The 52,500-nt window shown below is 41.3% G+C and overlaps 2 protein-coding genes and 2 long non-coding RNA genes across 5 annotated transcripts in view; 2 read left to right on the forward strand and 2 right to left on the reverse strand.

The window, feature by feature from the left end:
* The window catches only part of stk11ip (serine/threonine kinase 11 interacting protein), a 42,248-nt gene extending 34,262 nt beyond the window's left edge, over positions 1 to 7,986 (reverse strand). The window contains 11 exon segments of the mRNA XM_051941905.1: positions 1,404 to 1,445; positions 1,672 to 1,761; positions 1,881 to 1,984; positions 2,383 to 2,512; positions 2,600 to 2,671; positions 2,751 to 2,858; positions 2,971 to 3,066; positions 3,172 to 3,246; positions 3,589 to 3,791; positions 7,368 to 7,435; positions 7,843 to 7,986. Coding sequence (XP_051797865.1) covers positions 1,404 to 1,445; positions 1,672 to 1,761; positions 1,881 to 1,984; positions 2,383 to 2,512; positions 2,600 to 2,671; positions 2,751 to 2,858; positions 2,971 to 3,066; positions 3,172 to 3,246; positions 3,589 to 3,791; positions 7,368 to 7,434 — 987 coding nt within the window. The 5' untranslated portion in view covers position 7,435; positions 7,843 to 7,986.
* Positions 7,987 to 17,668: 9,682 nt separating this feature from the next.
* Positions 17,669 to 26,268, forward strand: LOC127531791 (uncharacterized). Of its 2 annotated transcripts, none has more exons than XR_007938901.1 (2): positions 17,669 to 17,860; positions 26,231 to 26,268. XR_007938901.1 is itself a non-coding variant. In XM_051941912.1 (2 exons), the coding sequence occupies exon 1, from the start codon at positions 22,590 to 22,592 to the stop codon at positions 25,761 to 25,763; it is 3,174 nt and encodes a 1,057-aa protein (XP_051797872.1). In that variant the 5' UTR covers positions 22,469 to 22,589; the 3' UTR covers positions 25,764 to 26,011; positions 26,231 to 26,268. The 2 variants fall into 2 exon arrangements, 1 of the variants encoding a protein (XP_051797872.1); XM_051941912.1 differs by lacking the exon at positions 17,669 to 17,860 and adding an exon at positions 22,469 to 26,011.
* Positions 26,269 to 37,966: 11,698 nt separating this feature from the next.
* On the reverse strand, positions 37,967 to 39,235 carry LOC127531798 (uncharacterized). The gene is made up of 2 exons (XR_007938903.1): positions 39,141 to 39,235; positions 37,967 to 38,184 (listed from the first exon to the last, which is right to left on the reverse strand). It is a non-coding gene; the product is annotated as an uncharacterized LOC127531798 (long non-coding RNA).
* LOC127531799 (uncharacterized) lies at positions 38,119 to 40,650 on the forward strand. Its single transcript, XR_007938905.1, has 3 exons — positions 38,119 to 38,235; positions 39,167 to 39,674; positions 39,802 to 40,650. It is a non-coding gene; the product is annotated as an uncharacterized LOC127531799 (long non-coding RNA).
* Positions 40,651 to 52,500: the final 11,850 nt, after the last annotated feature.

Consider the following 52,500-nt stretch of genomic DNA (forward strand, 5'->3'; position numbering starts at 1 on the left):
TCCTGTTGGAAGATAAATCTCCGTCCCAGTCTCAGGTCTTTTGCAGACTCCAACAGGTTTTCTTCCAGAATGCTCCTGTATTTGGCTCCATTCATCTTCCCATCAATTTTAACCATCTTCCCTGTCCCTGCTGAAGAAAAGCAGGCCCAAACAATGAGGCTGCCACCACCATGTTTGACAGTGGCGATGGTGTGTTCAGGGTGATGAGCTGTGTTGCTTTTACGCCAAACTGTGGCCAAAAAGTTCGATTTTGGTTTCATCTGACCAGAGCACCTTCTTCCACGTTTGGTACGTCTCCCAGGCGGCTTGTGGCAAACTTTAAACGAGACTTTTTATGGATATCTTTGAGAAATGGCTTTCTTCTTGCCACTCTTCCATAAAGGCCAGATTTGTGCAGTGTACGACTGATTGTTGTCCTATGGACAGACTCTCCCACCTCAGCTGTAGATCTCTGCAGTTCATCCAGAGTGATCATGGGCCTCTTGGCTGCATCTCTGATCAGTCTTCTCCTTGTTCGAGGTGAAAGTTTAGAGGGACGGCCGGGTCTTGGTAGATTTGCAGTGGTCTGATACTCCTTCCATTTCAATATGATTGCTTGCACAGTGCTCCTTGAGATGTTTAAAGCTTGGGAAATCTTTTTGTATCCAAATCCGGCTTTAAACTTCTCCACAACAGTATCTCGGACCTGCCTGGTGTGTTCCTTGGTCTTCATGATGCTCTCTGCACTTTAAACAGAAGCCTGAGACTATCACAGAGCAGGTGCATTTATATGGAGACTTGATTACACACAGGTGGATTCTATTTATCATCATCAGTCATTTAGGACAACATTGGATCATTCAGAGATCCTCACTGAACTTCTGGAGTGAGTGTGCTGCACTGAAAGTAAAGGGGCCGAATAATATTGCACACCCCACTTTTCAGGTTTTTATTTGTTAAAAAAGTTTAAAATATCCAATAAATTTCGTTCCACTTCACGATTGTGTCCCAATTGTTGATTCTAAACAAAAAATTAAAATTTTATATCTTTATGTTTGAAGCCTGAAATGTGGCGAAAGGTTGAAAAGTTCAAGTAGTGCAGATGTGCAGTAGTTGTTTACATGTATATACTGGAATTATTTTTATTTCGGAAATTTTTTCTGTTGTGTTTGTATTTATCAGTACAATGGTGAGCGTGTTGCACCAGAATTTCAGTCATAATGTGCACCAACTAGTGACATCATACAGCACATGTAAAGCATATATAAAAGTAGATTTTTTTTCTTCTGATGCAGTCAGATGTCATTTTCTCATACATTACATTTACTCGTTACTATTACATGCATTTCTAAACTGTTATGAAGAAATGTCTTCTTTAGAATCAATTTTTAAGAGTGAGATTAATATGTTTGACAGAGACTTACTGATAATTCAAATGAGGAAAGTGGTGTACCATCAAGTCTGAGCTGAAAAGAAACAGAAAAGAAAGACTTTTGATTAAGTAAAAATCTATGAATTTGAGAAAAAAAAAAGTTTTATTTCTGCTTCAGTATTCAGCTGTAGTGATCATTTTTCAAACAGTGCTGCATCTCTGACAACCGTCCATGCAGGACTCTTTCATTGTTATTTTCTTTAATACTTTCAACATTCTGCAAGTTTAAAAATTAGATACGCATCTATCTAATCACTTACTCTGAGGCTGGCAGCTTTTGGTGAGAGATGTCCGACAGTACAAATGCGGTGGGTCTTCTGGAAGTACAATGGGTTGCCCTCTAGGTTTAGCTACAAGAAGATATTCCATTTTATAGTGCTTCCCTCTCACACATTAAGCAATTACCTAAACGAAATACAGGTGTTCACTCAATATGCTAGCCCTTGATGATAAATCTGTGTGTCCTTACTGTGTTGAGGGAGTGCAGTAAGGAGAGAGGAGCCAGCTGGGAATGCTCTAACAGGAGGTTGTAGGCCAGGTCTAAGTGCTGGAGTGAAGACAACTGTTCCACACCTGTTCAGACCAGAGATTCCAAGCAATGCGCTAAAGGATACACGATCAAGACTGGTTTAAAAACAAACCTGCAGCTCACATATTAAATTTGATTTTCATGCTGGTGTAAGGTTATCTAATGCTGAGTGGTGAAAAACAACATGCAAGAAAAGCAGAAGACCTTCCAGTACAATGGGAGGTGTAGATTCCTGTCAGAGGAAGTCTGCTAGCTCCATTTTTTAGTTTTTGCTTCAGCGTGGTGGTCAGTTTTCTGTGTTTCCATTTTTTAATGTTTACATTCACCCACTTCTCTCTCAGCTCTGTGGTTTCAGCGGTGGACTTCTTTGTTTCGACTGTTTGTCTGTGTTTAAAGAAAAAGATGATGATAAACTGTATGACTGATGTCAAGTCTGCTTTACCGTTGATAGTTTCCAGTTCATTATTCCTGAGGATGAGTGTGAGGAGCTTGGCTCTAGCACTTGGTCCCAGCGTTGGCGCCCTCTGCAGGCAGTTGTAGCCCAGGTTCAAGTGCTTCAGCTCACTTAAGGGCTGACAGAGTGCAATGAGAAAACACATCAAGTGTCAAAAGAAGGGAATCACAATTAGGCTTTTCCAGTTTAACTCCTTATATCCTACCTTCAGAAATTCAGCACACTCCTGAATCTTGTTATGGCTGAGATCCAAAGATTTCAGGACATTCAGTAAACTCTATACAAGATGCAGAGAAATAAATCAGGTAAAGGTACCAATAACTCTGTAACAATGCATGTAAGTTTTTTTGTCTCACTAGTGACTGATCAAGGCAAACAATGGAGTTGTAGCTGAAGTTAAGGGTGTGAAGTTCCAGCCAGGGCAGTGCAGAGCTCAGGTCACCTCCACACAGAGACAGCAGCTCCTAAAAAAACAACCAGACACACAAATTAGTGACTATTGGTGTCTCTTTTAGCCATGCATAGCACACACACATTCTAAAACTTGCTAACACATGTGCTACAGGCTGAGAGTACCTCCAGGGAGCTAAGGCTTTTTGAGCAGGTAAAAACCTCCAACTGGGAGTAAACCCCTCTGAGTCCTTCCAGACAGTGTGGAGGTATTCTCTTCAGCTGGGGAGAAATTTATAATGTGAGCTGAGTTATGAAATGAACACTGATGTGGAAAAGAGGTGCAGTATGTAGTGAGGAAAAGCAACTGGGCGATTAATGTACTACCTCCAAACACTTCAGAGACTTGAAAGGGAAGATCTTCAGAACAGACTGTAGTCGCACATCTGGCGGGTTGATAAGCTGCATTTACACATTAGAAACACAATAATATCAGAAATCTGAGAAGCAGCAAAGTTTTAAAGCATTTGTCACTGCTGTTCACATCTGCAATCTGTTCCATTTAGAGACGCAGCAAAAAAATAACAACTTCGAGAATTCATTAAGTAGTGGTAAAATTCTATCCCCTAAAAAAGCATGAAATAGTCATAAATATTTCCCTGGACTAAGAAACTACAAAATATCTGCTCCAGTTTCAGGGATTTTGACCCCATATAAAAACAGAGGCATCAGCTTGGGAAGTTTTGGTGGATGCTTTTCCAAAATTAGACTTTTTCTGAGGTTAGCGTAGCAGACACAATCCACCTTAAGCGAGATGGTCTTCTGCAGAATGTCAAACAGGAATTGCAGCTGTAGCAGGGAATCGGTGTCGGCAGGGTGGGAGGGCAGAGCAAGGAACCCATGCTGCTGGCTCCTGGACAGCAAGTAATGCTCAAACAGCTGGGTGAGCTGCTGCAAGTTGGCAGCTGGTAGCGTTAGTGTGCTGCTACCGTCCAGCACCACATCACCTGGAGGGTGGAGAAGACAGTTCATTTATATCTAAGAAGTATAGTAAGCAATTTTGATCTAGAGCAAATTATGACTGGTGAGTCAGTCATAGCAAAAATAAACCTAAATTACAAGCTCAAACTAAGCATTTTCAAATGCGTGGACAGGTGCCCAGGAAAATGAAAACAGGTGGAAAAATTTGCAACAGACAAAGAGGTCCTTTGATTTTTCAAATTAGGTCTAAATGATTTGAGGAAAATATCTAATTAAGATTTTTTTGAGAAAAAAATGCTATTTGATTAAGTCAAGGTTTAGTTCAATATTCACGAAGTAACAGACTTAAAACATATGATGCAGCATTATCAAATGAGATATCAATAAAACCGTGACACTCACACCAAGGGGATGGCAGGAATTTGTAAAATCATTGATAACTTGTACCTTGGGGTAGGTGCACTGCATAACATCTGTTTTAAACTGTAGCCTTTGCGTTCGAAATCAGTTTAAGTTTTCAACTCTATTCAAGATACAATTCAAAAGGACAGAAATTATTAGAGCCCGACCAATATATCGATTGGCCAATATATGATATTGGCCTGTCACACATGTAATGATGAAGAACTGGGGCATTGACAGGACTGAAGAGAGTACACAGGAGTATAAGGAGATGCAGTGTAGGGTGAAAGTAGAGGTAGCAAAGGTCAAACAAAGGGCGCACGTTGACTTGTATGCCGAGTTGGAGAGTAAGGAGGGACAGACTGATTTATATTGGCGAGGCAGAGAGATAGAGATGGGAAGGATGTGCAGCAGGTTAGGGGGATTAAGAATAGAGATGGAAATGTATTGACAAATGGCATAAGTGTGAAGGGGACACGGACAGAGTACTTTGAAGAGTTGATGAATGAGGAAAATGAGAGAGAACAAAGAGTAGAAGAGGTGACTGTTGTTGACCAGGATGTAGTAAAGATCAGGGGTGAAGGGAGGAGGAAATTGAAAAAGAAGAAGAGGGGAAAGGCAGTTGGTCTTGATGAGATACTTGTAGAGGTATGGAAGTGTCTAGGAGAAGTGGCAGTAGAGTTACTCACTAGGTTGTTCAACAAGGTCTTAAAGAGTTAATGAGTGAATGAGGAATGGAGAAGTGTACTGGTAATGATTTTTAAAGGACAAGGAAAATGTGCAGAGTTGTGGCAGCCACCGAGGAATAAAGTTGATGAGCCATACAGTGAATTTATGGGAAAGAGTAATAGAAGCTAGACGAAAGGACAGAAGTGAGCATTTGTGAGCAGCAGTATGATTTCATGCCAAAAAAGAGCATTACAGATGCAGTATTTGTTTTGATAATGTTGATAGAGAAGTACAGAGAAGGTCAGACTGCATTGTGTCTTTGTACACCTAAAGAAAGCATATGACAGGGTGCTGAGTGAGGAACTGTGTATTGCACGAGGAAGTTTGGAGAGGCAGAGAGGTATGTTAGAGTGGTGCAGGACATGTATGAGAGCTGTAAGACAGAAGTGAGGTGTGCTGTAGGTGTGACAGAGGAGTTCAAGGTGGAGGTAGGACTGCATTAAGGATCAGCTCTTGCTCGCTATGGTGATTAACAGGCTGACAGAAGATGTTAGACAGGAAGCTCCAAAACTGAGATGTTTGCAGATGACATTGTGATCTGCAGTGAGAGCAGGAAGCAGGTGGACGAAAACCTAGAGACATGGAGGTATGCCCTGGAAAGGAGAGGAATGAAGGTTAGCTACAGGAAGACAGAATACTTGTGTGTGAATGAAATAATGGCCCTGACAGCATTCAAGACTCCTGGCAGCACAAGCATAGCTCAATTCTCTTCCTACAGAAAGTAGAGGAGTGGAATATAAGAGGGAAAGAAAGAGAAACTGTCAAAGTGGTCAATTGTTAAGACTTGTAGAGATTTATATCTTGTAAAACTGGTTGAGACTGTTCAGTTATAATGGGTATAAGCATATATAAGAAAACATATACAAAAGCGTTGTTTTGTCGAACATAATACAGAAGAAGATTCTTGTTGTAACTTAGAAACCGTGTCATCACACAGTTTGCCCAGCAGATAAGTCCCCACTCCATTATATGCATTAGAGCTGAACAAACAGTGGTGCAGAGTGAAATTTGCCTCCCAACTAATTTGTGACACAAATAAGACACCATCATTTTCCTTTATCAATATAGCAATCACATATAAATAAATACTTTTAGGCCAAATATGAGAATTGCTTGCTTCCTAAACTCCATATCAGTCTAAAAACTGCAGTATAGGCTACATAAGTCTTCTATTTGCACAAGACATTGTCTTATTCAGTTCAAAATTGTACACCGTATACGTTATACTAAGGAGCGTTTAGCTAAGATTTATGATGGTGTATCTCCAACCTGTGATAGGTGTCAGCAGTCTTCTGCAAACTTAATGCACATGCTCTGGCATTATCCTTCTTTGTTCAATTATTGGACTGAGATCTTTAATACTCTGTCAGAGGTAGTTGGAGAAAAATAAAGCCAAATGCCCTGTGCGCTCTGTTTGGAATCTCTCCGCCTTACCTCTCTAAGTTGAAAGGGGATGTACTTGCCTTTGCTACTTTATTAGCTAGAAGATTAATTCTAATTAAGTGGAAATCAACAACACCTCCCCATCACACCCATTGGATTAGAGATACTCTTTATTTTCTTAAACTGGAAAAAAAAAATAAAATCAGACTCTCTTTAATTGGCTGCTCCTATAAATTTGGGAAACTATGGGACACAGTTCTTCGATTGGTCAAGAGGACAGATCTTTCACTCACCTCTGATTGACACAGCGGTTGTCTTTGTCTAGGCTACTCTTGGTGTGAGGAGAATTATGTGCCACTGCTTGGACTTCCGATGTGCTATTTATAATTTGCTAATACTTGACTGTTATGATGTTGATGTTTTTTTTCTTGACGTTTTCGGTTGTTGATCCTGTCCTATTGCTACGTTTGTTTATTTATTTAGTCTTATTCATTTTATTTATTGTTACTACAGGTCTAGTATTATAAGAGTTGTTTGGGTTTACATTAATGCTTTGGTAATCACACTCTTGAACTTTGATTTTCTTAAAGAAAATGTATAATTGTTTGCTTGCAATTTTTCTGATACATTTGTATACTTCTGCAAAACCCAATAAAAAAGTGGGGGGAAAAAAACGCAGTATTGGCAAGACTCTAGAAATAATAAGAGAAGCACGGACGATCCACCTAGTTATAATACTTTTAGATGATCTTTGTCAAATTTTAATGCCACTGACAAATTCAATTAAGTGATTACAAGACCTACAAAGAAATCAGCTGTGTTTCACTGTAAGAAAATGACATCTGCAGAAAATTCGCTTTTAAATAACTTTCAAATACCTCTCGATACATATCATTACACCATGATACATAAAATCAAGCTTTCCCTCAAAAGTCTGCAACTGACATTGCCTTAATAAATGCCTGTTCGCTAAATACACCTACTAACCTAAAGCAATAGCTACTGTTTCAGCCCTTGTTACCCAAAAGATTTTAAATTTAACTGCACTTGAGGTATACCGAGTTTCTGTGAATGTCACTGTAACATACCATTTCTTCGGAGAAGTGTGGCCAAGCTGTGTACAAGTGAGGACTGGCCAGTGGAACATACAGCCATCCTGTAGAATTTTAAATAAAGGACAATGTGAAGACGGCACTTAAAGTAAATTCAAGAAAACTCGATGTTGATTACCTGCTTCTCAGAAAAGGCAAGTTGCTTACCCCAAGCGCACGTCAGTTTGTCACTTTAGCTCATTTTAATTAAGTAATTGACAGTAACAAAAATAAGAATGCACTTCTTTGCTAAAAAAAAACAAAAAAAAACATTTCTGTGATGTTATTGCATTTACTGCCAGTGCGTTTTTATGTTGGCTAACATTAGCATTCACAACTGCGTTCTATCTGCTGCAGCTAGCGTTAGCTCCTGCTAATGTAATGTAGCTTACTAATTTCCTGGCTAGCCAACCTAAACGACTTTCCTCTGCAGTGACAGCCACAGAATGAACAACAAACATTAAGGTCTTACTTCGAAAGCTGAGAACTAAAACACGCTCATTTCTGTAGACTAGGAAAATCGGTGTTTCAGTGGTCGTTTGTCGGTTTCATAGTACAGTGATGTTGACATTTTTATTGTCACGTGATGAGGCTCTGGCTAATGCCGCTACAGTGGCCCTGATATACCAAAAGAAAAGGCGCTTGTAATTTCTTTTGCATACTAACAAACGAACCAATTTAGTTGTTTGCCGTTGCTTATTTTAGAGCTTCATTCTATTCTACTAGAAACACACAAAATGTGGAAACGAATCTATATAAACTTCAAAAATGCTTCTTTGAGTGTTTTTTCTCTCTTTTCCTCTATAAAAATTATAACTGCTGCCTCAAATTAGAATTCAAGCTATTTGAATTTAGATTTAGTATAGAGCACCAGTTCAAAAGACAAGTCATCTGAAGGCACTAATAGAGTGAAGACTTTACAGTAATTTATCATAGACAGAAATCAAAGCATGTTATTTGAAAATAGTTGGAAGAAAAAAGTCCTAGCTCAGAAAAGGCGATTATCTGTCTCATAGGTTGGGGTGAGTTCAAAGGGGGGGGGGGGGGGGGGGGGGGCAGAATAGATAATAGAAATCAGACAAATAATGCATTAGAGAACAGTAAACACTGGGGAGGTTGGTGAGGCCAGTAACCACAGGTCAAAAATGTGCAATTTTGCAGCCTGTGAGATAGTGGTAAATCAATGCATTAAAAGAGAAAGAAAAGGAGAGGAGAGGTACATTGTGGCAGTCTAGGCCTATGACAGCATGACTAACAGACAGTTCAGGGTCACCCGAGTCAGCCCCAACTAGGACCTATATCAAAAAGCAAAGTTTTAAGCCTAATCATAAAAGCAAAGAGGATTTCTGCTTCCCAAACCCAGACTGGGAGCGAGTTTCACAGCAGAGTAGCCTAATCTACCTCCCATTCTACTTTTGGAAATTCTAGGACCCTAAACCTGCATACCGACAGCAAAGTGCTCTAATGGGAAGATATAGTACAAGTACATCTTTTAGACACAGCAGAGTTTGGTAATTACAGGATTTGTATGTGGGACGCAAGATTTTACATTCTATTCTCAATTTTCAAGGGAGCAAATGAAGAAAAATGCTAGTATGGCAGAAATATGATTTCTGTTGCTGACAATACAATATTTGAAAAAGCTGGAGGTTTTGTGACATTCTGATAAAAAGGAATTACAATAGTCCAGCATAAATAACATACGCAATGACTAATTTATCAACGTCACCCGGAGACAAGATGTTTTTGATTCTGACCATTAAATTTATATGAAGTTTAAATGTCTGTATTGCTGCATTACCAAACAAGAAAAGCACTCAGAGAGTGCAGACCTCCGCCAAGGATAGAGAGGAAAACAGGAAACCCATGCAGTAAAGGATCATGAGCTGGAATCAAACCTGCGTCTCTGACACAGTTCTGTTTACGAATCACCTTCTTAACCAGTTGAGCTATCTGGACACCTTGCTCCATTTCGTTGGACGACATACTAACCTATGATGTTTTTGTCCTATTTTGGACCACATACTAAAACATACTAAGAAATTCAAAGTGATCCAGAATCCAGGATCCTTTCCGGATTGCCACCAAAATTAAATCAGCTCTTCCTCTTACCATAGTCTACATCCCCTCAAAATTCCATCTGAATCTGCCGTGGCGTTTTTGAGTTATCTTGCTAAAAGGCAGACAGACAGACACACAAACGCCAGGTGTCACATAACCTCCTTGGCGGAGGTAATCACACTGAATAGATTTTTGTTTTGCTGCTGCAGATGACCAGTAGGTGGTGCACTCTAACAAGGAGCAAAAACTCTATATGGATGTAAATAAAAATATTAGTTTTTTTTCGATTGCTAACACGCATTGGTCGAAACTGAAGTCACATGTTCAAAACTCTTAACACAGTCTGCAAAACAGACGTCCATGTAGACTAAACTGTGAATCACTTTCCATTGCTTTCACACAAAATGCATTCAGTGACCACAGTCACCAAAATTCATGAACTCTTTTCTCAGTTACTAGTTCACAACCTGCAAAACACGAGACTTTTACAGCACATTTTTCAAATACTAACACACTTTGTTCAAAACAGTTAAAACCACAATCAGAACAGAATGGTGGGAAAAAAACATGGGGAATTTCTGCTGCAGTCACGTTGAAATCTATGGAAAATCATATCAAAATATTGACTATAAAAATAAATAAAAAGATTATCTAATTCCAAACACAGCTGAGTGTAGTTGTCAGCTGAAAAACCGATTCAGGTGATCTGTGTTTGGCCTCATCAGAAACCATATAAAGGAGACACTCAAAAAGATTCTACCCACAGTGCCTTGCCAGAGAAGACGTAAGATGTGATGTGGATGAAAACATGAGTCCAAAAGCAGACGACTGTGAATGTTCCAGTATACATGTGTTGTTGGTTTTTGAGTTTTGAGTTTTATCTCTTGATTTATATTCTGCCCTCTGAAAAGATTCTGCATTTTTTTAAAAGTAATTTTTAATTTTTTGTAAGGTCCTAAAGTACCGATGCAAAGGCACAGAGAAAATATGTCAATGTTCTTGAAGAAAATTGCTGCATTCCTGATTCATTCTTGTGCAAAGATCTTATTTTATATATAAAATAAGATCTTTGCACAAATATTTTGAGTATTCTGAACTTATCCGGGTTTACAGTGTAGTGAAATACTGATTTATCTAAAAAGAAATCATTCAAACTTAAAAGATTAAACTTTATTTCATGTAATGTTCTCTGTTGTTGGTATTTTGTAGTTCAGTGTGCTCAGAGTGACGGTGTTTCTTTCCAGAGTGAAACTATTTGCTAGTGTTGTGGTTGGATGAGCTTATTGTTAGACATGTATGAAGTTTTTTGTTGGTGAGAAACACTTTTGGGGATGAGATTAACTGTTTAGCTGAGATGCATGATGGAAATGCAGGCTGTGTTAAGAGTTTTGAACATGCGACTGCAGTTTGGACCAATGCTTGTTAGCAATTGAAAAAAAACTGTAAACGAAGCTCTCCCTGCAACCAGCAGTGATTCTATTTATTCTATATTTAATAGTTGTATGTATATGATTTTACTATGCCTTAATTTGAAAGTTTAATTTAAGAAAACAGGTGAAGTGTTTCAAATGCTGCATGTATGAACCTGAACTTTCATGTCTCCTGCATTTAAAAACCAAAGCAGCAAGGCACAGATTTTGTGATAACAGAGGTTTTTATGAATGCCAGCTGTCACATTTACTAACCTGAGACTTCACCACATCAGCCTGTTGGCAGATGTAGGTGATCTAACCATATCCTAGTCATGGCATCAATAGAAAACAGAGCATGGCTGCATAAACATGTACTATTTTCTGACTAAAGCAGTTTAATTTAATTTAGAGCTGCATTAACACAAACTCATCTGTACTAGAAAATACTGTGCATGCCTCTTTCTAACAAAATGCTTGATTTTATGTTTATGTGATGTTGTGAAAACAGGCTAATGACAGTAAATAAAATAAATAAAAAGGATTTAGAGAGGACATCAGAGACTGGCTGGTCAATACATCTACTGATTAATATTGTGAAGACTGTGAAGGTTTCAACTCAGAAAAAAACATGATGTGTGTATACTATGATAAGTCAGCATATTTCCTTGTTCAGAACTTTAGTTTCTGCCGTCTAAAACAGCAAACCTTTGCATTAACTCACCACATGAGGAGAGCCTGTTTTCAGCCGGTCTTTATTTTATTTTATTGGGGAATACGTAACACTGTGGCTTCATAACAGATGCTTCGCAACAGTTTGCATGAGCAAATAAAGCAAGAACTCTCCTAATTTACAAATGCATCACTTGTTGCTAGGCAGCAAACAAACATAGACACACAGTCACACTTTGGCACTCACGCACGCACACACACATACTAAGCATTTTTCCGTTTGGAACTTGTGAAGTGAACAGTTCCATGTTAGGATTTATGTACTGCAATTTGGTAAACATTTCCATTCAGTGAGATGTTGCACATTTTGCTTGCTAGAGGAAATCGCACAGACATTTTGTTAACTGTGCATGCATGAAAACTAGTTCTGACAGTTAGTTTGCAACAAAATGAAATCATAACCCCCGCTGCTGTAAGTGTGACCTGTGTTTTTTTAATTAGTTTGGCTCACTAATCAGATGACATACACTCACTGGCCACTTTAATAGGTACACCTGTTCAGTTGCTTGTTAACATAAATAGCTAATCAGCCAATCACATGGCTGCAACCCAATGCATTTAGGCATGTAGACATGGTCAAGACAACTTGCTGAAGTTCAATCCAAGCATCAGAATGCGGAAGACAGCAGATTTAAGTGACTTTGAACATAGCATGGTTGTTGGTGTATTTCAGAAACTGCTGATCTACTAGGATTTTTAGGCACAACCAACTCTAGGATTTACAGAGAATGGTCCAACAAAGAGAAAATGTCCAGTGAGCGGGAGTTAAGTGGACGAAAAGGCCTTGTTGATGTGAGAGGTCTGTAGAGAATGGGCAGACGGGTTGGAGCTGACAGAATGGCAACAGTAACTCAAATAACCACTCATTACACCCAAGGAATGCATAACATGTTGAACCTTGAAGAACATGGGCTAAAGCAGCAGATGACCAGACCAGGTGCTACTCCTGTCAGCTACAACAGGAAACTGAGGCTGCAATTCGCATAGGCTCATCGATATTGGACAACAGAAGATTGGGAACACGTTGTCTGGTCTGATGAGTCTCAATTTCAGCTGGTGTTGATGCTGGTGAAATGGTGAGGGGTGAACTTTTCTTGGCACACTTTAGGCCCTTCAGTACCAACTCAGCATCATTTAAACGCCACAACCTACCTGAATATTGTTACCAAGCACATAAATCCCTTTATGACCACAGTGTACTCATCTTCTGATGGCTACTTCTAGCAAGATAATGCACCATGTTGCAAAGCTCAAGTCATCTCAAACTGGTTTCTTGAACATGACAATGAGTTCACTGTACTCCAACAGTCACCAGATCTCAATCCAACAGGGCACCTTTTGGAATGTGGTGCATCATGGATGTGCGGCTGACAAATGTGCAGCAAATGCGTGATGCTATCAAGTCAATATGGACCAAAATCTCTAAGGAATGTTTCCAAACATTGTTAAAAGTATGCCACAAAAAATTAAGGTGGGCCTGAAGGCAAAAGGGGCTCCAACCTTTTACTAGCAAGATGTACCTAATAAAGTGGCCAGTATGTGTATGACTGTCCATCCCTCCTAATCATTGCTTACCCAATCAGTTGTCCAAGCAAGGTAATTAGGTATTATCAAAGTCAAACACTGAACAGTGCACTCGTTCATTGTCACAGTGTTAAAAAACAAAGAGCCTTGAGATTTCTATAGGGACCTGCTTCAGAGATTAAAAACCCAGTGGGGCCAGACTTGATATAATAGTATAGGTAATTAAAGGTCCCATATTAAGCTATTTTTCAGTCATGTCATACAGGTGTCAGAAGCCCAAAAACATAGTATTTAAGTTTGTTTGCCCCAAAATCATCCTTTGTTCGGAGTTTCAGCGGTCGAAAAAGTCACTCTCACCAGCCCTCCTCAGAACAGGGTGTTTCTGGGCCTGCTTCCGGGTATGCAAATAAATGCATCTGTCCACGCCCACTCCCCCTCCCCTCTCTGGGAGAGGGCGCGGCTTACGCTGGCAGTACTATGTTGACTGTGAAGCCATGGCTTGTCTGGACGCAGTAGTTCAGCCATACCAGTTCGACCCAGAGTCTGACCCAGAAGGAGAGGCTCCTGATGAAGTCCTGACTCTGCGGCTGCAGCAGGATGTTTCGGAATGGTTAGTCAACAATATCCTGTGTCTTAGATGTATTTGTAGTTTGTTCCTGTGTGTTATTGTTACAGCTACTACGTTGTTGCTAACGCTAGCTTGACGCTAATGGTAACTTACTGTTTTACTTACCATCATATATCTTATCGTGATGTCTTTTTACGTTTTCAAGGCTGTGGGCTGAAGCACTGTGCATATCCTTCATGAGCCACACTGTATTTCCAATATAAATAAGTATCCAAAGTGAATTATGATGAATCATGCTAGAGAATATAGACTTTGTGAAATGTTCACTTTCTGTTCTTTGGATAGGTGCTCCTGTGGAAACTGTGGTACTATGCCCACAGAAGCTGAAAACATCTGTTGCTTCGAGATACCACAGGTAATGTCACAGCTACACATAAAATTTACCTGACTTACTTAGGTTACTGGCTACACTGACAGATTAGATTAACATTTACTGTTTGTTACTCACTGCAGATTACCAGACGCCTACAGGAGGTTGATGAAGAACTCACCTGTATGGTTGACCATCCTGGGTTGGAGCCAGTGTGCCTAAATATTTACTCTCTGCAAAACGCCTGCCAAATATACAGGGCTGACTATGGCCCTTTACAGCTGAGAGGAATACACCAGTAAGTTCTGATTTCTAAAATGCCAGGGGTAGAATAATAAATATAATCAAATCCTGCTTCAGAATGTATGTTGTTGCCACTATAGTAACATATGACAATGTGTATTAATTAATATATTGCATTAGCTATGTCGTTATAGTATATTTTTTATAAGCGTTTTCTTAGTTATTCAGATGACAAATTTCTGTGGAAAAAATTATTATTATTATTATTATTATTATTATTATTATTATTATTATTTGCATAAAACAATCATGAAAAAACAGACAAAGGGCAAAGATAAGGGTGCGATGCACACCTATGACAGCTGCATATGACTAAATGTGTCCATTGTTTGTAGTCGTTACAGGTATCTGGCCTATCGGAGTTTTGTGAACTGATGCTGGGGGTTCTTGGGACGCAGTTTATCTTGTACGCATGCCACAGCCAGGTATCCTTTTGAGACCCTGTATTTGCAGGACGGTAAGTTTTGTAGCCTTGAATGGGGATACAGCGACATATGCTGGGCAGTTTTCCAAAGATAAACAAGATAAACTCGAACATTGCCAGTTTTTTATTTCCTCCACCTTGCCTTTCGGGGCTACCGTAGAAGTTTGCTGTGAACAGCGCACTTTTAGTAGCTACTACTATGCGGATAGATAACAATGTGGATTTATATAATAATAATAATAATGAAACATACCTTTTGCCATGTGCCATACATCATAGTAGTGGGTGATGTTTCTTTCCCTGAGGAACTTCTGAATTTGCGGATGACGGTCAGTAACAATGCAATCAATCGCAATTCCACGTGCCTCCAGAAATTCCAGACTTCTCATCAGGCCCTCTTTCTCCATGTAGTAACTACCCCCAACCTCGTTACTCTGTAACCCCCCACACACAATAGAAAAAAAAAGACATATTGTTAGAATGATTGTAATGGATATCTATTTTGTAATTTCACTGAGTAACCTTGTTAAAGATTTAATTCCAAGCACCCACCTGAACCAACTGGATGTCAATAACTGTGTTTGTGTTGAGGTCCATCATGGTGTAACTCCCAAACTTTGCAGAGTGTCCTGATAAAAATGTGTTTGAAACATCATATTAGTCATTATACATCAATACTTTTAGAGTTCAAGGGGCAGCACAAAATCTCAAACACTTATATAAACGGTTCTGCTAAGAATTAGAAATACCTGGAGAGTCAGCCCTCATGTCACCACCAACTATCAATTTGTTGGCCTGACTGAGCCACTGGAGCATCATATCCTGTGATGTTTTCCAGTGGTGAATGACTGCAGGTTCAATGAAGGATCTGGCATGGCGACGAAATGTGTCATGCTGAAACAATTGTAGCTCCATTGCCTTGAAGACCTGTTTGCAAAGGAAAAAATGTTTTTTTATTTTCATAATGCATGTAAATTGATCACAATAATATCTAGACACATAATTAGAACTGAAGGAAATGCAGTTGCACATCTGTTACCCTTGCAGTTTTGAAGAAAGATGCACCACTCAGGTACACAGCTGCAGATAGGTGGATGTTCCCTGCTGGCGTGCTTCCAAGAAAAGGCTGTCTGTAGAACTGGCAATAAGGGCACTGCTGATCCACAGACAGGAATGTCCCCAGCTTCCTTGTTTTCACTTCACATTTCCGTGTGCAAACAGGACAGGCAGCAAATAACTCCATAATGGAACTCTCGTAGTCGATGTATTTCTTTGTCTTGTGTGGGTGAGTTGATGACTCTTGTCTGTATACACACACACACACACACACACACACACACACACACACACACACATATATATATATACATATATATATATATATATATATATATATATATATATATATATAAAGGAAAAGACATTGAGTAATTGAACAGCCCAAACTCTCTTCAGTGTGTTATAAAGATACACATTCATTCACACAAACAGACAGGCAGATGTGGATAACTTACAACAAAAATGTTGACTCTGTCAATGCGACAGAATCTGCAGGGTCATATGTGGAATCTTGTCCCTTTGACGCTGTCAATGAAGAGGTTCCCTGTAATGGGCCTTCCTCCAGCTCCTCTTCAATGTCCAGGCGATGTCTTTTTGAAGGTCTCTTTATTGGTGTTGATGAAAAAGACAAAGGGTCTACACTGGATGTCCCGACATCAAAATCCTTGCAGGACACAGTAGCTTGGACACCTGCAAAGAACAATATATTCTTAATAAAGAAAGTCTGTGTAGACAACAAAAATAAATGTAAATGGACAAATGATTACAGACATCAAAACACTTTGTCCTGTTTGTACATACCTTCACTTCTAAAGTGGGACTGAAAAGTCCTCAAGGACAGCTGTGTGCCAGCAGTCCTTGTCAGCACTGGCTCAGTTTGGCATGCAGCATCTCTTGATGTTGACACCTCAGTGGATGTGCCTGATGTGCTGCCCTGTATAGGTAAAACAAGCTATGCTATCAATAGTGTCACGTATTCTCCTGCTATATATTAATAACGAGAATACGCTCAAAAACACGGGACTTCTCTGTTCCGAATACACAAGTCACCTGTCTGAAATGCCCCTCTCTTGTCTACAGTACACATGTCTCAGACAGAACGTCTTTCCAAACACTGGCTTTCTTTGCCTTGAGGCGTGATTGAGCCCCGACAGAAAACGGCGGTGTTTTGTCGGGTTCGTGGACCTGACACGGAAAGACGCCTGTCGCTGTTCAAGATTAACTGGTGTTCCAATCAACTGGTGATAGCAGTGTTTCTGAGACAGATGTTTCGTAGGCGTGGCTTTTCAGGACCCCTTACCTACTGACCAGGAAATAAACAATGGGACAACTTCATCTATAAAATGAGATTTCTGCTGTTCTATACATTTTGGTCTTGACAAAATAACTGAAAATAAGGGGCGTTCTCATTTTAAAAGTCATGCGCTGTCAGGCTACATGAAAGAAAAACTACATCACCGCGGTTGGAACATAGACTGTGGAACCAGTGGAGCTGCGATCTCTGTTTACTGTTAAAACCTGTTAAAGCAGCAGACAGGAGACTAGCACACGGTGTACACGTTATTTAACAAAAAGGTCACCAAGCCGTGTGATAACAGAATTGCAGTATAACATTAATATATTGATACAGTATTGGCAGGTTTAGATCACATTGTAGCTACACTCTCTTATTTAAATAACACAAACGTAAAAATTTGCCCAAAACAGCCCAGCAGTATTTAAGGTATTGAATTTGAAATGCAGCAATTTAGCAAAATTCACAGGACATTCATGTTCAAACCAGCCGCAGAACTTTGTTGTGTCATACTACTCTAAACTTTTTAAAAAAAATACATATATATACTGTGTTGTATCATTTTTACATGTTGTTAATCATCCAGTCCACTAGAGGGCGTACAGTTCTGTAGCAGTGTTAGTTTCCGCCACTGGGTGGCAAGAGCAAGAGACCGCTTGCACAGTGTCAACAACAGCAGCATGAGATTGTGTCCTGCTCAATCTGCAGCCGTCCACTCTTTTCCAGCCCTTTGAGTGGCAATATGTGTAAGTTTTGTTGTTAGATGGGATGTTTAGACACGGTATACATGACCATTTGCATAATTTTGTGGAGATTTATCTGGGAGATGCCAGATGATAGCTAAGCCTTTTCTTAGTCAATGTAATGTGTCTGCTAACCTACAGCTAGCGCTGTATAGCACCTTTTGTGCACATTGTCTTTCATTTCTAGTTTCTAATACACGTCTGTATTTTCTGTCTTTTCAGTTTCACACTTTTTTGCATTAAATCCTTGCCCAAAACGACACCTGCCTGTTCCTTGGAGGAAATTATGCAAGAGAGAGTTTAGCTGGCTGTGAATCTCAATTAGGGCACAGGTCACATTGGGTGCAACAGTACAGTGAAAACATAGCACTCGGCGAGGGACCACAGTGATGGTTGGTGGAATTCAACCAAACTCCACAGTCATCAGCAGTCCTACCCAGTCGTTAAGATGGATTCAACACAATCTGAAAATCAAAAGGAAGAAGAAACACAATTTGACAAAAGGTCGTCCTCCTCTCACTCATCCAAGTCCTCAGCGAAGTCGGGGAAACTGAGTGTTCGATCATCTGCAGGATCAAAGAGGTCAACAGCTTCAAGTAAAGTCAGCATGGCCGCAGCACAGGCACAAGCAGAGGCTCAAGCAGCAAAGGCAAGGCTTGCTTATGCTGAAAGAGAGATGAACATCAAAGTTGAAAAGGCACATTTAGAGGCGAGTTTGGATGTTCTCAACCTGCAAAAAGAAGCAGATGCAGCCATTGCTAAAGCAGAGGTAATGGAGTCTGCTGCAGCTCAGCTCATCATCACAGAGCACAGCGAAGAGTTAATCTATTTGCCTCTACAACAAACTACAGAACAAAAAGTAAGTGAATACATCAACAAACACAGTAGCACTAATCCACCTCAAACCAGAGAGACCTTTCAACAGGATGATACAAATCAGGAACAACATTCAACATTAATTTACACACCTCTCCATGCCAAACAAGAACCAGTTTATTACTCACCTCAGCCACAAGAGGGCGCCAAAAGACCAGCACAAACAGATGTAATGCACCAAGCTTCTCTCAATGTGTCTCATCCACAGCAAACAATGTCAAATGACGCTAACAACACAACCAATGAACTTGCCAGATTTCTAGCTAGAAGTCAACTGGTAACAGGAGGACTGACAAAGTTTGATGACAAGCCAGAGACCTACCTAAGCTGGAAAGCCACATTCCAGAGTACCATCATAGATCTTGGTCTTACAGCCAGTGAAGAACTAAACCTCCTCATTAGGTGGCTTGGTCCAGAGTCCACAGAACATGCCAAGAGATTAAAAGCAGTTAATATCAAACATCCGCACGCTGGTTTACACATGATATGGATGAGGCTGGACGAATGCTTTGGATCACCAGAAGCAATTGAAAACTCCCTGTTCTCAAGAATCCAAAACTTTCCAAAACTTACAAGCAAAGAACCACACAAGCTTCGCGATCTGTCAGATCTACTTTGTGAACTTGAAGCAGCAAAGCTAGATGGATATCTGCCAGGTTTGAGTTACCTCGACACTGCGAGGGGAGTAGGTCCAATTGTGGAAAAGTTGCCCTTTCATCTGCAAGAGAAGTGGACAATGATAGGGTCAAAGTATAAAGCAGACCATCATGTGAGCTTTCCACCTTTCGCCTTCTTTGTTGAATTTGTGAAAGGACAAGCCAAGGCAAGAAATGACCCAAGCTTCACCACAAGTTACAGCTCTCTTGCAAATCCTACAACTAACTACAAAAGAGGAAAAACACAAGGTAACTACACACAAAAACAGTCAGTCACAGTGCACAAAACAGACATATCAGTGGGAGCAAATACAAAGGAAGAGTGCGAAGACATTAAAAGACAATGTCCCATACATCACAAACCACACCCACTGAAAAGATGCAGGGGTTTCAAAACTATGTTGCTTGAGGACAGGAGAAAGGTACTCAAAGACAACAACCTCTGCTATCGATGCCTTTCTTCCACTACCCACCAAGCCAAGAACTGCAAAGCTATCGTAAAGTGTGATGAATGTAACAGCGACAAGCATTTGGCTGCTCTCCACCCAGGTCCAGCACCGCAAACATCTAAGATTCCCTCATCTCCTAAAGAGAACGGCGGGGAGCAAGAACTCACACAGGACTTAGATGTTACAGCTACATGTACAGAGGTATGTGGAAATCAAATCACTGGAAAGTCATGCTCCAAGATTTGTTTGGTGCAAGTCTACCCAAAAGGTGAGCCACACAACATGAAAAAGATGTATGCAATAATAGACGATCAGAGTAACCAATCACTAGCCAAGACAGAGTTTTTTGAAGCATTTGGAATACAAGGCACAGCCACACCATACACGCTGAAAACGTGTGCTGGCACGACACAAGTCACTGGTAGAAGAGCATGCGACTACATAGTGCAATCACTGGATGGAAAAATGAACTTTCCTCTTCCAACGCTGATAGAGTGCAATGCTATCCCCAACAATCGGGAAGAAATACCCACTGCAGAAGCTGCCTTGTATCACCCGCATCTGAAGGCCATAGCTGCTGAAATACCACCACTTGAACCAAACGCTGATATACTGTTGCTGATTGGACGCAATCTTCTCAGAGTACACAAGGTGAGAAAGCAAATCAGTGGCAAGCACAGTGACCCATTTGCCCAGAAGCTCGACTTAGGCTGGGTCATCATCGGTGATGTGTGTTTAGGCACTGCTCACAAGCCAAGTGAGGTAAACACTCTCAAAACACGTGTTGGACAATGGACGCCCAAGCTATCTCACTCCCTGTGACAGTCGCTTTAATGTGAAAGAGAGCTTTACAATGAGCCAAACTAAACCTGCTTCCAACCCAGTTTCACTTTCAAACCCACACGCAAAGCCAACATTTGAGAATCTCGGAGAAGCTGTGTTTACTCGCACTACTGAGGACAATCAGCTTGCACACTCAGTCGAAGACATGATCTTTCTGAAGAAGATGGAAGGATTTTTCAAAGATGAAACAAATACACACGTGGACAAAATTGTTGGTACCCCTCAGTTAAAGAAGGAAAAACCCACAATTCTCACTGAAATCACTTGAAACTCACAAAAGTAACAATAAATAAAAATGTATTGAAAATTAAATAATCAAAATCAGCCATCACTTTTGAATTGTTGATTAACATAATTATTTTAAAAAACAAACTAATGAAATAGGGCTGGACAAAAATGATGGTACCCATAACTTAATATTTTGTTGCACAACCTTTTGAGGCAATCACTGCAATTAAACGATTTCTGTATTTGTCAATGAGCGTTCTGCAGCTGTCAACAGGTATTTTGGCCCACTCCTCATGAGCAAACAGCTCCAGTTGTCTCAGGTTTGATGGGTGTCTTCTCCAAATGGCATGTTTCAGCTCCTTCCACATATGTTCAATGGGATTCAGATCTGGGCTCATAGAAGGCCACTTTAGAATAGTCCAACACTTTTCTCTCAGCCATTCTTGGGTGTTTTTGGCTGTGTGTTTTGGATGGTTGTCCTGTTGGAAGACCCATGACCTGCGACTGAGACCAAGCTTTCTGACACGAGGCAGCACATTTCTCTCCAGAATGCCTTGATAGTCTTCAGATTTCATCGTACCTTGCACACTTTCAAGACACCCTGTGCCAGATGCAGCAAAGCAGCCCCAAAACATTACTGAGCCTCCTCCATGTTTCACCGTAGGGACAGTATTCTTTTCTTCGTATGCTTGGTTTTTGAGTCTATGAACATAGAGTTGATGTGCCTTACCAAAAAGCTCCAGTTTGGTCTCATCTGTCCAAAGGACATTCTCCCAGAAGCTTTGTGGCTTGTCAACATGCATTTTTGCAAATTCCAGTCTGGCTTTTTTATGAGTTTTTTTCAGCAGTGGTGTCCTCCTTGGTCGTCTCCCATGAAGTCCACTTTGGCTCAAACAACGACGAATGGTGCGATCTGACACTGATGTACCTTGGCCTTGGAGTTCACCTTTAATTTCTTTGGAGGTTGCTCTGGGCTCTTTGGATACAATTCCAACGATCCGTCTCTTCAATTTGTCATCAATTTTCCTCTTGCGGCCACGTCCAGGGAGGTTGGCTACTGTCCCGTGGGTCTTGAACTTCTGAATAATATGAGCCACTGTTGTCACAGGAACTTCAAGCTGTTTAGAGATGGTCTTATAGCCTTTACCTTTAAGATGTTTGTCGATAATTTTTTTTCGGATGTCCTGGGACAATTCTCTCCTTCGCTTTCTGTTGTCCATGTTCAGTGTGGTACACACCTTTTCACCAAACAGCAGGGTGACTACTTGTCTCCCTTTAAATAGGCAGACTGACTGATTATGAGTTTGGAAACACCTGTGATGTCAATTAAATGACACACCTGAGTTAATCATGTCACTCTGGTCAAATAGTTTTCAATCTTTTATAGAGGTACCATCATTTTTGTCCAGGCCTGTTTCATTAGTTTGTTTTTTTAAATAATTATGTTAATCAACAATTCAAAAGTAATGGCTGTTTTTGATTATTTAATTTTCAATAAATTTTTATTTATTGTTACTTTTGTGAGTTTCAAGTGATTTCAGTGAGAATTGTGGGTTTTTCCTTCTTTAACTGAGGGGTACCAACAATTTTGTCCACGTGTGTAGCTGGGTAGCACCACTCCCGTTTCGTAGCCCCAGACGCTTACTCCCTGACAACAGGTGCTACGCCCATAAGCGGCTCATGTCTCTGCGACGTACGCTTGACAAGAGACCAGACATGAAGGCGCACTTTGTTGAGTTTATGCAGAAGATGCTTGACAACAAACATGCAGAGTTGGCACCACCTTGCAATGAAAACAAAGAGACCTGGTATCTCCCCATTTTCGGCGTATACCACCCACAGAAGCCAGGGAAGATCCGTGTGGTGTTTGATTCCAGTGCGCAGTTTGATGGAGTGTCTCTCAATGACTGTCTATTGTCAGGGCCTGATCTAAATAACACACTCATAGGTGTCCTCCTTCGCTTTAGAAAAGAACCTGTTGCTATCACAGCCGACATCGAGCAGATGTTTTACTGCTTTGTCGTCCAGGAAGATCACAGGGATTACCTTCGCTTCCTTTGGTACGAAGACAACGATTTGGCCAAAGATGTCGTGGACTATCGCATGCGGGTACATGTCTTTGGTAATAGTCCCTCACCAGCAGTGGCGATCTATGGGTTGAGGATGGCAGCAAAGGAGGCAGAAGGTGAATATGGAACTGATGCTCGAAACTTCATAGAACAAGATTTCTATGTGGATGATGCGTTAAAGTCCTTCTCGACAGAAGCAGAGGCTGTTGACGTACTACAGAGAGCCCAGAAAATGCTTGCTCTTTCTAATCTACGTCTTCACAAGATAGCCTCCAACAAAGTGGAAGTAGTGAATGCTTTCCCACCTGAAGACAGGGCAAAAGAAATCAAAGACCTTGATCTGTCAACTGACAAGCCCCCAGTCCAGCGTAGTTTGGGTGTGATTTGGGACACCACATCAGACACTTTCACATTTGATGTTCCACAAGAGCAAAAGCCCTTTACACGACGTGGTGTGCTCTCAACTGTAAACAGCCTGTTCGATCCTCTAGGGCTGCTTGCACCTGTAACTATCAAAGGAAGACTTCTTCTCAGAGAGCTCTCCAGCAGCAATCTTGAGTGGGACAGTCCGTTGCCTCAAGACATGTACGACGATTGGAGAAAATGGCATGACTCTCTGCAGCATCTCAAAGCTCTGAGCATTCCCCGTACGTATGTTTCCTTCTCTATCTCACAAGCCAACTTTATCGAACTCTGTGTGTTCTCAGATGCTTCAGTTAAAGCTATAGCTGCAGTGGCTTACTTGAGAGTCACTCATGAAGACAACCACAATGAAGTCGGGTTTGTCATGGGTAAGGCGAAACTAGCCCCCATGCCAGAGCTCACCGTCCCGAGGTTAGAACTGTGTGCTGCAGTGCTAGCAGTGGAAATGTCTGAGCTTCTCAGAGAGGAACTAAAGCTGAAAATTGACAAGACCTCATTTTACACTGACAGCAAAGTGGTGTTAGGATACATCCACAACCAACACCGACGATTCCATGTGTATGTGAACAATCGTGTCCAGAGAATCAAGCAATCGTCTCTGCCAGATCAGTGGAAGTATGTCCCGACAGAGCACAATCCTGCTGATCATGGATCTCGCTCACTGCCAGCAGAGAAGATCTCCAGCACCACATGGTGGTCTGGTCCAGCCATTCTCTTTGACAAAACCACTGTCACTCCTGAAAAAGGCCCATTCAAGCTCATTGATCCAGAGTCAGATGTTGAAATTCGACAGAATGTAACAACTCTTGTGACTGGCACAAACCACAAAGCCTTGGGTTCATCACGTTTTGAACGTTTCTCAAAGTGGACCTCAATAGTCAGAGCAGTAACTTACCTATGTCATATTGCTCACAGTTTCAAGTCCAGAGACAAACGAGAATGTAAACGCTGGCATCTTTGCAAATCAAGCCTCACAGAAGAAGCTGTGACAAAAGCAGAGCACACAATCATCAAATGTGTTCAACATGAAGTGTACGCAGAAGAAATTAAGTGCATCAAGACAAAACAAGACATACCACGAAACAGTTCACTTTACAAGCTCAATCCGATCATTGACCATGAAGATCTACTTCGAGTAGGTGGACGTCTGTCAGAGTCAAAGCTACAGAGTCACGAAATCCATCCTCTGCTGATCCCAGGAAAGCATCACATTGCTACACTGCTCATTCGACATCACCACAACGCTGTTAAGCATCAAGGAAGACACTTCACTGAGGGAGCTGTGAGAGCAAGTGGCGTGTGGTTAGTGGGTGCCAAAAGATCTATCAGCAGTGTCATCCACAAATGTGTGATCTGTAGAAAGCTACGAGGCAAGACAGAGCAACAAATCATGGCAGACCTGCCCGCCGAACGTTTACAAACCGATTCCCCATTTTCCTATGTTGGCCTGGATGTATTCGGACCGTGGGAGGTTACAACACGACGCACTAAAGGTGGTCAAGCCAACAGCAAAAGATGGGCAGTGATATTCACTTGTATGTCTACAAGAGCCATTCATATTGAAGTGATTGAAACACTCAGCTCATCAAGTTTCATAAATGCTCTTCGTAGATTTTTTGCACTCAGAGGTCCTGCTAAACAGCTAAGATCCGACTGCGGAACCAACTTTGTTGGTGCATCGAAAGAGTTGAAGTTGGATCCTCCAAAGCCCAATGAGACAAGTGTGGAAGACTACTTATGCGAACAGAGGTGCTCCTGGGTTTTCAACCCTCCTCACTCATCCCACATGGGAGGCACATGGGAGCGTATGATCGGGATAGCACGACGCATACTGGACTCAATGCTCTTGCAATCAGGAAACCCCAAGTTAACCCATGAGGTCCTCACAACACTGTTGGCTGAAGTCACGGCCATTATCAATGCAAGGCCCTTGGTACCAGTCTCTTCTGATCCTGAAGCTCCTTTAATCTTGACTCCTATGACGCTTCTCACACAAAAGACTAATGCAATCCCGATTCCATCAGGGGATTTCAACAAAGCTGACATGTTCAAACATCAGTGGAAGAGAGTTCAAGTTCTTGCTGACACTTTTTGGGCCCGCTGGCGAAAAGAGTACCTGAACATGCTCCAAAGTCGTCAGAAGTGGCAGCGCAACAGACCGAATCTAAAAGAAGGTGACATCATTCTTCTCAAGGACAAACAACTAAAACGGAACGAATGGCCAATGGGAATCATTGTCAAGACTCTCCCGAGCAAAGATGGAGTCGTAAGGAAGCTGGAGGTCAAGGTGTCAGGGGAGAAGACTTCAAAGACTTTTTCTAGACCTATTTCGGACTGTATACTTATTTTATCTACAGTTTAGTGTTTGTAGACACTATTTAGTGGCATTCTTAAAATAATGCCAGGCGGGGAGTGTGTTGTATCATTTTTACATGTTGTTAATCATCCAGTCCACTAGAGGGCGTACAGTTCTGTAGCAGTGTTAGTTTCCGCCACTGGGTGGCAAGAGCAAGAGACCGCTTGCACAGTGTCAACAACAGCAGCATGAGATTGTGTCCTGCTCAATCTGCAGCCGTCCACTCTTTTCCAGCCCTTTGAGTGGCAATATGTGTAAGTTTTGTTGTTAGATGGGATGTTTAGACACGGTATACATGACCATTTGCATAATTTTGTGGAGATTTATCTGGGAGATGCCAGATGATAGCTAAGCCTTTTCTTAGTCAATGTAATGTGTCTGCTAACCTACAGCTAGCGCTGTATAGCACCTTTTGTGCACATTGTCTTTCATTTCTAGTTTCTAATACACGTCTGTATTTTCTGTCTTTTCAGTTTCACACTTTTTTGCATTAAATCCTTGCCCAAAACGACACCTGCCTGTTCCTTGGAGGAAATTATGCAAGAGAGAGTTTAGCTGGCTGTGAATCTCAATTAGGGCACAGGTCACATTGGGTGCAACAGTACATATACACATACACACATATACCCATATATACATAAAGATAAATTTTTTACTCTTCTCCCTCACTTATTTAATAAAGACACCTACATAATATAATCAATATAATGTGAGTGTGAGTATGTGAATGTGTGAGTGTGTGTGTGTGTGTGTGTGTGTGTGTGTGTGTGTGTGTGTGTGTGTGTGTGTTCTTGTACTTGCTACATTGTGAGAACCATTTTCTGCATTTAACTATCAAAGTGAGGATATTTTTACAAAGTGAGGACATTTTGGCTGGTCCTCACTTTGAAACAGCCATGTTTGAGGGTGAAGACTTGTTTTTAGAGAACAGGTATGAATTGAGGTTTGGTTAAGGTTAGGGTAAGGATTAAGTTTAGGCCATCAGTTGTGATGGTTAAGGTTAGGGTAAGGCTCTAGGAAATGCATTACGCCTATGGATGTCCTCACTAAGATAGAAGTACAAACGTGTGTGTGTGTGTGTGTGTGTGTGTGTATTGAATTGATTGATTGGCTCTCAGACAAAACCAAACATAAACAAATGAGTAACAGAGTAGATATATGGAATTAGGACATTAGAAGATCAATGAAGGTGGACCTAGAGGACTGAGAATCTGTATGTTATTATGAGGAGAAGATGTAAATTCCAGAGAGATATGTTCAATGAGCAGGTTCTTCCAATGAGCTAGAGATATGGAGTTTCTGGATTTCCAGTTCATGAGGATAGTTGTCTTAGCGATAGTTAGGGCCGTGAGAAGTATTTTATGGTTTGATTTATCGATTGTGGATGATGTTAAGTCTCCTCGGAGGCACAATGAGGGGGATAGTGGGATGCAACAGTCCAAGAAGTGTGATAGTGACTTAGTGACTTTTTCCCAGAAGTGTTTGATGGATGTGCAGTGCCAGATGGCGTGAATATAAGTGTCAGGACAGTTTTGTATGCAGTGAATGCAGAATGTTTCTGATGTGAAACCCATTTTAAACATTTTTTGTCCGGTATAGTGGATTCTGTGAAGTATCTTATATTGTATGAGCTGTAGGTTAGCATTTTTTGTCATGAGGTAGATGTTTTTACAGATTTGGGACCAGAAGTCGGCAGCAGGAGTAATAAAAAGGTCTTGTTCCCATTTTTGTAATGGTAGAGCAATGGTTTGGTCAGATTTTGTTATTATTCTATATATTTTGGAGAGGAGTTGTTTTGGTGAGGAGATATTGATCACTTCTGAAATAGCAGGTGCAAGATTAATAGTTGTGGTTCTAATGTTGAGTTTTGATTGAATAGATGACTTCAGCTAGCCTAGCCACGCTACATCCATGTTTCTGACGGCACAAGGGTCGAGGGAAGCTCGACAGGGAGGGAGGCGGGCTAAAAGGTTGTCTATCAAATCCCTCTGCAGCAAGGAACTAGGGTGTTATTGTTAAGGATGTGCTTAAGATGAGTAATGCCCTTTTCTGCCAAGATGAATGTTTTTTTGTTGCTTAGAAAATCCGGGTTGTTCCAAATGGGAGTGAGATTAGTTGGTGACAAAGCAAAGTTTGTTATTTTGTGAAATTTCCACCAGGCTGACAGAGCTGAAGATATTGTTGATACTTTGAAGCATGGGTGGCGTTTGATTGATTGATTGGCTGATAAATGGAATATCAGAAATCCGAATGTCTTTACAGAAAGTTTGTTCTATGTCTAACCAGGTGTTGTCTGAAGGATTGCGGTGTGTCCATTTGTAAATGTACTGGAGTTGGTTTGCCAGAGAGTAGTAATAAAAATGTGGCGCATCTAATCCACCCAGTAATTTTGGTTTTTGAAGAGTGGTTAATTTGATCCTTGGTGTTTTATTTTTCCAATAGAACTTAAGGCCCGGTCACACCGCCCAAACTTTGCTGGAGCGTTCCTTGAACGGTAGGGAGGGGGGGCCGAATTTGGACAACGCTCGTTACCACGCACGAAATGGGAAAAAAATCGAAAACACAGGTGTTGGATTAGCGGTGCACCACTGAAGCCGGTGTTGCTTTAGCGTTGGTTTAGCGGTAGCGAGCGGTAACGAGCATTGGTTTAGCGGTGACATGGTGTTCTGCGCATGCGGGCGTTGGCTCGGCGGGGGTATAAAGTTGGTTTAGCGGCATACCGCTTGTGACTACAGAGCTGAACGGATCGTTTTGATACAAGTTCTGATAAGAGTTTTGATAGAAGTGCTGGAAGGCTCGTGGATCCTCATTCCTCAGCTCCACCATCAGCTTGTCATACAGTCCATGTTCAGGCCTTCTCAGTATCCACTGTCTGACCCACACAACTCTGTCTCTCCTTCTTCTCTCTCTTCTCCTTCTGTCAACAGCTTGTTGCAATCTGAGGAGGTTCTGATTCTACTGCTGGACTAGTGCACCAATCATAGCAAGTCTCTCAGCATCCATGGTGATACAGTTTTACTGTAACTTTGAGCAAATTCGATATAGATGAGGTCTGAACTCAACGGCAGCTCGATTCTAAATGAGCTCCTGGTCCATTTCTCCCCGTATTTATAGCCAAATTCTGGTCCCGATCCGACACCTCTATACCAACGCCAAACCAAAGTTCATCGCCGCCATGGATCGCTGCTTCAACGCCCGACGCCATTCCAGCAACCCCTTGTCCGCTCGTAAAACGCTTGCAACCGCTCCACCGAAGTTTGTGCAACGTTTAATCACAGTCCGGGCAATGCTGGCAAAGCAGCGGTGGTCCAGCGTTCAAGATTTCTGCGTTGGCCTAGCGGACCCAAGCGTCCACGAACTTGCATCTAGCAGTGCCAAACTTTGACTGGGCGTTGGTGGAGCGGGGGTGAACTTTGCCGGGGCGGAAAATTGCCCCCTCCTCACCGCTCGCAATATTACGTGCAGCTCAAAACTTTCGGAGTGGTAGGAGGGCCCCTCCAGAAACATCAGTGGTGGCCGAGCGTATACGGTGTTGCTTTAACGGGGGCCAACTTCTGTTAAACGGTGGTGAACGGTTACGAGCGGAGATTAATTTTTTTCACCACTCCAGGAACGCTCCAGCAAAGTTCGGGCGGTGTGACCAGGCCTTAAGTGATTGAGTCCAGGGAGTTAAACCAGGTGAGAGTGGGATGGATTGGGATCATTGAAAAAAGGTAATTTATTTTTGGAAGTATTGTCATTTTAATGACTGCTATTCTACCTGAAATGGATTGTGGTAGTTTCATCCAGCAAAGAAAGTCATCCTCTATTGTTTTGAGTAGTGGGGTGAAGTTAAAGCTCGTGTCCAGAGTTTCCGTTTGTTTTCAATTTATGTATCGTTGTTTAACAAAGCTTAAATGTGTTAGTCTAGTTCGATACTATAATATAATGTTAGTATGACGCGATATGAAAATTTATTCATGAGCTCCGCCTTCCTCTCATAGACCCCCATGTTATTCCAAAAAGCGCCGGTCGCTGCCGACCAATCAAGTTCGAGCTTCCGTTTGTCATGCTGTCAATCAACGGTTACGCGCACAGCAAGCAAGCCCATGCAGAGGTGGGCGAGCTACGCACTACGCAACCGCGCGCACATTTGTTTTGCTTGTGGAGGAGAGAGCATCAGGGATCAGCAACTTCCAGAAAAGTTACCAATCCCACGGCTTGTCAGGCCAAGAGACTGCAGGACATTTTATGGCTCGGGGTGCTCGCTTCGCTCCCCGACCACGGCCTCCATAGCCCGCCTGACGGCTTCGTTTAGATGCCGTGGTCGGGGTGCTCGCCTCGCTCCCCGACCACGGCCCTCCATAGCCCGCCTGACGGCTTCGTTTAGATGCCCGACCTCTGGAGGAAGATGTTGGGGCGTCTGGGACATACTCTTCGTCAGAGGAGTCATGCAATTCTGAACTCTAGATAGAAATAAATAAACAATGTAACACATGTACATGCGTAAATGCACTAAGTTTGATAAACAACGTCATCGAGAGGGATACACGAGTGTAATCACATATTGAAACTTTACTCGTTCGTCCCAGCAGATTCATGTTATTTTGGTATTAGGACAAGTAGGACTCAATACAGAATTCTAACGTAATTCCTTTATTCCTTTATAATTTACTAAATGTACTAAATGTACAGCAAAACAGGCAAGTTGCTGCAGCACTCCGGGCACTCCTCTCAGGTACTGCGCGCGTGCACAAATAAAGGGGCGAAATCAGAGAGAGGGTGGGACCAACAGTGTTTTGGGAGACGCTGCGATTCAAACTCCAGACACGAGCTTTAAGTCCAATCAACTCTGACAACCTGGAGGAGACATTAATACTCAGATATGTGAAATGCCCCGTGCATAAAGGAATGTGAGATATATGGACTGTTGCATGCCATCTGGTGTTGTGCAATGGTAGGATGGATGATTTATTCCAGTTAATTGAGTAATCAGAAATCTTGGAGAATGATTCAGTGAGGTTTATAGTTTTCTGTAGAGATGATTGGGGATTTTGGAGAAAAAGTAAGATATCATCTACATACAAACTTATTTTGTGTTGGCCACAGCCCTTAATAAATGATTCCCCAAAGCCGAATTTTTGTAATGTGGTGAATAGAAAAGTCCAGTTTACTCTGTCAAAAGCTTTTTCAGCATCTAAAGTGGCTAAGATTGTATCCTCGTGTTGTATTGATGAATACTGGATAAAGTTGAATAGTCTGCGTGTATTGTTGCATGCTACCTTTAATGAAGCCGGTCTGATCTGGGTGAATTATGCAAGGTGTGACTTTTTCTAATCTATGAGAGAGAGCTTTACTAATGATTTTCATGTCTACATTGATTAAAGAGATTGGACGATAATTTGACGGCAGGGTGTGATCTTTATTTGGTTTTGGGAGGAGTGAAATTTAAGCTGTATTCATGTCGACTGGAAATTTGGAGTTCTGTTTTATTTCAGTTATTGTTCTGATGAAGAGTGGAGCTAAGGTGGACCAGAAATGTTTATAGAACTCGGCAGGGAAGCCATTGGGACCTGGTGCTTTATTGTTAGGCATGGGGTTTAGAGCAGTAAAAAGTTCTTTTTCTGTGATTGGTGAGTCGAGAATATTGACCTGTTCTGTGCTGAGTTGTGGAAGTTTAATGTCCTTAAAAAATGAGTCAATGTCCTCCTGTTGTGGAATATGATCAGATGAGTATAAATTGGCATAGAAGTTTCTAATTTCATTTATGTCCTGTGGTGAGTTGGTGGGCTTCCTTGCTGAGTCCTTAATAGTAGAGATTGTTGCTTTTTCTTTATTTCGTTTAATTTGACTTGCCAGATATTTACTTGATTTGTTATTATGATGAAAGTGTTCCTGTCATAATCTATGGATCAGAAATTGGGTTCTTTTATTTATGATGTCATTTAAGTGTATTTGATATTTTCTTAATTCATTTTGAGTTTCTTCTGTCGGATTATTTGCATTCAGCGTTTCAAATTGTTTTATTTTTTGTTTTAGTCTATTTTCTTTTTCCTTTTCTCTCTTCTGTTTATGGGAAGAGAATGAAATGATTTTGCCCCTTAAGACTGTTTTACCTGTTTCCCAGAGGAGTGATGGTGAAGACGTTGGAGAATCATTTATTTCCAGGAAGGATGCCCACTTTCTTTTGAAGTAACTGTCAAAATCTGGGTCAGTGAGCAGGGATGTGTTAAAGCTCCATCTAGGAATGTGTTTATGTTGGCTGTTCCGATTCCATATAAATGAGACGGGAGCATGGTCACTGATAATAATCGAGTGTATTTTTGAATTCGAAATGTTGGATATGATTGTGTTACTGGTCAAGAAAAAGCCGATTCAGGAGTAGGAGTGATGGACCGGTGAATAAAAGGTATATTCTCTGGTGGTTGGATGTTGTAATCGCCAACTATCGCCAAGACCAAAATCACTCATGAACTGTTTTATTGTTTCGGTAGATTGCTGGTTGCGTTTATTGTTTAAATTATTGGATCTGTCAAGTGATGAGTCAATAATAGGGTGACCATTCGTCCTCTTTTGCCCGGACATGTCCTCTTTTGAGAGGCTGTCCGGCCTGTCCGGCCGGCGTTTATAAAGTCCTTCAAATGTCCGGGTTTTTGATCTTGCCTAGCTTGAGCGCGTCACAGACCAGTGTATTTATCATTCACGTTGAATTGTTCCTTTGGAAACACACTCTGAGAGGCGGAGTTTGAGCCGAACCCCGGAACGCTCCACACTCACTCACTCCTCGCAGGCTGACAGGCAGGTAGGCACACTGCGAGAGAACACTCGAACCGAAAGAAAATGCCGAAACGCAAATGTCATTTCACTGATGAAATGCAAAAAAAGTACCCCTGTTTTCGTCCGGGTCATGTCAAATGGGAGGCAGAATGTACAGTCTGCAAAGCTGGGACTTATATCTCTGTAGCTAATAAGAAAGGGGAAAAGAAGGGACAAAAAGACTGTTGACTTGAGGCATTATTTCTATATTTTTTTCATTTGCCATTACACACATTATTTTGAAGAATGGGCTAACTGAACATTGAAGAATAGGCTACCTCTCTTTTTTCTTTTTGTTTAATTTTTTGAGGCATTATTTCTGTTTATACATAATTGATAATTGGGAGGTTATTTTGAAGGATGGTACTCTACCTCACTAAGGTGTAAGTGTCAGATTTAAGAGAGATGATTATTTCTTATTTTGTTAAACATCTGAATACATGTGTTCCTACACAACTTGAGTCAATAACTATTAAAGACTAGAGCATGCCATATTTGTATGTGACTGATTATATTGTTTAGGAGAATTGCTTTAAATTAATAAATATAGTATTTATAAAGCAACTGTTTGTGAGTGTTTTGGGCTATTTTTCTGTATATCCAGGTAAAGTGTTCTTTTCTGGGGAATTCAGAATATCTGTTTAACTGAGTTTGAAGCACAGAAAGCCCCCTGACCCATGGAAAACCCCTAAAAATTGGGGGGGGGGGAATGAAAATTTTTCGCGCGCGAGCTGGAAGTGTGTCCTCTTTTCAGAGAAACAGAACATGGTCACCCTAGTCAATAATTGTATTAAAATCGCCTCCTATTATCACTGGGCAGTTGGAAATGTTTGAGATGGAAGAGAAGAAGTTGTCATAAAAAGATGACTCATCACTATTTGGGCCATAAACATTACCAATTGTTACCAGGCTATTGTTGATTGATATATTTATAATAATAAAGCGTCCTTCTGGGTCTGTGATGGTTGTATTATGGATAAATGAAATTCTTTTGTTAATTAATATGCATACACCTCTCTGTTTCGAATTATAGTGAGCCGAGAATAAGTTAGTGAATTGTGATGTTTTTAATTTGTTAGAATTCACTTGTGAGAGGTGAGTTTCTTGCAATAAACAAATATCAGCATGAAGACTGTCCAGGTGATTGAGTACTTTGATTTTTTTTGTCTGAGAGCCAATACCGCGAATATTCCAGGTTACAAATTTGACGGTTGACATATTAATGGGGTTTTATGGAAAGCTCAATACTACTGCAGGTGTCTCTATGCATGTCGTGCGGTGGTGGTGTGTAAGTATGTGTGTGTGTGTGTGTGTGTGTGTGTGTGTGTGTGTGTGTGTGTGTGTGTGTGTGTCTGAGTGTACTTGTTTCTGCTATACAGGTGGGGACTTTGACCTGACTATTTGCTATAAAGGTGGGGACTTGTCTTACGGTGTTGCCACCCGTGGGGACCTCAATTTAGGTCCCCACGGGTGGCAACACCGTTTTCTTGGCCATATTGTTGTTAATAAAAAATGTAAAAGTGCAAAAACGTTTGTTTAGGGTTAGGCATTGATTTGGTGATGGTTAAGGTTAGGGTTAGGGTATGGGTTAGGAGTTAGATATGAATGGGAGTCAATGGTAAGTCCCCACCGGTATAGAAAAACAAACATGTGTGTGTGTGTGCGTACATGCGTGTGTGTGCGTGCATGTTTTTGTGAGAAAAAAAACAAAACAGGACAAAACAAAACAAGACAAAAAAAAAACACTAAACAAAGACAAAACAAGCAACCAAGCAAATTATTTCGCATCAAGGTACAGTGCAGTGAGACTAGTGCGAAAAATATTTATATTAATTAAGGGGGGGGGGGGGGGGGGGTATAGTAAAGCCAAGGTGTAATGACCTTATCTTTGAATAACTGTCCATCGATGTAAAGTTTATCTACTGAAATGACTGCTCTCTTACCCTCTTGGATCATTTGTTTCCGGATGGGAAAGAGCTGTTTGCGACGGTTATTAATCTCTGGTGGATATTGATCATTGAGTCCATAGACTGTTCCTTTAAGCTGTCTGCCTTGCCGTTGTACCAGTTCTTTGTGTTTATAGTGTTCGAATTTGACAATGATCGGTTGGGGTCGGGTGGAGTCAGTGTGCTTGTGGCCCAAACGGTGAACGCGGTGAAAAGTGATGTTTTTAACGGTGTGCGTGGGAAGTTTGAGCTGGTTGATCATGAAGTCCGTGACTGCTGTCTCGGGTTGGTCTGAGGGTAGTTCAGGAATGCCGGTGAAGATCAGATTATCCCTCATGCTGCGTGACTGTAAATCCAGGATAGTTTCTTTCATGGTTTTATTTTCGGAGATGACAGAAGCGAGCTGAGTGGTGACGGAGGAGAGTTGGACGGACATGGTTGACACGGAGTGGTGAAGTGATTTGTTCTCTTCGGTGAGTGTGTCAATTTGTTGTTGGCTATATTCCAGTCTATGGTGGAGGTGTTGGAACTCTTTGTGGAGTGCTTCAATAAGTGCGACTCTGGCATCCAGACCGGTGAGTTTATTGTCTATGGAAATTAACATGTCATGTACCTCGTTATTGCTGCTGCAACAGGTTGGTTGTGGCGATGTTGTCGGTGAAGTGGAGGTAGATGAGGCAGATAAATCCATGTTACGTAAGCGCTTTTTGGTTTTCCCCATGGTGCAGAGTTTATTGTAGTAGTTGTCGATGTAATCCTCAAGATGATCCAGGTCTATTTTGTAATCCGGCCCTTGTCGCCCCTCCTGTTTACAATTGTACTGGAGCCCCTTGCAGTGGCTATAAGAGCAAACCCTGCCATTAAGGGAGTAGATGGTGGAGGGGAGGAACACAAACTAATGTTATACGTGGATGATATTCTTTTTCTCACTAGTGACCCTCACAATTCTTTACCTGCACTAATGAATACAATAGATATATATTCTAAATTATCTGGTTACCAAATTAATTGGACTAAATCGGAGGCGATGCCCATGTCTAAATATTGTCACCCACACATGTTAACACAGTACAATTTTAGATGGGTTCCAAAAGGCATGATTTATCTGGGTATCAAGCTGACTTCTGACTTAGGCGAGATGATGGCGCTGAATTTTGAGCCTCTCCTCCAAAAGATTACAACAAACCTGGGAAAATGGGGTAAGTTGAATTTGAGCCTCTGGGGGAAGATAAATGTTGTTAAAATGGTAATAACGCCACAATTTAACTATATATCTATGATGTTACCACTTACTAAGCCTGATCGCATTTTTAAACAATATGAATCTGTAATCAGAGACTTTCTATGGGCAGGAAGGAAGCCCAGATTTAAATGGAGTAAAATGTGTACACCCAAGGAGAAGGGAGGGCTGGGTCTTCCAGATGTTAGGCTGTATAGCTTGTCATTTGAGATGGCTAAGATAATCAACCACTGGAGGCGAGTGGAGTCTGGATTAGTATGGGTTAACATAGAGACAAACCTGGCAGCACCATTTTGGCCAATACATATCCTATCTCAGTGTTTTAAAAATAAAGGAATGATATAAACCCAGTCATTAAACATTCTCAAGAGGTTTGGACGAAGGTTCACAAATTGCACAAGATTTCTCACCACAAACAACTGTATGCTTCACTCTGGCTCAATCCAGAGGTGAAGATCGGGAAGCAAAAGGTTTTTTGGAAGAGGTGGTTGGATAAGGGCATACGTACTATAAATGATGTCTATAAAGATGGAACATTTATGTCATTTACCGAACTCGCTCAACAGTTCCAGTTGCAGGAAAAAGGTGATTTTTGGAAATATTTACAAATCAGACATTGCATAATTAAAAATTTTCAGTCACAGAGACTAGCCAACCCAGTTAGCACCTATCTAAATAACTCGCCTAATCATAAGGCGTCAACATTTTACAAAAACTCGGCTCATTTGATTAGTAGCAGCTGTAATAATTTGAGAATAATCTGGCAGAAAGACCTTAATTGTGAAATTAGTGAGGACAGATGGAGTCAAATCATAGCCCAAAGTGGCAAGTATTAGGCTATGGGCCGAAGCCAAAAAACATGTTATTCATTGATCCCCGCCGCGTAAGGAGGAATATTTTTCACAGCAGACAGATAAAATTATTCTAAGTATATTAGTAGTTGTTTCCAACTTCAGTTCGTGCACATTAATGAAAGAGCAGGCAATAACTTTTAATTTTGAGCAGGCAAACGAAGGGGGCTACTTACGTCATCTCCATGACAACCAGGAAGAAGCTGTGGCAAAATATGCTAACGCCGGCTTCGGAAAGACTTACAATAAACAGAATACGTTTTTCCTCCGAATGAGCTTACAAGCTATGGTCCTAATTATTAATTCCCAACAGTGTTATGGTACACTTGCACGGTAAAAGTCAACGCTATTGTTTTCTCCTGGCGTTAAATATCCAACGTTCTTTGACATTCTTTGTCATATTTCACACTACATTATCTTTCCAATTCAACACAGCTGCCACTATTACAGTGTCAAATGAACAATATTTAAAGCCGCTTTTATTTAAATACCAGAATGTCCAAATAAAACATACATTGTCTGTTAAATTGTCTCTGTTATTTATATGCCACAACATTGAGGTGTAACTATGGGCATAATTGAATTACAAGAATAAAACTATGTACTAGATTGTTTTGGCTATTTTCAATGATGGATAAGTCTCTTACCATGGTCTCTACTGCTGTGGTCCGTTTCTTGGTCTGTCCTCTCACGTGACCTCTGCACTGTAGTTCCACACACACACTTACACACATACTGTACCCCCAGAAGAGCATCTTACACTGTGACACCCCCCACCCCCCACCCCCCACGTGTTTGGCAGTACGTGGGAAGATGAAGTGCTGCATGCATTTAATCTGTGACACAAAGTCTGCAGTAACACCTTTTTCACAGAAAAGCTGGGAGAGATTTGTCTATTGTGCCAAAAAATGGGTTACCCTCAACACTGCAGAAACGCTGATTGCTGAAAAAGCATTTTCAGCATTTAATATCAGCAATGAAGATGTTCCTGACGTGCCGAGCAATGTGGGATACCACAGAGAATGCTACAGTGCCTTCACAAACAAAGACCACATCTGAAGAGCAAACTGTAAGCAAGCCAAGTCAGCCCAAGAAAATGAAGGTTTGTATCAAATCCATTATCTGCAAGTATGATGACCAAATATGTTGAGATGAGACATACTAACTCATTGCAAGTCAATACAGTTTTGACAACATGACTTAGTTATCCGTGAACATACTAAAAAAAGTTATGTTTCTCCATCTGAGTGAATGGAACAGCGGAAATTGAAAATTAATCAGACAAGATCACAGTGATGCAATGATCACATTTGTTTTACATGTACTTGATTGTAGTGCACCACCACAGTAAAATGAAACTCTCCACAACATCAGAAGTATGATTTTTAATTTATTTACAATTGTTAGAAACAATGTGAATTTAGATCATTTCCATTTATTGATCACTTGTAACTTACATTTTAGTGCCATTACAATGTTCAGAAGAACCGCTGCCAGATACCAGTGATGGTGCTCCATCCAAGGTTCGGGTTCTGCGCTCTTCAAGTGGCCCAGAACAACCCAAAAGGGCTCCACACCTCCTGCCTGTTGCATGCCTGCTATGCAAGGAGAACAGATATATCAACATCTGGCACAACAGAAAGAGGGTTAAGTAAAAACTCTCTCAGTGTCTAACATTTACAGCAGGTAAACGGGTGGACAGTTGCCTTGTGAGATCTTTATGTGACCTTTTTTATGTCAAGCAATATGCCTGATAAAAATATCAGCTATATCCCCTATTTAAGACAATTTCTTTTTTTAAATTTTATGAATTAGTCATTTGTCTTTCTGAATACTTTACTATATACTCAGGTAAATACTAAAGTATTCAGAAAGACAAATGACTAAGTACTAATATTTACTAATAGTATTTACCTGAGTATAAACACCTTTTGTCACTGGCATTTCTTGCTGTTAAAAGAAAAATTTTGATGAACTGGAAAGTAAGAAAGCCAAGATGCTTTTGTCTAGATTCATGGCTTAATGGTTTTGCTGATCTGTTAACGATGAAGCAAGCAGCTCCATCCTGCAAGGATGGGAAACTTGGAAATTTGTGGTCATATGTTCGGGAATATATTAAAGAAAGACATTACAATTAGCATCTCTTACCTTCTTGCTTTGTTTTTAATTTCTTTTTTTAAAATCTTTTTTTCTCCTATTTGCATAGATAAAAGAAAGAAATTATGATTTAATGCACACCATCTGATGAATGTGTGCTTTGACAGCTAATTTACTGCTCCCTGACATCTTTGTTGTTTTATCTTTGTCATTTTTTGTTGTACGTAGTATTTGTACTGATCTGTTTGTGTATTTTTTGTTGTACGTAGTATTTGTACTGATCTGTTTGTGTATTTTTGTTTCAACCCCCTTTTTTTCTTTTTCTTTTTTTTTTTGCTGTTGCTTGGCTGATTTATTTGTGTGAATTGATTTTAATTTGTTTTTTTCTTGTTATTTGTGTGTGTGTTGTGTTGTTTTAATCAAAAATGTAAATAAAAAAAATATATATATTTACCTGAGTATAAACTTTGTTTACCACAGCAGATCAACTCCTTCGTGCTGCTGAGGGGAAGAAGGATGAACACCTGTTGCTTCAAATCCGTGGAAGAGGCCATCTATCACCACAGTTGCTTCGCAAATTACACAAGATACCTGAGAGGAACAAAGAGAGAGGTTTCTGAAGAGGCAAATCCGTATCAGGCAGGCTACAGACATTTCTGTCAGACAGTGGTGGAAGAGCACCTACTGGCAAACCGTGAAGTGTTGAGACTTTCACGGCTAAATGACCTCTTTAAGGACATTGTTAGAGATAAGGAAGGACTGGACATTTCGACTTCTAAAGCATTTAGCTTAAAATCAAGGCTTCATAAGTCCCATCCATGTCTTAAATTCCTTAAAGCAGCCAGAAATGACTTTGTCTATGTAGAGGACCTAACTGCTGAAGAGGTCATCCAGGATGAACCGGCACAGCCTTCATCAGACAGCAGTGACTCAAAGGAGGATGGCATGGAACCCAGTCATCAACACAAGAATGACCCTGCAAGCATAGGTTGGTTTGACATTTCTTAATCTATAGTGTCCTTGTAATTATAGTTAAGTTGATGTTACACACCTTGCTTACCTGCATTTCACCATTCTACCTGGTTGTGTAGTGACAGTCTCTGACTTCTCCACAGACAGACACCTGTACCATTCAGCCATGCTGCTGAAAGAGATCACAGAGACCAAGTGTAAAGTGACTCCAAAAATGCCCTGGCCACCAACATCACAAGACCTTAAGATGGACACTGGCTCCAGTGTTGCCAGTGCAAAGCACTAAAATGTGTGCAGGGGGAGATGCACATGCAAACAGCACCAGCTACCATGCACAGACATGTGTGCATGTATTTACTGCTCCAATTCTGCAGGACATGAAACATAAGAGGAAAAAAAGAGAGCAAGCTTCATGGGCATGCGTATGCCAAATTTGTGGCTTTCATAGCACTTTTTTGTATAAAGTTCATCTTGTTCAAGTTAATTTTTTTCTGGTGTCAGTTCATTTAATGTCCATATGATAACCTACGCTTGTATATCCTAGTCACTGATGCACAACAACTGAAGCTCTAACAAAACTACAAACTTCATCTCAAAAAAATAGAAACTAATTAAATATGTATCAATAGCAAAGCTGATCAGATCGGGAAATCTAACGTGTTGGACATCTAATTACTGCCACTTGTTATATTAAATATCTGCAGCTGTTCCTGGTGGATCTGGACATGCTACCTGCAGCGACGTTACATTTCATTAAACACAAGCTTCGTTTGCACTCATTGCACAAAATTTTCATATTAAAAATATTACATGATAATCGAGTAATTAATAATATCTGACCTTTTTCTCATTTAAACGTGTTGGACATCTAGTTACTGCCGCTTGTTAGCTTAAACAACTGCAGCTGTTGTGACTGGTGACATGCTACCTGCAGCGACGTTACGTTTCATTAAACATTAAAGCTGCTGTCCGGAGTTTGAATCACAGCGTCTCCCAAAACACTGGTGGTCCCACCCTCCCTCCCTCCCTCTGATTTCGCCCCTTTATTCGCGCAGTACATGAGAAGTGCCCGGAGTGCTGCAGCATCTTGCCTGTTTTGCTGTTTTCCCCTCTTCTACATTTAGTACATTTAGTAAATAATAAAGGAATTACGTTAGAATGCTGTATTGAGTCTAACTTGTCCTAATACCAAAATAACATGAATCTGCTAGGACGAACGAGTAAAGTTTCAATATGTGATTACACTCGTGTATCCCTCTCGATTACGTTGTTTATCAAACTTAGTGCATTTACGCGTGTATATGTGTTACATTATTTATTTCTATCTAGAGTTCAGAATTGCATGACTCCTCTGACGAAGAGTGTGTCCCAGACGCCCCAACATCTTCCTCCAGAGGTCGGGCATCTAAACGAAGCCGTCAGGCGGGCTATGGAGGCCGTGGTCGGGGAGCGATGCGAGCACCCCGAGCCAAAAAACGTCCTGCAGTCTCTTGGCCTGACAAGCCGTGGGATTGGTAACTTTTCTGGAAGTTGCTGAGCCCTGATACTCTCTCCTCCACAAGCAAAACAAATGTGCGTGCGGTTGCGTAGTGCGTAGCTCGCCCACCTCTGCATGGGCTTGCTTGCTGTGCGCGTAACCGTTGATTGACAGCATGACAAAGTTGAAGCTCGAACTTGATTGGTCGGCAGCAACCGGCGCTTTTTGGAATAACATGGGGGTCTATGAGAGGAAGGCGGAGCTCAGGAATAAATTTTCATATCGCGTTATACTAACTTTATATTATAGTATCGAACTAGACTAACACATTTAAGCTTTGTTAAAAAATGATACATAAATTGAAAACAAACGGAAACTCCGGACAGCAGCTTTAACATTAATTTCGGCATTACAATGTGCTGTCAATATGCTTCGTTTGCACCCATTGCATCAATTTCTCATAATAATCAAAAGTTTCCACATGACAATAGAGTAATAATATAATATCTTACCTTTTCCTTCGTTTGCTCTCATCCCTTAACCAGTTGTGTTAACGTTGTGTTATGGCTTTACCAGAAGTACGAGGAATCTGATTGGCCAACTGAAATCCACGAAGTAGTAACAAGAGCTCTTATTGGTGTGTGGTTGCTGGAGCTAACAGCATATCCATTAGCTCATGTGACAAATATATCAACGTTATTTATGAAAATGTGCAACTTTTGAGGTTGGAAACATTAACTTATATGTTATATGATAATTTATCTACACAATACTAAAAAATCTGAAAATTACCGGGATCAATTGTTTCGTAAACGAAAGCAGATAGACGTACTCGGCCCATCGCCTATATGTTAAAGACGCTAGAGGGAAATTTATCCAATATAAGATTCTGCACCGGTATTATTGGACACCTTGTAGGCTCTTTAAAGTAGGGCTTACAACTAGTAGTTCATGTTGGAAGTGTAAAAGAGAAATGGGAACCTTTTTGCATCTCATCTGGGAATTGCTTCTGGCATAATGTGCTGAAATATTTGGAGGCATGGGTGGGAATAGCCTTGCCATTATCACCGCGTTTGTGTCTTTTGGGGGATATATCAGAAATCCCAACCCTAACAAAAAATGTACTTTCTGTTCTGATCGTGGGGCTGATTTCAGCGGCCAGAATTATACTAAGGCACTGGAAATTACCTATATGTCCGCCACTCCAGGAGTGGAAAATTTTAATGAGTGAGACCACGTCCTATGAGGTTATGTTAGTGAGGATAAGGGGTAAAGGTCATGTGGAACTGGGGGCTTGGGGTGGTTTCATGGAACATGAACATGGGGCGACATGGCTCAGTGGGTAGAGTGGCCGTCTTGTAACTGGAAGGTTGCCGGTTCGATTCTCGGTCTGTCGTGCTCATGTCAAGGTGTCCCTGAGCAAGACACCTAACCCCTAATTGCTCCTGATGGGTTGTGGTTAGCACCTTGCATGGCAGCTCCCGCCATCAGTGTGTGAATGGGTAAATGTGACATATCATCATGTAAAGCGCTATATAAATACAACCATTTAACTTCTAACTGGAGCCGTGATGGTGAGACCCGCCTGACGAAATGTTTGTCTAGCTCACCTCTTTTTTTTTTTTTTTAATTTTATTATTCCTGTTGTTATTACTACTACCGGATTATTTTTTATCTGTACAATGTATTTGTGTATGTGTGTATGTATATGTATGTGTATATGTATGTGTGTATGTGTATATATATATATATATATATATATATATATATATTATTACTGTATTATTTGTTTTTATTTTCTACTTATCTGCTTTGCTGCCTCCCTGCTGTTAAATTCCTTTTGACAGGACCTACCTTAACTTTAGAAAATGTGTCCCGATGTCGGAGGCCCTCCTGGTTTTTCTTTCCTTTTCTGTATTTGTGTATGATGTACCACTCTGAGCTGTTACTACATGTGTTTAAATAAAGATTTGAATTACAAAAAAAAATAACAGAGCATGGCTGGACAGCAGCAGGATGGTTCCTCAACTTCCACTGCACAGACTGACACAGTGAGATGGATGTTCAGGAAACACCAGAGGTTCATTCTGTGGAATTCATGTGCAGCTGTATAATTTAATGTCCTCTATGTATTCCCAGTTATCAGTAAAACAGATTTACAAACTGCATTTGCTGAGAAAAATCCAAAAAACAGATTAGGAGGGCAGATCTGGAAATTGAAATACTGGAGCACAAGTTAGAGGTGGGTGATGGTCACAGGTGAATTATGTTAACTACTGGAATATTAACTGAACTATCTTTTATTTGTAGGAAATAAAGAAGACCAAATGAAATGTGTATCATGTCTTTATTTGCTGTGGTGGTGATGATGGTGACTTAAACTCTAAAGTGATTATTGCATACAGTGTCTCTGACTGCTCTGCTGTCCTGGATAGCTGCAGGTGGATGGGCTCATCATCTGGGTCTTCAGTTTGTAGGGCAGGGTGTTGCTCTCCTCTAATAGTGGTAATATTATGAAGAACAACACATGCCACAGTAATATCACAGGCCCTCTCAGGGGTCACCCTGAGGAGACGTAGGCTCTGGAAACGGGCTTTCAGCAGGCCTATGGTCATCTCCACCCGGGCTCTGGTCCTGCAGTGAGTCCGATTGAAGTTCTGTTGGGGTTCCTGGTTCAGGGTCAGGGTATGAGGTCATCAGCCTGGGTTGGCATGGTAACCCCTGTCACCCAGCAGAAGGCCATCAAACTCTCCTGTAATGTATAGTGGATACATCAGAGTATATTAAAGGAGGGAGACAAGAGAATTCTATTGTGAAAATCTTTAGGCTGCTGACCACGCTGCAGTCTGTTGCTCAGGTTAGACTCTCCATAAATCCTGGAGTCATGAACAGAGCCAGACCACTTGGCCTCCACATTAGAAATGATGTATGCAGCATCACATATGATCTGGACAGTGCAGAGAATGACAGATGTTGAACTATGATGCAGTCTTTAACATTTAGAAACAGTAGTCAGTCTACCTGTAGCCTACCTGCACATTTATGCTGTGAATGGACTTCCTGTTCATGATGTGAGGGAGCTGTGATGGGGATGTGTGTGCAAAATGCGAGAACATTTATGCTCGGTCTGATAACAATCTACCAAAGAATATTTAATTATCTGTGCGGCAATGCTGCTCCTTTATCCACTGGATCGTTAATAAAAGCTGTTCTACGCCAAAACTCGCTCGCTTACTGACTGAATGAATGAGGAAATGAAACAGCGTGTGTGGCTGAAAGTGGGCGGAGACGGAGAGAAACTCGAGGTTTTCTCAGATAAACCTGCTGCCGACCAGGTTCAAGTCATAGAGTCTGTTACTGCGGTAACTGACCGAGAGTTTAAGTTACCCCTCTTTGTGAAACAGGCTAGAGTTACCCTTCTGTCTCAGGGTTAAGTTACCTCGCTTCGTGAAACGGAAAACTCTGAGTTTCCCTCATTTCAGGGTTAAGAAAGTTTTCAGTGAACCTGCTTCGTGAAACAGGCCCCAGAATCTAAAATGCCTGGAAGAAAGTCTGGATTATTAATTATAGGAGTAAACATTGAAGTTAGTTTAGACCAGGGGTCGGCAACCCGCGGCTCCGGAGCCGCATGCGGCTCTTTCAGCCCTCTGTTGTGGCTCCCTGTAACTTTGGAAAATACATTGTTCTGCCTTTCAGGCGCGTTTCAATGCATTTTAATATAGAGAATTTTATTGTGAAATTACCGCTCTTACTTTGACGTGTCACTCCACCGGATGTGCTGTGCCTGTGACATGAGAGCGCAAAGCTGATGCAGAGAGACAACACGGAGCTTTTCGATGTTTGTTGAGTTGCGGCCCTTTATGAATCCAGTTTGATCTTCTTTAATTAGAAACGGCAGGAGATTTTCTAATCGAACAATTAACACTTTTGCAAGTATTTTCCTATCTACATTTAACAAAGCAATGGGTCTATAAGATGAGCAAGACTTCAGAGATTTACCTTTTTTTAATATCAAAGATATATTAGCCTCTTTGAGAGTTTGAGGTAATTCCTCAGTACAAAATGAATGATTTAACATCCCGAGTAAGGGTTCCAAAAGTAGTTCCTGGAACTCTTTATAAAATTCCCCCGTGAACCCATCAGGCCCGGGTGATTTCCCGTTTTGGAGACTTTTAATAGCATTAGTTAACTCTTGTTTTGTAATTGGACCATTGAGAACATTGCTTTGTTGTTCTGTTGTTGTTGGAAGCTTAATCTGAGTAAAGAAACAATCCATTAATTTAGAAGCATCCTCTGTTTGCTCGGAAGAATATAGATTGACATAGAATTTTTTAAAACATTCATTTATCCGTCTATTTTCCAAAACTCTGTTGCCATCAGTGTCCACTATAGTAGTGATAGACTGGGATTCTATTTGCTTTTTCACTAAGTATGCAAGACATTTACCTGTTTTTTCTCCATATTCATAGAACTTCTGTTTAGTATATTTACTCTTACGCTCTGCTTCAACAGTCAGGAGACAGTTTATGGCTGATCTGAGAGCCAAGATTTCTCTCCATAAAGCAGGTGATGGGCTATTAATGTATGTCATTTCTTTATTTGACAGTTCACACTCCAAGGATTTTTGTTTCTCTAAATTCTGACACTTTTTAGTGGTGGAGTAAGACATGATCAGCCCTCTTGCAAAGGCCTTACAAGTTTCCCACAGTAAAGAGGAGTTATCTATTGAACACGAATTCACAGACCAGAACACCTTAAATTCTGTAAAAAAAAATAAGAGGTAAAGGTATTATCTTTAAGAACTGAAGTATTAAATCTCCATTGCCATGTTCGGTAAATGACGGTTTTTGGTTTCAGATCCATAATAATACTTGCGTGATCTTATGTAGTTATACTGCCAATATCACAGGACAAAACAGATTGCAGTTCAGTTTTGGGGAGGAAAAAAAAGTCAATTCTAGTCTGGCATAGCCGAGCTGCGCTAGACAACCCACGGCAACGAATTTAATTCTCTGCCAGGGTGGGTCTAGTTACCCTCCATAAGGCTCGAGGTTGGATTCTCCTAAAACTGGCCGGACCAATCACCATAAGTGTAGAGTCAGAAGGCGGGCGTAACGAAGTGACGACAGAGGCGTGACGATTCTGACAGAAACAACCGGCGCACAATAAACAGTTATCTTTCGACTCGGCTTTGGCCACAGCCCTTAAAGATTTGAAGCTAAAATTCAACTTGAAAGATAAACAAAGGACGGCACTTAAGTGTTTCATTGAGAAGAAAGACGTATTTGGACTTATGCCGACGGGATATGGCAAATCCTTAATATAGCAGTTGGCTCCGCGGCTCCGCTGGTTGGGAAGCTAATGGGACTTAGCCACAATCCGCCGGTGCTCTCGGAACTATGTCAGCCTATTCGTTGCGTTGATTGGTTGTATACCTACCCAATTGCTGCAGAGGGATTTGATAGACAACCTTTTAGCCCGCCTCCCTCCCTGTCGAGCTTCCCTAGACCCTTGTGCCGTCAGAAACATGGGTGTAGCATGGCTAGGCTAAGTCTGGCATCCATGAGGTGGCGAAAAAAATTGTAAGCCTTATCTGAGGGATGAATATTTCTCCATACGTCTTCAAATCCAAAATCCTGACATAAATTATGGAGAGCAATGGCCTGAGAAGAGGGAGCCAATAGGCTGTGAGGGAATCTGTCAATGAGTGGATTTAAAATACAGTTAAAATCACCACCTACAATAACCAAATCAGCTGTCATTTCTACAAGTTCTAGGAATATTTTAGTAAGAAAATCAAAGGAGTGACCTGGTGGGTAATAAACATTTAATATTAAAATATCTTGTCCCTGCAAAGTGCCTTTAATTAAAATGTAGCGACCATTTATATCTTTGACATAGTTTGTCAGCTTAAAAGGTAGATTCTTTTTCATAAGCACAGCTCCACCCCTGCTTCTGGTTGTAAATGATGAAAAGAAAACTTGACCAAAATAACCCTGTTTGAGTTTTAAATGTTCTTTATCATCAAGATGAGATTCTTGTACAAGTGCTATATCTATGTTTTCTTTTTTTAAAGAAGGTAAGAACTTTCCTGCGTTTTATGGAACTATGCATACCTTTTATATTCCAGGTACAGATACGGAGTCTATTTGACATTGCCTTAACCTATCCCTGTAAGCATAAGCCTGAAAACCTCTTGAAAATAAAAGAAAAATAAAGTCACTGAGCTGCACATGAACAAGTTAGTCAGAACTATATACAAATTCAAAGACAAAACAAAAAATGACGTGGGACCACTCCTGCTTAACCTGCAGGGAACTGAAGCTTTCACCCTATCCATGGCTAAAAGCCAGTGGATCAACAAACTGCACTTACTTCTAACCATAGACAAAACACAGGTCCCACTGCGCCCACGGCAATGCATCATTAAATTACTCGGCAGTTAATAACGGCAGGGAGGTTAATTATAGATAACATATATATTAATAAAGTTAAAGTAACGGGAATTAAAGGCGAGTACTCACATACAAATACACACCAAAGTCCCAGTCCGTTAGTAGAAAAGAGAATGTCCAATGTGGAAACATTTACTCGTCAAGACAGTTCAGCCGATAGAGCCCATAAACGCCGCAGCATCTTCGAGGGTGTTGAACCTCTTCTCTACCCCATTAACAGTCATCTTGAGCGTGGCGGGATAAACCAATGCATAGTCTATATTCTTCCTTTTCAGCTGTGCCTTTATCTCGTCAAACGCTTTGCGCTTCTTAACAACCACTGCCGAGTAATCATTGTAGAAGGATACCCGTGGTCCAGTGGTGGCGTGGTCTGAGTTGGCTCCACGGTGGCGGGCAGCATCCATTACACGCTGTTTGTCGGTAAAGTTGTGAAACTTTAGAACCATCGGTCTGGGGCGTTGTTTAAGTCTAGGCTTTGGTGCAAGAGAACGGTGTGCATGGTCCAGTTTGATCCTCCCGTTTTTTGTTGAGATTTTTAGATGGGTGGGTAACCACTTTTCCATGAAATTAACAGGATCAGACCCTTCAGAGTCCTCCGGCAAACCAACCACTCGCACATTACATCTGCGACCTCGGTTGTCTCGATCATCGATGTGGTCAAGCATTCCGGCCACCTGCTTCTCCAGACATGTCACCTTAGCTTGTAGCGATTCAGCCGCTGTTTCCACGCTGGCGATCCTGTCCTCCGCCTCGCCAACCCATGTCCCCAATGCCTGAATTTGGGTTGTTTGTTCTTTTATGGCCGCCAACACCATGTCCACTTTAGTATCAATGACTTTTGTGATGTTAGAAGTTAGTTTATTCATAGCCTGAAGAAAGCTCGGGTCACTGCCAACATTACCGGTATCTCCCTCTGCTGCTGCAGTGGTCAAGCTAGCAACCTCACGAGCACTCTCGTATCGCTCCCCCGTCTCTTGAGCAACCTTAGTGTTTTTTTTCCTTGGCATTTGCAAAAAGTATTCGTCAAGGTTCATTATAAATCTCTCCCACACTTTAGAGGGTAACACCTGCCTTGTAAATCTTGTAAGATACGAATAAACTGGACAAATTACCGTAGCACAATGTAACACTGCGCTGTCGCTACGACGCCATCATTGTCCCCCTCTATCATAATTGTGTATTTTAATGTATTGGTATTTTTACTTCACTCAGTGATCTGAGACTAAAAAATAGCTCTTCCTCCACCTTCTAATTATTATGTCATTTGCTTATTCTTTCATTTGACCTGCAGTGCCAAATAAACCCTCCTCATCAAACATTCCCTGGCCTTGACCTTTGGAGTTAGTGCTTTTAACAAAAGCACGTCATTCTGACAGTCCCACAGAAAGCAGGAGGCTCCCATCAACTTCTCAGATTCCAACTGGTGACCCACTGGGAGCCACTGCAGCAGTTTGTCCATTAACTAACTACAACAGTAAAGTTTCCACACTGCTGGCGTCTGTAACAACCTACAAATATCAGAAATCATGAACAGGTCTATCAAAGGCCATGTTCTGTTCAACAGCTCCCTTTGCTTTAGTGTAGATTCAAAGGTTCTTTATTGGCATTGTTATAAAACCAGAAGCACAGCATCGTAATTCAATAAATAGGCTCTAATAAATAAATGAAATTAAAATCTAAAAATGCTAAAAATAACAAACATTCTACAGAGCACATTGCATAACACGAGTCATGTAACGTGATGTGTTTGAATCTTAGATCAGTCTGGTGGGGGGGGACACGCTGCTATTCAGGAGTCTTATGGATTGTGGAAAGAAGCTGGTGCCTTCTGGCAGTTCTTGCTGGGGATGTCTGGGATCTCTCTCCATCTCTTTCCAGATCTTTGACGGTAACCCTATCTGGCAGCGTCAGTATGAAACACAGCCTGCTGTGGAGGGGGGCACTACTGAAGGTTTGTTACAGGGAGGACTGTTGGAGGAGTCCTGCTCCCTCTGAAACACACCTATTTTACCAGTAAAAAACAAAACACTGGCAAATACAGAATGGCACATGATCTGTGCAGAGTTGATGCTGTTGTGTCCTCACCCACAGTTCCTGTTCCCAGCACATGTACTAAAATAATCAAGAATCTTTATTGTCATTGTGTTTCCATACAGCGAAAGTTAAGATTGGTAATATTGGTCATAATTTTGGTGATGCTGCTTTGTCTGTGATCTCCCCCAGACATTGTTGATTTTCATGCATTGATTTGGCTAATGCTTTTTTCTGTCTCCCTTTGGCTGAGGAGTGTCGGGACATTTTCTGCTTCACCTACAGAGGAACACAGCTCTGTTAAAACCACAGTCCTACAGGGTTTTTAATCAGGTGTTGAAACAGATGCTGCAGAGCTGTGAGTTACCAGCAGAAGTTGTTCTGATCAGTACGTTGATGACATTCTGTTAGCAGCTCCTGACCCGGCCACATAGAAACAATCAGACGTGTTGTTGACACTGTTTGAATCCTGAAAAATGAACTCTCTCTCTGCTGAGTCGGCTGTAGCAGATTACACCCTGCCCTTTAACTCGGATGTGTCTGAAGCAAAACACAGTAAATGGAGTTTTGTTTCAGAAAAGTGAGGGAGGAGAGAGACTGAGAGAGTACTGATGTATGTCAGTATTATTTTGGCCCTGTGGAACGACAACACCCTGCATGTACACGGCATGTTGCAGGAGTAGATAAAGTTTTGCAGAAAACAGCTCATGTGGTGATGGGACATTCACTCACAGCACTCAGTGTGATCTCATATGTTAACTCAGCAGCATTCACCATGACATCCCTGAGGCAAACAAGTTAGAAAAAACTCAGCACCTCATATCATATCCACATACGAAGGCCTTAACATGGCCGATCAGATGTTGGAGGGAGAACCACATCAGTGTGAGGAAAGGGTGAGAGCAGACGCAACAATTAGGACCATTAAAAAACCCAGATGAAATTTTGCTTGTTCATTTTAGTAATTTTGCATCACTTTAAGGTTGTTTTGTTCAGTTTTGAACATTTTCCATGTCATTTAGATCATTTTGTGTGTTTCAATATGTTTATAGGAAGAAAAAGTTGTATAAATCAGACTGTAAATGATAAATGCACAAACCTCTCTGTAAAACAGGATCACATCTCTGCCTTTTGCAGATGATGAGGTTCTGTTGGTTCCTCAGACCTTCAGCAGCACTGGAGCGGTTTGCAGCCGAGTGTGAAGCGGCGAGGATGTGGAGCAGAACCTCCAAGTCTGAGGCCATGGTTCTCTGATGGAAACCGGTGGATTGCTCCCTCTGGGTTGGGGGGAGTTCAAGTATCTTGGAATCTTGTTCATGAGTGATGGGAAAATGGAGCTAGAGATGGAGAGGAGGACTGGTGCAACGTCAGCAGTAATGAAGGTGTTGTACCGAACCGTCGTGGTAAGAGGGAGCTGAGCTGTAAGGCGAAGCTCTCGATTTACCATCCATCTACGTTCCAACCCTCAATCTGTGGTCATGAGCTTTTGGGTAGTGACCCAAAGAATGAGATTTGAGGAATACAAGCAGCTGAAATGAGCTTCCTTCCGTATAGTCCATGTTCCAGACCAGATTGAGTACCACCTTCAGGTGACCAAACCAAAGTGGTACTAAAATGTACATTGGGTTAATATAAGTACATTAAGACGTGATCGCCTTTCCACGCTGGCAGCTTAGTCACTTTTGTGAAACGTTCACATCACCATACCACTGGATTGCATCCATTTAACCCTCTGAGGCCCACAGCTTGCAACATTACATGTTTTGAAGGCTGTCCAGCTGTATCTCTGCCTGAATGTAGACAACACTACATATCCCAGCACCCCACAGCTCTTGAACTGCAAAATTGCACATTTTTTGGAATGTATTTTAGGAAAATATTAATAGTGTGAGACAGTGGTGTAGTGGTCCCTGGAGAAGTGGGTATACTCTTAATTTCACCTTTTTTTTTTAATATTAGTCCAGAAAAACGCCCTGTTTAGAAACAGTGACATAGAAGACTACTCTATCAATTTATTCAGTCATTTCTACTTGCCCACTATTATAAATTATCATGACTTGATTAGGAGGCAGTTTGTAGTATTAATGGTCACACAACCCAACTGGATTAATGTAACATGTATTTATCATGAGGCAAACATGGTGTTTCAGTTACTTTTGAACATTTATTTAAATAAAATACTTCAATATGTCAGGGCTCCCTCCTCACCCCCCGTCCTTTCCCACCTGACATCCCCAAATACCCCTTTTCCCATCTGTTTCCTCCCACTCATGTTCTCTCCCCTCTCCTGTTCCTCTGCCCTGTCTGTGTCCCATCCACTCCTCTGCCCTGCTTGTCTCTCATCTGTTCCTCGGCCCTGCCTGGCCTGCCTATCTCCCATCCACTCCTCTGCCCTGTCCTCCCCTAACAGCTCGGTGCCTGAGTGGAGTCTAGCTTCTCAGCTGACTCCACTCAGGCAATCAACCACCTCCACGGCTCCCGGACAGCTGACAATCATCAATGCTAACGACTCACCCCTACAATAAGTACCGGCTCAAGCCTTCCACTCCCTGCCAGAGTATTTAAACAAGAACCACGCAGTTCGGTTTGCTCTCTAGCCTTTGACGTTTTCTGTTTGAGTTCTGCTTAAATTCTGACCTTGTTTTCTCCTGCCTCCCTCAGTTCAGCTGTCCGGGATCCCCCGCCATCCTCCTTCCCCTCCGGCTCTTCCCCGACAAGCCTTCACCGGTTTCTCCTGCCTGGACCCCCCCACTCCTGCCTGGACCCCCACTCCTGCCCGGAACCCCGCTCCTTAACCCTGGTTTTCCCCCACCTAGCCACCATTTCACCCCCAAACAATAAACCACTTGCATTCAGCCAGCCCCGGTAGTGTGGCTTCT

This window comes from Acanthochromis polyacanthus, chromosome 22 (assembly GCF_021347895.1).
Source record: "Acanthochromis polyacanthus isolate Apoly-LR-REF ecotype Palm Island chromosome 22, KAUST_Apoly_ChrSc, whole genome shotgun sequence".
Classification (NCBI taxonomy): Eukaryota; Metazoa; Chordata; class Actinopteri; family Pomacentridae; genus Acanthochromis; species Acanthochromis polyacanthus.

Coding starts and splice junctions, on each gene's coding strand:
- LOC127531791 (XM_051941912.1), top strand. CDS start 22,590: ATGTCTCTGCGACGTACGCTTGACAAGAGACCAGACATGAAGGCGCAC.